At 43.4% G+C, this 72,089-nt stretch overlaps 1 long non-coding RNA gene across 1 annotated transcript; it reads right to left on the bottom strand.

Moving 5' to 3' along the window:
- Positions 1 to 15,760: 15,760 nt before the first annotated feature.
- On the bottom strand, positions 15,761 to 62,754 carry LOC148014795 (uncharacterized). Its single transcript, XR_015688399.1, has 2 exons — positions 61,910 to 62,754; positions 15,761 to 16,746 (listed from the first exon to the last, which is right to left on the bottom strand). It is a non-coding gene; the product is annotated as an uncharacterized LOC148014795 (long non-coding RNA).
- Positions 62,755 to 72,089: the final 9,335 nt, after the last annotated feature.

Below are 72,089 nucleotides of genomic sequence, written 5' to 3'. Positions count from 1 at the left end.
CACGGGCTTTCTTCGTGTAAAGACACGGATCCATAGCACTCCTGCTGTAGCCTGTGACTGCATAAAGGCATCAAACTTATGATACCATTCCCTAGGTACCTGCTTCAAGCCATACAAGCTCTTCTTCAACTTGCACACTAGGTGCTCCCTGCCAGGTTCTGCAAAGCCCTTAGGCTGATCCATATAGATCTCATCATGCAAGTCCCCATGTAGAAAAGCCGTCTTGACATCCATCTGATATAGATCTAAGTCAAGCTGTGCAACCAAAGCCAAGACTAAGCGCAGGGTGGTCATCTTAACCATAGGAGAGAAGACCTCATCAAAGTCCACACCATGTTCCTGCTTAAAACCCTTTGCTACCAATCTAGCCTTGTATGCCGGCTTGGGGTGTCCAGGGATACTTTTCAGCTTGTACACCCACTTGCATGGCAAAGCCTTCTTGCCCTTAGGCAAGGCAATCAAATCCCAAGTCTCATTCTTATGCAGGGAGTCTATCTCAGACTGCATAGCCCTCTCCCAAGAGTGACTGTCACCCCTGCGCATAGCCTCATCATAAGTGAAAGGCTCTCCTGCATCTGTAACCAAAACATAATGCATAGAGGTCTGAAATTTGTTAGGTGGACATCTGTCTCTAGCAGACCGTCTCACTGCAGGCTCTGCTGCCTATCTAACTGCATGTCCAACACCCTGGCCCTGTGGAGGAACTGCTGCAGGCTGTACTACTGGCTGTGTTGGAGCTCTAGACTCCTCCTGAAAGATCACTCTGTGGATCTCAACCACCTTCTCAGGCTGCCTGTGCATCTTGTCTTCATGGAAGACGACATCATGGCTGCGTACTATTTTCCGTGCCTGCGGATCCCATAGGCGATAGCCCATCTCTCCTGACTCACCATAGCTAAGGAATATATATTTAATGCTCTTTGAATCCAATTTACTCCTCTTGTCCTTGGGCACATGGTAGAATGCCTCACATCCAAAGACACGGAGATGCGCATAAGAGGGTGGCTTACCAGCCCAAACTTCCTCTGCAACCTGGAAATCCAATCCACTGGAAGGCGATCGGTTTATGACATGCACTGCCGTACTAACTGCCTCAGCCCAAAAACTCTGGGGTAGGCCTGCATGGCTAAGCATAGAGCGCACACGCTCCTGAATAGTCATGTCCATGCGCTCAGCCAAACCATTCTGGGGTGGGGTGTAAGGGGCGGTCAACTGACGCTTAATACCCCTGTCATCACAAAACTGCTCAAAAGCATGCGAGACATATTCTCCCCCATTGTCAGTCCTAAGGCATTTCAGCCTATACCCAGTCTGGTTCTCAACAAGAGCAAGCCAACGCTGAAAGACTGCCAAGACATCGGACTTTTGCTTTATGGGATAAGCCCACACTTTCCTAGAAAAATCATCAATGAAGGTAACAAAGTACTTCGCGCCACCCATAGACATGCAAGGCATAGGCCCACAAACATCGGAATGCACCAATGCCAAGGGCTTGCTCATGCGTGGCCTACCCGATTTCTTATGCGTAGACCTATTCTGCTTACCATAAAGACAATGATCACACGAGTCAAAACATGCATAATCCAAAGGCGGAAGATACTGCAAACCAGATAACATTTTCATTCCCTTCAAGGACATGTGCCCTAAACGAGCATGCCAAAGTGGTACATGTGGGATAGAACCCACTACCAAAACATGGTCAACTGAGGACCCAGATACAACAAGAGGATAGAGGCTGCCAGCCTTGGCGCCTCTAGCAAGCACAAGTCTGCCTTCGGTAATTTTCCAGGCAGAATCCCCAAAACAGACATGAAACCCTTCATCATCCAACTGTCCTGCAGACATAAGACTGCGCGTAAGTGCAGGTACATGATGTACATCCCTGAGTAAAAAGGAACTGCTAGTGAAAAACTGCAACTGAATATCTCCACAGCCCACAATATCAAGAGACTTGTTATCTCCAAGTCTGATTGATCCAGATACAGTACGGTAAGAGTGGAACCACTCACGGTAAGGCGTCACATGGAAGGATGCTCCTGAATCCAATAACCAGCACTGTGCATACATACTAGATGTCTCAGTCAAGTGTGAAGCATCAGAAGAACTAGCTGCAAGTATAAACTCATCACCACCATCGGACTCCTCAGTCTGCGTGACATTAATTTCCTCAATCTTGACGCTGGACTTCGCAGGTACTATGCTGCGATCAGAGGACTTCTCCTGCACTTTATCTTTCCCCTTATCCTTGCGCTTCTCATTGCGCAACTCATGACACTGTGGTCGAATATGGCCCTTTTTCCCACAATGATGACAAGTGACATTTGCATTGCGCCCACGCGACTTACTACGCGACTTGCCACGAGATTTAGACCGACCCTTCTGCGAGTCACGGCCTCGGCCATTACCACGGTCATACCTGTCATTCTTGCCTCTAACTGTCAAAGCATGACTACCACGAGAGGCATCCAAGTTTTTGCGATTCACCTCTTCCTGAAGAAGAGCACTCTCAACATCTGTCAATTTTAGAGTAGCACTAGAGGCACAAAGAGCAGTGTGGAATACATCCCATGACTCATTCAGAGTCCCAAGCAAAAAAAGAGGAGTTACTTCCTCTCCAAAGGTGATATCCTGCGAAGTCAGGTTCTTCAGTATAGCATGGAACTAGCTCAAGTGAGCAGATATAGTCGCATTATCATTCATGCGCAGATCCATAAGCTGTTTCAACCAGTACATCTGACTCGCCGGACTTTTCTTATCATAAAGATTCTTGATCTTATTCCATAGATCCCATGCACTCTATGCTTCCTCAAATACATTATAATGTACATGTTCAGTGAGAGAATACAATCGTGGACTTACATAGCTCATCAAGTTCAAGCCAGTCGTCATTGTCCATAGTTTCAGGCTACTCCCCACTCAACCGAAGTGGCTTAATCTGAGATTTCTACACCAAGACCTGCCAAATTTGACTCTTCCAGTAAGAGTAGTTGGTACCATCCAACTTTGTAATGTTAAAGATGGCACTATCATGCGAAGATGACGCCATTATGCAGGCTGGAAATGCCCAAACAGTCCAAAACTGCTTGCTGTTTTACTGCAGAAACTGCCCAAAATGACCAAAACGGGGTCCAAAGGGCGAGCAAAGTGTGCCAAAAGTTGCTGCCCACTTATTACTAGGTGCGGTACACCAAATCAGGATATTTTAGCATGAAAAGTACACCTCAGTCCACCAATAACTGCATGCTGTAATAAATTGCAGGTATGCAGTCTAGAGAGCAAACTGTCCCAAAATAGGATCCAATGTCAAGCAAACAATGCTAGGTCCAAAGCCGGCATGAAACGGACATAAGCAAGGCCAATGACAATGAAAAGAACATGCGCTCAACACCGAAGCATGTCAAAATAACATCTGCCAGTGAAAGGCACACCCCCAGACACTCTAGGCAAAGTGTTCCTGTAATTGTCAAAACCTGACACAAATAGGTGTCTGCTCAAAGAGAAAGATACAAATATGAGACTTAGCTCATAAGCATCCTGTGAACCAAGAGTACATCAATGCATATCCATAAAGATCGGAGTATGATCCCAAAGTCTCAATGCGTATGTAGTTGCTCAAGATATAAACTGCTCCAAATACATGTAAGTGCTCCAATAGCATGCAACTGTCAAAGGTCAAGCAAGCATGTAAAATGCTCCCACTGGCACAAAAGGCGTACAAAGCGAGCTCAGAAGCTCAAACAACCCAAGAGAAAGCACTAGTAATAAGTGACCTTGTCAATGCATCAAGTGCATCCAAGAGAGCATGACATACATGAAGCACCGGTCGTATTAACCATGAAGCAATACATAAGCCCAAATAAGCTCTCGGTCAACTCAATGACATCTAAATAGCAACCAAGATCAGTGATCAAGTAAGCCGAAAATGCTCAAATACATCCAAATCCAAGCTCCAAATGTCGGTATGGCATACACGAACCAAATAGCATATGTCACGAACCAAAGCATGTAATGCAAAAGCCTAACTGTCAAGCAGAGACATGAGGCATAGGCGGTCCACGAGCATGCCAAGTCGGTCCAAATGCCAGTGAAGACGGAGCTAATGTGAAGCTCAAAAGCATCCCATAATCTCATACATATGCTCCAAGTCGTCCCCAAATGTCAGAGACATCATGCCAAAGCTCAAATCATACATCCGGTATCGGTAGGTAAGTGCCAAAGCATGTAAAGTACCTTCAGCCCACTGTTATTCCAGCATGTATTTACTGTTCTAAACAGTAGATTTCAGCCCCGTATTCAAGCCAAAATCGCTCCAAGTCGTCCCCAAATGTCAGAGACATCATGCCAAAGCTCAAAGCATACATCCGGTATCGATAGGTAAGTGCTAAAGCATGTAAAGTACCTTCAGCCCACTGTTATTCCAGCATGTATTTACTGTTCTAAATAGTAGATTTCAGCCCCGAATTCAAGCCAAAATCATGGTCAAACCAAATGCATACATCCCCAATACATCCGGGTAGGAAGTAGACCGCATACGGGCATCAAATAGCTCCAATGGAATGAGGCATAAGCAACAAATGTCAGTGTCAGGGGTGCTGCCCTGTTTCCAGCACTATTATGCAGTGAATGACAGTTTCAAAACTGAGAATGATCAGCTCCCAACCTCAATGTCAAGCCAAAGCATCAAAATGACATCCAAAAATGGCTCAAATGCCCTCCAAATAGGCCAATGATGAGTGCTCCATGAGCAACAAAGCATTCAGCTGTAAAACTGGAGGTCAAAGTCTGAAAATGAGCACCATATTCAGCGTGTTGAGGCCTGGAGTGCTGCTGCCAATCACGTGGAGTTAGGATGGTTGGGGGGGCTCAATGATGGCCCAAGGTAGGCACATACCAAGCCATGAAGGCCCAATGCAAAGGGAAGGGAAGATATGAGCTATGGAGCTCAAGAAGAGTGGCTGCCCTTTGTTCCTGCCCTGTTTCAAACTGAGAATACACTCAAATGCCTGCAAATGCTGAAGCAATACCTCAAGGGCAAGGCCCTGATGAAGCTCAAGAAGGACGGGATGGAGCTCGGGAAGCCGGGGAGAGTCGGGAGCTTGAGAGGTCGGCTATGGCTGCCGGGATGGAGACCCAATCCGTGAAGCGAGTCGATGCGAATGTCGGGAAGCACCAAGTCGAGCTCGAGCAAGAGAATGCCAAGCTCTGATACCAGTTGAAAGGTGAGAAGGATCGAACCTTGCATGCGAGCTATGGCGGGAGAGCAAGAGCAAGAAAGAGAGAGACGAGAAATGGGAACTCCAACAGTCACAATGTGTGACCGAGCGTTCCTTTATTCAAACTGTCACTAAAAAGAATAAAGAATAAAGTGACGTGACAGGCGCCTGCCACCTGCAGTGTGCAGTGGCGGGTACTGTCAGTGTAGTAATACATGGGGCGGCACGGCAGAGGCGCCTTTACCCCCAACACTCAGTTGCTATCACCCTGATATGATGTCTTTTACACCAGCCTCATCACCTCGAGGACCCGCGAGAAACTCCTATGGGATGAACTTTCCTCGCTTGTCTTGGAGCATGACGAGAGACTCAGAGAGGTGGAAGCCAGTGGCTCCACCAAGGCTTTTACTGCAGGTACAGGTGGTGGCAAGAAGAAGATGCAACAGAAGGAGAAGGCCAAGGACAAGGAGGAGGACAAGAAGGATGCGAAGGAGAAGAAGCCCAAGTGCCCACACTATGGGAAGGGTACTCATCTTGAGGAGAAGTGTTGGAAAAACTACCCCCATTTGAAGCCCAAGGAGAAGGACTCAAAGGCGGCCCTAGCCATGACAGAGTCTCCGTTTGTGCATGTCTTTGTTAAGGAGGATACAGCCCTAGCTTCTACCACTCAGGAGAAGCCTTGGCTCATGGACAATGGAGCATCTTCTCATATGACCTTTATATAGGATTGGCTTCAAGATCTTCGTTCCAGAGGGGACACTATCACCATTGGTGAAAAATCTACAATTCCTGTTCGAGGCGTGGGGACTTTACCTATGTTTTTTGAGAGGCGGTCTTCTTCCGCCAAAGTTCTTTATGTACTTGATTTGGGTTTTAACCTATTGTCTGTGCATGGTCTTACTTAGCTAGGTACCCGAGTCATTTTTACACAAGATGCAGTCACAGTGGAGGATGCTTCTACACTTGATGCTCTTTGGACAGGTACACAGGAGCGTGGGCTCTATAAGCTCACAGCCTTGGCTGCGAGGGCTTCCCACAAGCTTGGGCTGCTTTGGCATACTCGTAATGGCCATTTGAAACTTGATTCTATTCGGTGGGCTTCTCGGAGAAAGATGGTGGAGGGACTTCTAGATTTCCCTCCTCTCCACACTTTATGCCCCAGCTACTTGAGGGGCAAGCAGCATAGGCAGCCTCACCCATAGGTTGCTTCTAGGAGGGCTACTTCTCCACTTGAGTTGGTTCACACGGACCTTTGTGGACCTATGGGCACGGCCTCCCTTAGGAAGGCCAAGTATTTGATGCTGATTATGGACGACTTCAGTCGTTATGTGTGGCCTTATTTCTCGGAGTACAAGAGCGAGGCGTACTCCCGTTTCTATGAGTGGAAGGTGTTTGTGGAGACACAAACAACTTTCAAAGTTTGTGGTATTCAAGCACAATCAGCAGCTTGTACAATGGTCTGGCGATCAACGCATAGTTCAGTACAAACCGCCGATAGTACTCCGTATGGCCTAAGAAGCATTGAACTCCCTTGTAATTAATTGGGTGGCAGAAGGTGGACAATGACTCTAGCTTTTGAAAAGTCCGTGGCGATGCCATTCTTTGACACCACGTGCCCTAGGATACATCCATGTTTCACCCAGAACTGGCACTTCAAGGTGTTCAAAGAGAGGTTGTATAACCGACATCTTTCAAAGACAACTCTCAATTTCTCTAAGTGTTCGGCCCAACTAGAGTGTACGCATAAGTTGTCTACAAACACCTCTAGTTCCCGCCTAAGCATATCTTTGAAGATAGTGCATATTAAGCATTGGAAAGTCACAAGCGCATTCATCAGCCCAAAGGAGATGAAAATATAGGCGAATACACCCCATTCCGTGGCAAAGGCAGTCTTGTGCCTGTCATCGGGGTGCACTTGCACTTGATTGTAGCTCGAGAAGCCATCCAGAAAACTGTAGGCCTCTTTACCTGCTACCCTCTCAAGCATGTGCTAGGTGTATGGTAAATGGTAGTTATCCCTCTTCGTAGTGGCATTAACTTTCTTGTAATTAACGCACAATCGGATTTTCCGTTCTTTATCACGATCACAATCGGTGATACCCAGTCCATGTGCTTAATCTCATATATGAATCCCACCTTCATGAGCTTATCAATCTCCTCTTTTACTGCATGGGCGTGTTTGGGATTCATGGGGTAAGGTCGTTGCTTTGTTGGTACTGCATTAAGGACCATTGGGATATTATGAGTCACAACCCTAGAGTCGACCCCTTTAAGTTCTTCCAATGTCGAGGCAAATACATCAATATACTCTTGCAAGACTGCAACAAGTTTGGCCTCCTCATCCTCGGTCAAATCGCCTGCAATGAATACAGGTCTTGGCTTTTCGCTCTCCCCAGCCAAGTTGACTTCCTTGACTTTGGCGGGTCCTTCATCAGTTCACTAGTTTGGCCTTGCCTCTTCGCACCTAGCAGAATCACTACTCTATCACCCTTTTTAAATTTTGTAAAGCGTTTGGGTAGATCCTGCGGTTTCTTTTGCCTCTCTGCTTCTGAGTCCTTCGCTCACATCCTAGCCTCCTCCTTTAATCTCCTGCGCCTTAGGTGGATTGTCAAGTCTCCTTTTGTACGTTTGACCTTAGAGGGTTGGGGTATCTCGGGATCACTCTCAGGGCGCACTTCTGACTCCGAGTTAAACTCGCATCCCTCGCTTGAGGAAGGAGTTTCCCCAGGGGGTCGTAGTTCAGTAGGTGCATCCATCTTGAGCACTGGGATTACCCATGGTCGTGCTACTCCGGCTTGCTCGTAATCCACGGCTCCTATGTGTTCTAACTAGGATCTATCGCACTCTATCCGCATGAATCCTTTTTCACTCCAATTCATCTTTTTCTTCCTGGGTCTCGAGTCTACCTTGATTTATTCTATAGTTCTCCCTTCTGTGTCATACTCTACTGTATCTCTCTCTTCCTCACTTTCATCTCCTATAGAGCGGCAGTCCTCATATTCCTTGTCGTCAGAGTCTTGCTCTTCAGACCGTTCATAATTGCCTAAGCTTTCCTCTTCAGTCTCCTTGACGTCAGTAGCTAAAGCCCAATTGTATAACAAATTCAGATTGTGGACTTTGGTCCATTTCCATTCTGGCTTAGTTAACAGATCATGTAGAGGCTTTAGGTTGGCAGCCAAGTTGCCTTTCAGTGCGTCTGTCAGATACTCTACGATTTCCTGAAGCTCTAGCTTATTGCTGGGGATATGGAGCAAGACAGGTTTCCTTGGGTTGAGTGAGCTTCCTACCATCATGCAGAGTGGCACAGTTGGCTCCTCTATTGGCATGGTTGCGGCTTTAGCAGCCTGCCAATATAGTTCTTCCTCATCTGAGAATGGTAGGTCAATGGTTGCCAAGACATGCATCCAATCCCACTCATCCTCAGGGCAGGGAATATATTTAGTGAGTGATCCATAGGGTTTGGTCGTTTGAGTATCGCCTTTCAGCATGGATGAGATGGCATTTAGGTCAACGGAGGTCGTTTTCCAAGTGTCCATCTCTACCCTTACTGCTTCAGTTCTACTCCCTAGGAAGATCAAACCATTCCCCCAATCTTCAATGACTTGAGCGTTTCTCATCCAAGGTCGGCATAGCAGTATGTCGTAGTCCACTCCCTTCATGACAATGAAGTTCACGGAAAACTGCACACCTGCAATCTTTACTGGCCAGTTCTTTAAGACTCCAAATGGCCTTACCTTCATTCCATTTGCTAACGTGACATTGAACGTGATAGTCTCTACAGAAGGGTTTCCCCATGCCTCTAAAACTGCGGCACATGTGTCTACAATTCCTTTCCGCGTCATATCTCCTAAGGCTAGAACAGGTAGGACTGCATGCATTTCAGTGCCTTCCCAGAAAGCATTGATGTGCAATGACTTAGGAGTTGAGTGTAGAGTTAGACTTGGGATTTGCGTAACTGCATCATGATCTTGCTGATCAGCACCCGTAAGTCCTGTGTGTCCCTCCACCAAATCTTTTAACTCCTGCCATAAAGAAGGATTTTGCCTAAGCAGGTCTTCTATGCTTAGAGTTACTGGGGTGGATAGAAGGTTGCAAGGAGACTGTTGGGCTCTTGCCTTCCCCTAAGGCTAGCACTCCTGGGCCATGCATTCTGTCTGCCCTGGTAAGTCCCCCTTTGGCCTTACTGCTGAGTTGCCCCCTATGGCAAGGATACACTTTTAGTTTGTGGTTTTGTGGGTGAGACTGGTGTGCTCACGATGGAAAAATCGTCCATTGAATCTTCTAGTATGGGTTCAGCATCCTTGAGGTGCTCCTGGGCATCCTTGACCCACTCCTTGACTTTGAGTATAGCTTCGAGTTGCCATTTGGGATGGGGATATTCCCCTACCTTGGCACTCCCTAGCTTAACTGTCTTCGGGGCTGAGGTCTCTGTCTCTGCATCCGTGACTTTCTTTCCTGTCACTAGCGTCGTGGCTTCCTGGGTTTTAAGGGTTATCTTCACGAATATTCTCTTTTTCCTTCTCCTTCGGCTTTTCTTTCCTGTTGAGGTTGCGTCAAGGTTACTTCATCCAGGCAAGGAGATACCTGCCTGCCTTGTTTGAGCTCGCATCATAACCTGTAGTGGGATAGGTGTGTCCTCACTATCAAAGGTTTCCACTCCAAATAGCCCCAGAGGTACTGATGGTACGTTGGCAGAGCTAGCTGATGGTTTTCGCCTAGGACAATCAGAAAACAGGTGAGTGATCCCACATTCTGTGCATCGGAGATCCGCTTTGTCCTTGTTAGCCTGTTCCTTCTGTAGGAAACATGATGAAATATGGCCTAGATGGCTGTAGGTCCAGCATGTGATCGGATCTTGGCTTGGCCCTCCAAAGCCTGTGCCTCTTCCTCTACCTAATGTCATCACCGGCACCAGCCGATAGTCCATCAGGACTGGGTTGCCCTCCTCGTCATAGGATATGTACGGGTTGACATATGTCTCCTCTTCACTAGGCTCTTCCACATAGTGAACTGGAGCATCGCTCGGTGGGTGGGTTACAAAAAACCATGGTGGTCTTAGTATACCTGTTGGGTTATCTTCAGCTTAGGTACGACAGGTCTTGAGTCATTTGGTGTAGGGAGTGCCAATTGGGCTCCCCTCCCAAAGAAATTGGATGGTCTATAACCTAAGTACGGAGGATTGTACTGTTGTGCATATGGGAGTCTCCTCGGCATCCTACAATGCAATGCATCATGCCTGAATCTACCACAATTTGAGCATGGCCTAGATCTAGGATCTTGGCATTCAGCTGGGAGGTGATTGTCGCCACAGTATATACACTGTACATGCGATCGTGCAGGCTTCCTTATCAATTCTTACAGTCGTGCAATCTCCATTCTCATCTCTGCCATCTCCTGGCCTTGGTCCATACTCTTTCCCTTTTCCTATGCACTAGCGGTTGCTTTTTCTCCCGAAATAGTTGATCTCTCTGGATCCCTCTGATTTGCACTTTCTCGGTTGATAGTCCTCATTCCCTAAGCTGATTATCTACATGTATTGCCTCTTTGAAAACTCTAGCTAGCACATCTCGTTGCAAGGTAGACTTACTGGCCAAAGCCTTGTAGAGCTCCTCACTCCGAATTCCGTTTATGAATACTATAGACACTGCCCTCTCAGTAGGTCATTCATTGGCAGGGATCCTTTTGAAGAGGCTATGCACATGAGTGACGTAGTCCCTGATGTCTTCCTTCTCCCTTTGACTGATATTCATCAACCGGACGATGAGGTTGTCAGAATACCCTGCCTTCAAGAATCTCTTAATGAAGAGGCCCTTGAGGCGAGCAAAGTTTGTACGTTCTGCATCATCGAGGCTAGAATACCAGATTCTCCCCTTATCGCCTAAGCACAGGCCAAAAGCTTGAGAGCGTTGCGCAAGGTCAGTAAGACCGTTTGCTTTGCATACTTGCTTGAACTGCTCCATGAAGCTGTATGGGTCACTGCTAGGCTCATACTTCGCTAGTTGTTTTGCTAGGATAGGGATTCTAGCCTGCCTTTTAGTCCCTTGTGTGACTCCCAATCCCGAGAGTAGTGCAGTGGCTAGGGCTGTAGCACTCTACTCAACGGACGTATTGTCCATGAATCGCTTGGCTACAAGTTCACTCAATGTCATGTCAGCCTCTGTTGTCCGTTCCCTCTCTTTATTAGGTCCAGATTTGGCTGCCCCAGCTAGGTCTAGCACCCTTCTAGCTTCGTACATATCTACATCTTGTTGTAGCTTTCTAGCCCTTTGCTTGTGGTTGTAGGCAATTATTCCTTCTAGTGCTCTCTTGATTGCTCTTCTCTCTTCTTCGAGGCTTGCTACCACTTCTTCTACAGGTCTGCTTTGGATCACAGTCCTAGTAAGTAAATCGTAGTCATGGACTAGTTCATGTATTGAGACTGGGAATTCTCCTAGGTCTAGCCCGTCCTCTCCTCGGTCGCCTCTTAATGCTGACATTGTTTCTGCCTCTGATTCCACAAGGCCGTCGATCAGTATGAGTAGTTCTAGCAACGCCCGATCCTCTATGTTGTCATCTTCTGGATCCTCGCGTCCACTTAACGTCCTCCTAGGTCCTAACCCTATTTGTTTGCTAAGTCTTGGGGTTCACTCCTATTGGTGGGTTCCTTCAATGATTATGTTTTAGTGTATTCCTTGTTATTACAACCAATCCTCAAATTATGTACACTCAATGTGGTGTCTGTGCGTTCGGTGAGAAATCATGCTTTCTTCTCTTTCAGTGCACAACCAATGTGGCCTACTGTGTGTTTGGGATTACAGCACTCAAGTGCGATGTCAATGCTACCTTCAGCCCTTGGCCACTGGGTATGATGCCAACACATGACTGCCTGGTTAAAATCTGGGTCGCTGCTCCGTCTCTCAGATACGTGGGGGTCTGATGTCAGGTCTGCTATTGCGACTAGGCTGCGACAACACACTCTGCTAGATTTCCTAGCCACACGGCCAAGTTTTCTATGATTTTCACACCTACAGGGTCGCGCTAGTGTTGGCAATGCGGATCTGGGATTAAATTATTAAAATAATATTTAAAAAATGCATTTGACCAAAATTGGCCTAAATGGCAGGGTCCAAATCCCAGAATCGGCGTCCGAATCGCCGAAGTCCAAATGTCTCGTTTGGTAGGGCCGAAGGCCGAATGGTGGAGTCCAAGGGCCGAAGCCCGAATGGCCGAGTTCGAGAGCCGAGTTGGGCCGAATGGTCGGGTTCAGGCGGGCCGATTCGGCTGTCCAAACACCGAATGGCCGAATCCCAAATTCGGAGGGGCCGAACCGCTGAAGCCCGAATGATAAGATCCGAATGGCTAGATGGCCTAAAGGCCGAACTCCAAAGCCCAAAGGCCTTTATTCAGGCAACCGAAGCCCGAAGCCTGAATGGCACGTGGCCGAATGCCCGAAGGCCAAATGCCGAACCCTAGGTTCGGGGCAGCCAACTGCTCGATTCTGGGGTTCAGACATCCGAACGCGTCGTGGTCGATGCACTTCTGACAATGAAAATTGTGACGAATCTAGTGTTATGTTGATGATTAGCTATTCTAGGCTGTTAAATGCACACAAGGGCATGCCGAGGAAGAGGTTTGTATACCTGTAGCACCTCGAAAGTGTGATCGAAGGGCGTCCGCTCCTCTCCTGTGCTTGTAGCTCTCTCACTCTCTCTTGCTCTCTCTCAACTAAGTCAGAATGCAAATGAGCTCCTCTCCCCTTACCCCAGCCTTACATAGCATTGCCCAACCACTCTCTAACCTTAGAGCCTTTTCCCATTGCGATTTTTCCCTTAAAAAACACAATTTTTGCCTTATTTTTATTATTGCAACCAGATTTATAGGAGCAAAAACCCTACTATTTCAGTTTCGAATGTTAATCCTATCCTACCTAATGCTAACAAAAAATCGCAAAATCAAGCATGGGTTGTATTTACCTAAACAAGCACTCATAAAAAAACTCAAAAATACTTACTTGTTCCAACGATTAAACCTTCTAAATCTCCTATCTATCTCAAGCACTGTTTCAGATAAAGGCCCTACTCCTATGCTCAATTTGATGCGCGCGACGCTCAAGGCTCGATTCCGTCAGTCCCGGCAATGGAACCAAAATGAAGAGGAGCTATAAGCTCTACCCCGAGACCTACGGACCGCTTATTGATCAAGCGTTTCAAGCCAAGCGGCCATGGCTACCTCTCACATAGTCGATGCGCCATGCCTATCTTACAAGTGTAGTGAGCTTACCTTGATGCTTGATCGAATACCCTCCTCTCTCTTGCACATCGGTAGCTCCACGATCCTTGTGGAAAGCTCAAGCAACCTCAATCTCTCTCCCATGAGCTCCATCCTCCATAGCCACGCGTGAGACAAGCGAAGAGAAGAGAAGAGAAGAAGGTGGAGAGAGGAGATGGAGAGCTTCTCCATGATCCCTCACTCACACACTCACTCCCTCACCCTCTCACACTCCTTCACTTCCTTTCTGAAGCACAAGCAAGAAGGCAAGAAAGAAGAGAAGAAGAAGAAGAAGCTTTAGCCACACACAAGAATGAGCTTCTCATTCACTTTTGAACTTTATATACATGCCGTCCTTTCTTTGGGCGGTCATCCCCTTTTTTACATGGCCAGCCATTGGCCTAAGCCCATTTCTCATTTCCCACCATTCTAATTTATCATATTCCCAACTAATGCATGCAAGTTTCACAGGAGTAAGCCTGGCACTCTTTTACAAGGATTCGGAAGCGCTTCCACATTTAATGGTGCGCTTTTTACTCTTTTGCTTCCTTGGGGCGACATTGAGACTTTCTGGGGGTCGTGCCCGAACATTTAAATTTTTCAGGGTCTGGTTACCAGTCAAGGTGCATTTTCCTTCTTTTATCCTGCGCATTTTTTGCTATTTTCTTTTTTCCATTTTCTTGCTCCTCTACTCCATTTTTACGCTCCTCTGTACTACGGTAAATACGGTAAACATTGGGAGATTTCACAAGTCCCTGTGAAGCTAACATCTATGCTATGTTGAGCTAATTGAGTAGGAAGAAATACATCACTAACTAAAATGAATGCTGAATACAAAGATGTGGACTAATCAGTCCCTGCACGCAGCCCATAGCATCAGTGAGGACACCAGATCAGGCTGAAAATGATGGCAGCACCAATGTCGAAGTGAGAACGGGCAGCACCAATGTCGGAACTACATGGCAGCTGAGGTGTGGAGTGTTCCTGCAAGCTGTGCTATGACCTGCTCCAGGGGTGCGTAGGGGGCATCTCCAGATCCAATACAGATGGTTGGAGTAGGCACTTATAGTCAGTATGGTAAAGTGGTATTTGAAAAATCTTGGTGGGTTGCCCATTGGAGGTGTTGGGTCATATCTGCATGCGATGTCAAACTGTAGATAGGTATGGTTGGCGGCCACTGCGAGTGGGCGGGGTGATATTCTAAAGGACTGGATGTCACTGATGAGGGATGGGGGGCCAAGTATATAGTTCACTGTGCTTGCTCCCAGTTTCTATGTAGGTGCTCATGATGCCCCTCATCCGCTGCAGTTAGATGCATGCTTATGTGGGAAGCATATGAGGGCGTCCGATCTGGGCCATCTGTCCAGGCCGTTGAGGATGGCTAGTCCATGTGCCCCCCCTAGTGCTAGTACGTGGTTGTCGTATTCGATGCATTCAGTTGTGTCCTGTGATACTCGGCTAAGCCCTATCTCCTCTGGTGCTATCTCTCTATACATGTCTTTTCTCTCGAAGAAGGGAGTCTGTCTCTGTGCTATGCGGGCATTGCAGTCTCCAGTCAGCATGATGCTCCCCAGGCTAGAGTAGTGTATGATATCCTCGTACAGCGGTAGGTATGGTGACTCTTCCCCCATGGCGCATATGGGGAGTGCGCTGGGGGAAAGTAGCACACCGCCATGTATATATCTCGGGGGCAGTCTGTGTGTATCTGAATCCACAGGAAACGGGCCTCCTCATCTTTCCTCATGACTTGCACTATGTGTTGTAGCTCCTCTCTGTACAATACAACGATCCCCTCGGACCCTCGGGTCCCTCCTCATGATCGGGCTTTGGGGTGGCATGCTGTCTCCCATTTATATCCCCTCACCTCCGGTAAGTTCCTAGGCTCTGGTGGGTCTCTGTGCGTAGAATGATATCCTTGTCGGTGAAGGTCTCTTGGAATAGCCTTGCATCGATCTCTATGGCTCCATCACAGTTCCGCACTGCAAACTTCAGGTGTATCTCATAGGCTGCGCCCCATCATTGGTGTTTATCTGTGATGATGACCCGACCATCTCTATATATGGAGCCCCAAGAAGAACACCAAGGAAAAGGGAATTCTCTTGCAAGAAAATCTATCTTGTAATATCAAAAAGTTCTTTATTAGGTTTTATATTATCACAATGAAGAAAAGAACACCAGGCATAACAAATCTTCATGCAGCATCATGTAGATCTCCCACCGATTTGATAGAATCAACCATATTCTTCAATATCTTCACAAAATCCATCAATAGAACAAAGAAAGCAAAGGAATACACCATCTTTGAATGGAAATACATCACATAGTATTCATCTTCAATATCTTTATAGTCTTCTCTCTCAATCTCTCACATACAATCACTCTGTTTTAGTAGAATTGGCTATCTCTGACTCTCTCTCTCTCTCTCCATCAATCATACATCATATCCTCACTACAATCTCTCATAATCATTCTCAATAATCCTTCTTAGATCGTGGATACCCCTCCCAAGAGGTATATCTGATATGAAGAGTCACCAGAGCTACTACAGTGTCTTTTCACAGCTCACTACTATCACTTCACTTCAGTCTTCACTTGAGTCTTCAACAGCTACTTCTTTTAGCTCTGTTGCACTTGTATTCACCTCTTTCCAAGGCTAGAAAACTTTCCTAAGCTACACTCTCATCCATCAGAACACATACAGAAGCATACAGAACATTCACAGTACAGCTACAGAACAACTACAGTACAGTTACAGTACAGAGACAGAAGCTCTATAGAAGATCTATAGAAGGTTACAGAAGGTCATCAAAACCTCATAACTCATACTCAAATCATTCCAAACCATCAAAAATCACTCAATAAGCTTTCAAACAATCTCAAACCCTATCAATCAATACTCCATCCCTCCTTACAGAGAGAAAACAGAACAAAATAGAACAAAACAGAAGCTATACAAAAGGTATATAAAACATATCAGAACATCACAGAATCTCACATCTCTACTAATAAACATCATGAGCTTCCAAAACATAATCAATATCATCCAAAACACTCTCAAATCACTTCCAAACCAATCAATCATCTCATAAAATCAACCATTCATCTCTCAAAAATAACAAAAATCAACCAAAAATAGATCATTTCAACACTCAACATATCCCCACACTTAATAAGAAAGCGTCCTCGCGGCCCAGGAAAAAGGGAATACAAGTTCATTCAAAAGCTCAACTTGATATTCAATATCTCTTCAAAAATAGTCCATCCAACCACGACCCCAACTTATCACCTGTATGTGATATAAAAATACAACGAAAGAAAAACCCTTTATACATTAACACTTCTTATCAAACTGAAAATCACAACAAACTTATAAAGGATATAAGAGGTTTCTTCTTCTTCTGCATCAGCATCTTCTTCAACTATCCAACCATGACCCCATCACCACAATTCTCCAAAAATGTAGCTCGCACGAAAACCAATCGAATAGGCAATCACTACGATCTTATTACATAAATTAACCCCAACACAAACACTACACACAACACAACCATCTGAATGACTCCTCCAAAAAGAGAGATTTTATCATTAAAAATCATCCACCATACATTGGAAAAGGTATCAATGAAGATGATCCCTCTTGAAAGATTGGTGATTTCGGAAACGAACCATAGACAAGGATTCATCTACAAATGTCTTGGGAGTATTCTGAAAAAACTAAAGGCAGCACATCCTTTCCAACAGGACAAGGTATCTGCTAGGCAAACAAAGGGCATGAAAGTACAATATATCCAACTGCTGGGAAGCAATGCTCACATTGACAGTCATGCACAACTTTGGAATAGGCTTTGAATCATTATGAGAATGCCTATGCATATACGCTAGGTACCAAGCAAAATGAGCAGTTAATCTCACTGAAGGATCTGCAGACTGGGAATATTGCTGAGCAAAATGAATATAGTTCAAGTATGCTTGACTGGCAGTTATCCATTCTCCTAGAATTATTGGCCAGTTTATCTGAGGTCCTGTAAGAGAATCATTCGAGCTCCATCCCCTTCTTCTGGAAATCTGATGATCAAACCCGTCATAGTCACTAACCAACTGAGGTGGTTGAGATATAGAAGTGATAGGAGATGGAAGTGGAATAAGAAAAAATGAATGAAGAGATAGGTAGGAAAAATCATAAAAGGAGGAATAATTTAAAGGAGTGGCTGAAAATTTTAGGGAACCACTTAAGAAGGGTGTTAACTGATAAATAGGAAAGGTAGAAGGTACATGAATGGATGGAGAAGGACATGGTGGAGAAGGGAAAAATACTCTATCCTCGATAAAAGAACAGTATGTAAAGATGGGAATTTGAGAAAAAGATTGAGGTTGGAAAAGAAGGGGTAAGATGGTTGTGGAATTGATTTGATAGAGGGAAAGATATATATCATAACGGTGAGCCATTTGTTGGTAATACAGTAGGGTAGGAACAGAAGGACCTAAGATAGATCTTCTCTGATAGGCATAAAAAAAGGTAGAATCAAATGGATTATGTTTGGAAAGATAAGCTAAGAGATCCACCCTCAGTTGATTAGTACTCTGGACATAGGTAGGGGCTGTGTTTCGTCTTTGATTTAGGACCACAGAATCAATCATGGTATGCCAGGAATTATCAGGGCAAGTAGCCACTTTGGAGGTGTAACTCTGACACATGTCATCTATGCGCAACTCCAAATGATTGACATACAAAACAGCTTGTAAAACCATGTCTCCCACATACCAAGCCATATCCACTTCATCTGGAATCAATAAGTCTCCTCGTAAATATATATATGACATCAACATGGTATCGATCGTGACAGAATCTTCAAACACCATACGAACCACCTCTGTCAGCAACTCAGAAGACGAAGCCCCACTCCAACCATCCTCTAGAAGAGGAAGATCCATCGTGGAAAGCTTCAAGTAGAAGGCTAACTTCTGTAATTGATAGTGGACAAAGAAAGAATGGTTCGAAGGAACATATTCCTGATACTGCTCAAATGTAGACCATAACAAATCCATCTTGGATTGCAATCTTTCCACTTTATCTTGGAAGAGAGGACACAAGGTAGCATGTCTCTAAAGAGCTGCCAAGTCCTGTTGTGAGAGAGAATGGATCAAGGGAACATGAGGGCTTGGAGGAACAGACCGTGACTTTGCCAGTTGATCTTGGAACTGCGTGATTTGGGAAGCTTGTAATTCCACTGTGTCATTAGCAGTCTGTAAGGCTGAAAGTTTGACATCTAAAAGAGTTTGGAACTCTTACGCTTCTTTGGACATCCTCTCCTTCTCCTCTAAGATTCTAGTAACCTCTGATTGAGCCTCTGTTAACTGAATCTTCAAAGAAGTTATCTCATCTCTTTGGGTTTGAATCAGGTGGGTTTGTTGCTCCAACTGCTTAAACAAATCTGCTAGGGTATCCTTAGCAGAGGCTAACTCGGATGTTGCCTTATGCAACTGGTCCTTAGACTGCATCAGTTCTTTATAAAAGGAAACATACAGCTCTTGAACACAGGCTGTCATTGACAGTTCAATGGAACTCTGAATGTCGTTACATAGGAAAGAAATGGCATCTCCCGAGACTAGACTGGTCATTGAGGGAACTGATATATCCAATGAACCTTCTCGATGTGCTCTGAACAGGTTTTTTAAAGGTTTTCGGGTTTTTGAAGTAAAAATCTGGGAAAATACCCAGAAATAGGCTGCATGTCAGCTGCGTGTGAACAGTCAGCTAACGATCTCCCACACCTGCACACGAGCAATTACGAACAAACACGTGCGTATATACCCTTTACGGGTGTCAGGGGCGGAAAAGAAATGCCTGCGGGTTTCTGCGTGACGGGGGGTTAAGGTGCTGCGGGTCTGCTGGGGGTGTGAACAGGACTTAGGGAGGGGTTGCGGTGGTGGGGTTTCTGTGGGGGGGGAGCAGTGGTTTAGGAAGGAGGTATGGTGGGGTTTGTTGCGGGGGGGAAACAGTGGTTTAGGAAGGAGGGGTTTCGGTGGTTCAGCGGTTCTGCAGGGTACGACAGGGGGCTTACAGAGGGGTAGGGTGGTTTGGTGGTGGGACTGGGGGCTTGGGTGGGGGTGGTGGGTTTGGGTGATTGTGGGGGGGAACAAGGGGTTGCAGAGGGGTGGGGGGGTTGTGTATTTGTGGGGGGAAAGGGGGCTTAGAGAAGGTAGGGTGTGTGTGTAATGGTGGGAGGGAAGGGGAGCTTACAGCAGGTAAGGTGTGCTAATGGTGGGGGGGAAGGGGGGCTTAGGTGGGGGGTGAGAGGGTTTATGTGTGTGTTTGGGGGGAAGGGGGGCTTAGATGGGGTAGGATGGTGGGGTGTGGGACAGGGCACGTGTCGCAGGAGGAGGGGGTGAAGGACAGGTCAACGGAGAATGGCGGGGGCGCAGAGAGGACGACAGCGTGTAAGTGGGCTCCATATGGCGGCACGTCAGCGAGGGCGCCGACGGCGGGGTCGTCGACAGCAGGCACTGGCGTCACGACGGCGAGGAGGACGTCGTCGAGGAGGCACGACAGGGGGGAGGGCGCTGTCGCAGAGGGTGCTGGCCACGAGGGCGGACGTCGTCAAGCTGGGGTGTTGAGAGCAGGTGGCGTCGTCAGCGGCTGCGGGGGCCACGAAGGTGGCGCTTCAGAGAGCAGCAGGGAGAAGGTAGGCAGGCCCACGGACGGAGAAGAGGAAGGGGAAGGAGAGGAGGAGGGTGAAGGAGATGGAGAAAGGAGCAGGAGGAGGGGAAAAAAGGGAGGAAGGAGAAGAGGAAGAGGGGAGGGAGGAGAAGAGGGAGGTGGAGGACAGGCGGTAGAGAAGGGAGGGAGAAGAACAAGATGAAGAAGGGAAAAAAGAGGAGGGGAGGGACACGCAGAGGAAAGAGAGAGAGAGGGAGGCAGTTGGGGTGGGGAGGGGTCGGGGAGAGAGAAGGGTAGGGTGGGGGGATAGGGAAGGGTGTGGGGGGGTAAGGGCGCCCATGGGAGGGTTCCCAAGGGAGAGGATGGGCAGGGATACCTATGGGGGGTGCCCAAGGGGAAGGGTAGGGGGAGGGGGTCATGGGGGAATGGGCAGGGGTCAGAAAAGAAAGGCGGACCCCCGTCCCGCGCGCGTGCGCGGGGCGGGGTAAAAAAATTTGATGTAACGGGATCGGAATAGCGTCAGGATGGCGGTATGGGGTACACGGACGTGACCAGGGTGCATGGAGACGCATAAAATTGAAAATGGGCGTGTTCACGTGCGGGACGAGTCGCGCGAAAACACATAAAAACGTTCACATGGCAAGACAACAAAATCAGGGAATGAAGGAAAACTGCAAGGGAACAGCCCCGAGGGTGGGTGAAAAATGAATGGCTGGGTGGGAAGGGATCCCATTAGGGTAAAGGCAAGTCATGGCAGAGAGGCATTAGCAAGTTGAGGCATATGCAGAGGGATATGCAATGTAGACGCGCAGGGACGCGTCCCCACACTTAAAACCTTAACGGATAGGGTGAACCGAGCAACAGGGACCTAGCACCACACAACAGACCAATCACTAACATCCCCTCACTTAAAACATGAACGTCACTGAGAAACAGAAGGTGTAGGGTTAGAAAAACTTGGCCCATATTGTCGAGAATCAAGGTTGATTGTCGATGGCACGTCCTGTGTTGTCGGCTGCAGGAGGTACCAAGGCATCGTCAAAGCACTCGTCCTTCGTAGCAGGGACTACGCAGCAGTACCCAGGGAGGTAGCTGGTTGAAGGAATCGCAGGAAATCCGTCGATGATGAGGAATATTGCACTCAACTCACAGTCACTCAAATGGAAACTAATGTCACTCGAGGAAGAATGATTAAAACCCATATCTCGTACCCGATTTAGAAATCGACATGGGAATGGTGCAGAGGGAGTATGCCAGGGTGCACAGTTGATGGTACCTTAGTGCGTCCAATCCGTATGGCATAAGTGCAAGGAGGAAGGCAAGGGAGCCTTACAGTGCAGTGTACAGAACATGGTGATGTGTCATGTGCTGATGGTAGAGACCCACCCCGTGGGTGCATGGGGAAACGTGAACATACATGAATCCAAAGGTCGTAACGTCCCTCAATCTCACTTCTCGGTAATTGATTGAAGAAACTCCAGTCACACTCAGTCCACCCTCTGTCTCACGCTCTGTTGATAGATACAAGAGGGCAACCATGTCCTGAAACCCATTGATGTAATTCTCACGGTCACTTGTGCAAAGGTTGTATGCCTTGTGCGCATTTGATGGTGCAACTATGCATCCCGCCTTGTGCCGGCATACGATGCGAGAAGAAAGGCCAGGGAGCCTTATAGTGCAGTGCACAGAACAGATTGTGCTTTGTGCATTGAGTGTCCCATCCCGTGCATGCAACACTTCATTCACACTTCGCACCTCTCATTTGATTTGAAGAGAAAAGACACTCATCCCACCCTCTCTCACACTCTGTTGATAGTTTCAGAGAGCAACCATACTCACTTTCCCATCTGCTTAGGATGAAAGCTCGCGTCACTCGATTGTTTGTCGATGAAGATTGCGTCGTCAGTTGTTAAAGAGGCGTACCCAGCGAGGTAGCCATCAAATCGAACGTGGGGTTAGATAGGACATGTCGTCTGTTAGAGGACAGTTAGACGCTCTGCAGAGAGACCCAGAACACAGCGTACCAAGGGAGACAGCTTCGGAACTGGATCCTAGAAATATCCATTGATGAATCCACTTTCTGGACTGCTAGGTGTTGCCACCTTTTCCACAGCCAGCTTCTCGCCCAAGGGTGTTAAACACCTTTTCTTGGAACGAGGCCTGCTATGACAGGGAATTTCTTCCTTTTCTCCCATGACAGATTTGTTTTTCTTGTTTTCTTTTTTCTTGTTTTTTTATTTTTCTTGTTTTGTTTTATTTTTCTTTTTTTTCTCCTATTTCCGAGGGTGTTTCCACCTTTTCTCGAAGAATAGGTCGGCATGACAGGGACCGAAGTCATTTTCTCCCATGACTGATATGTATATTTTTTTCTTTTTCTTTTGTTTTTCGATTTAAGCAAGGGAATGGTAGAAATACCATTTGTCAGAACCCACCTCGCCACTGTCGCTGGTGGAAAATAGAGAATAAGAGTTCAAGACTGGAAGGTGGGATTGAGGGGTCACGGAGTTGTATTCACCTTATCAGGAGTGACTGAAGAATGGCTATCAGAAGTAGCATCATAAGAATAACAGTGCCACGCCAACGAGGGAAAGGATCAGGTGACCGTGATTGTCAAGATCCCCAAGGAGGGAAGTACTTCACACGATATCCATTGATCAGAAAGGGATCATCAGAGGCATCAACGGTCTGCACTTGGACAGAGCCATTAGGATTGACGGCAAGCACCTTATATGGGCCCATCCACCGCTGTTGGAGCTTGCCAGGAAACTTGCCAAATTGTGAATCATAGGCTAGGACCAAATCACCTTCTTTGAACTCCTTGTGCTTGATGAAGCTGTCATGGTAAGCCTTGCGTCGAGCTTGCGTGCCTTCCATGCACTGTAGAGCCATCCTACGAGTTTCATCCAAACATTCCAGGTGTAGGAGACGACGTTGCAATGAATCATCGTCCCCCAAACGCTCTTTGATAGCCACTCTCAAAGAGGGTAATTCCAGTTCAACAGGGAAAACAACTTCTGTACCATACACCAGCTGGAAGGGTGTCTGTCATATTACTACTTTATGGGAGGTTCTGTATACCCAGAGGGCCTCTGTAAGTCGATCATCCCAATCACGACGATGTGCGGCAATTGTTCTTGTCAGAATCGAGCAAAGGATGCGATTCGTGACTTCGACTTGGCCGTTGGCTGTGGGGTAGTAAGGAGTGGACTTGCGATGGCAGATCTTATACAGCTCTGTCAACTCTTCCATGGCTTTATTAATGAAATGAGTGCCTCTGTCACTTACCAGCTCTAAGGGACTGCCAAAACAGGTGATATTCTCGTACATGAACAAGGCCAGCTGTCACCATCGTCCCGCTTTAGGGCTTTAGCTTCACACCACTTTGTGACATAATCCGTACATATAAGGATGTATCGGTTCTGCTTCCTTCTGGTAAGAGGATCGATTGGTCCTACGAAGTCGATGCTCCACTTCTCAAACGGCTTCAGGGGAAGAACGGGTTGTAGTGGCATGGCACTTGTCTTGGTAGGTTTTCCCATTCTTTGACAGGCATCACATCTTTTACAGTAATCATAGGCATCCTTATGAATGGTAGGCCACCAATATCCTGCTAGCAGAGCCTTCCTAGCTGTAGCTTCTCCTACAAAGTGGCCTCCACACGGCTCGTCATGGCAAGCCTTCAGAACAATCCCAATCTCATCTCTTACAACACATCTTCTGAGCACTTCATCTTTGCCTTTCTTGTACAGTGCACCGCCTAGCAAGGTATAGGGGGGCTGATTCCAACATAAGCTTCTTCCTTTCCTGACTAGAAATACCAGGAGGGTAGTGTTGGATTGCCAGCAGATTGGCAATGTCTGCATACCAGGGGGTTACAGTTTCTATCAGGAATAGGGAAGCATCACGGAGGTCTGGATCATCATGCTCCTCATCTGCAGTTTGTGGGATACGTGACAGATGATCAGCCAGAACATGGGAACGACCATGTTTGGTAATTACCTCAAAGTCAAACTCCTGAAATAGGAGCCATCTCATTATGCGTCCTTTCACGTTTGCCTTGTTCATCAGGAAGGACAGGGCCTCATGATCCACATAAAATTTAAAGTCGGTAGATAGGAGGTAGTGGCGGAATTTCTCTAGGGCAAACACCATTGCCAAGCACTCAAGCTCTGTCACTGTATAGTTCCGTTCCCTATCAGTGACTTTTCGGCTTGCGTAATAGATGGGTTGATCCAGCTTCGAGGAGCCCTTCTGACATAGGACAGCGCCTAAGCCTTCAATAGATGCATCAGTGTGTACATGTATAGTTCCGTTCTCTATCAGTGACTTTTCGGCTTGCGTAATAGATGGGTTGATCCAGCTTCGAGGAGCCCTTCTGACATAGGACAGCGCCTAAGCCTTCAATAGATGCATCAGTGTGTACATGGAACTCTTTCGTCCAATCAGGAGGTTGCAGAATGGGTGCCTCAATTAGACACTACTTTAGAGTGTTGAAGGCTTTATCATATTCTTCCGTCCAAGTAAACTCTGCATCTTTCCTCAAAAGCTTGTGCAAGGAGGTTGCCTTTGTTGCAAAATGGGCTATGAACCTCCTGTAGTAACCCACATGGCCTAGAAATCTCTTCAACTATTTGAGGTTGGTGGGCGCTGCCAGAACTGTGATCTTTTCTATCTTTGCAGGGTCTGTTGATATCCCTTGTGTAGAGACAATGTGGCCCAACAGAACTCCAGAAGAGATTTCAAAGATGCATTTGTCGGGGTTGAGGAAAATCCCATACTCCCGGCATCGATCAAAGCATTGTTCCAAATGTCCCCAGTGTTCACGAATCAAATTATAGACACAGAAGTCATCCAAATATACCTCAATAAAGTCGTGCAGATGATTTTGGAATGCGGTCATCATGACTCACTGGAAAGTAGCAGGGGCATTGCAGAGCCCAAATGGCATCACTCAGTAAGCGTAGGTCCCCCATTCTGTGGTGAAGGTTGTTTTGGATTGGTCTGTGAAAGGGATAGGAAAGTGATCATTCTTCGTCTTGGAATTCAACTTGCGGAAATCAACACATATACGAAGCTTGCCATTCTTCTTGGGTACCACCACGATGGGTGAAACCCATTCACTATTTGCCACTAGATAGATGAACTCGGTTTCCAGAAGCTTCAGCAGCTCTGCTTTCACCAATGTGGAATAATTTGGATTCTTTTGCCTCTATCGTTGGCGTACTGGCTTGGCATCAGGCTCCAAATCAATATGATGTTGACATATTGTGGGATCAATCCCCTTTAGGTCTTTGTAGGACCACGCAAACACGTCCAAATTCTCTTTCAACAAGTTGTACAAGGTTGACAACTCCTCTTCTGGTAGTCTGCTACCCACCTTCAAGTGGCGTTCAGTGACATCTGCATCCACAAAGGTTAATTGCCTTTCACCTTCTACTTCACGGATGAAGATCCCACGGACTGCTTTTGGATACAGATCGAACTCCTTCAAGGGGGTGGTGTTATCTTCCGATGTCCCACTAGAACCAACTTCTTCTTTTGGTGGAGACTTGGGTTGCTCCTTGAGATGTTGAAATGGGATTAGAGCCGTTTCGAGTTTGGTCTCATGATTAGTTACCTCTTGGCTTGAAGACTCATCTTCTGATGACACGTCCAAGAACGTCACATAACAAGGACCTTCTGATGCCGGTTGAGTTTGTGAGACTGGTGCTTGTTGGCACGGTGCACCATCATCATCTTTTCTTGGCAAAGGTGGGTGAGGGCAGCATGAGCCACTGCTGAAAGACGGCTTGTTCTTTTTAATCCATTTCTTATAAAGATTTTGCATGTGAGAAGATCCATTTACCAGACGAAATGGTACCATCAACATTCTGTCCCACAGCATGAGCTCGTCTGCTTCTGATGCTTCTGGAACTTCTTCTTTATATGTAACCTCTTTGGGTGGAATAGATTCTTTTGGCTCACTTTCATAACCGTCTTCTTCCATATCGTCTCCTTCCTCTTCTGTCTCTGTCTCTGTCTCTGGCTCTGACTCTGTCTCTGTCTCTGTAGGAGCTCTGTAAGAGAAGAACAGGTTCTCGGTTTCATCTTCTGTCTCTGTCTCTAGCTCTGACTTTGTCTCTGTCTCCGTAGGAGCTATAAGAGAGGAACAGGTTCTATGTTTCATCTTCTGCCTCTGTCTCTGTCTCTGTCTCTGACTCTGTCTCTGTCTCTGTAGGAGCTTCTATCTCACTATCAGAAGTGATTTCAGAAATCGTTCCTGGTTCAGGCAGGAAGTATTCACCCATTGATAATGGCTTTGCATATTTTGGGAGTCGGCTTACAGTATCCACTGTTAAGGAACGTGCCACTGTTTTCTTGGGAAGGATCTGTTTGACAGCATCTTCATCTGCTGATGTTCCATCTGTAGCCTCATTAGGGGAGTCAGAAGATAATTCCAAGGAGGTGGATCCATGTCCTTGTTGAGCACCATATAGCTTCAGCACCACTTTGTTGGATCCTCTACCCAAGGTCAAGGTTCCTTTGAACCAATCCGTCCTTGCTCTTGCTTCAAAACGCCATGGTCTGCCCAGTAACAGAGGGTAGAATGTACCATAAGAGTTTGGCTTCACCACCAGATAGGTTAGCCAATAATCTTTTCCAGCTACTGTAGTCTTCACATATGGGAGAATGCCCAAAGGCTTGATTCTGCTCTGGTCCGCCAGTCTGATGAGCCATTGGGTTGGCTACACACCTTGTAGGCCTAGATCCTTCATTGTCACGTCCGTCATAATGTTCACTGATGAACCACCATCAATCAGTGCATTTGCAATGAAGCAGCTTTCTATCCACAGGCCAGTCTCTAGGGTACCCAGATCTAGGAAAGCGTTAGCCACATCCACTTCTTTTACAGGCTCTGGAGCTTTGTTGGACTTTGTTGCTGTTGAGGGAACAATCCTTAAGCCACGTCTTCTTGTCAGTATACTTTTGAACCTTTTTCGACAATTGGGAGACAACATCAATAATTATCAGAATGTAAGGTTTGGTTTAAAGATATCTAGATCTCTGACCAGATCGTATTCCTTAATAGGATCCACTGGCTTCTCTAACCGGTTAGGGAATGGGACAATACCCATTTTTGTTTTCTTTTTTTCTCCCAACAGGGGCATGATGGGGACTTCTTCTGCCACTTGTGACACTTCCTTCTCTTCTATCTCCTGGACCTCTGGTCATGTCTCTGGAACTGTCTCTGTGACTCTGTGGCACTGTAGTGCTCTGTACGGCACTGTCAAGCTCTGTTCTGTTCTGTTCTTCTGGTGGAAGATTGAACTTCATTGTTATGGCAGGAATATTTTTTTTCTGGATAGGGGATTCCTTCTTCTTTGCATGCGTGATGGTAGCAACTTCCAATTCCACTAAATTGGAGGTAGGCTCTTGGGCCTTGGCCGGACTATCAGTAGCACTATTTTTCACTGGGGCTGGGCTTGGACAGTCTTTTACAGTGTGGCCTTCTCCTTTGCATCAACTGCATAAGGGCTTATAATCCACTGACCTTCTGGGATTTGGACAATTTGGTGAAATGTGTCCCTTTTCTCCGCATCTGTAACACTCCACTTCTAGTCTTTGACCACCGCTAGACTGTCTTCCTCTGTAACTTTGAGAGAGAAACCTTCTGGGTCCAAAATTAGGACCAAACTCCCTAGGCTTGTGTCTAATATCCTATGTTGTCGTTTTCGATTCCAACAAGTTGAATCTTGCATTCTCTTCCTTCCTTCTCCTATCATGCATCTCCTTCAGAGAGCAAATATCCTCTGTATGGTTCTTCCGTAAACAGTAGGAACAGAAGGCTCCAGGAATGGTTGGTTTTCGTGTACATTCAATGGCTAAATGGCATGCTTGATGACACTTACCACACCAAGTATTTGACCGCATCACATCTCTTTCTGCTCTTGCAACGTTGGATATGTTGGTAGTATTCACTTTCAGCGTCTGTAGCTGCTCTGTAATCACATCCATCAACTCCTTTTGGATATTTGCAACTGAGTTGGATAAGTAATCCTTCAAGCTTTCTCCTCCTAAGGTATTGGCAGTAAGGTTTTGAGTCTCTATAATCACTGCATAAACAGGTTGGGCTGATGCAGAGGAATCTCTGTTTTGATTCTGATTCAGAGCTCATGTTTGAACTGTTGGTTGTTGGCTCCAGTTGGTAGGCTTCCAAGGTTGCTGTTGATTTGGCATTGGGAAAATTGGTTGGGACCATTGTTGTTGTGGTTGAACCATCATTTGAGACATTGATTGTGGCCACTGTGGATTTGGTGCACTGTACTGTGATAATGGGGGCATCTGTTGGTAGGGGTAGGGGACTATTCTTGGGACTGCATTTGGTGGGTACATCATTCCTGGCATCAGAGGAGGTAGGACTCCTCTTCCTGGATTCATCGCCAATCTAGCTTCCACTTCATCGTATAGACTTGCACCTTCGGTTGCAGCTTGCAGTGTGGCTGGTCTTTGCAACTCCACAAACTTACGGACTTCTGGTTGTAATCCTCTGAGAAACACCCCCTTCTGAATGCCATCATCTAGATTATGGTTAGTCCATCTTTTCAGGATGGATTCCATTCGTGAGACATAAGCTTCTACTCTTTCTCCAGAGGACTGACTTAGGTTCATAAATTCCTCTCGCATCCGCTCTTGAAAACCTTCACGCTTGAATTTAGTGAGGAAGGCCAACTTCAGGTCGTCCCATGTGCCAAAAGTTCCTGTTGCTTGTCTCTCATACCATTGAAACGCCGCGCCCTTGAAAGTGGCGGGGAATATTGCTAGCCAATGCTCAGGGGTTCTAGCATTGTTAGCCACACATGCTACCATAAACTCTGCTACATAAAGATCAGGGTCTTCATTGTACTCTCCCTTAAAAACTGGCAATGGGACTACATTCGCTGGCCTGTCATTAATATTTCCAGGACGGATCTGGCTTGGAAGTGGACCTCCAGCAGGAGGAGGAAGGGCTTAATGTGCCATTGGGACTTATGCAAAGAGTTTCGCAAGGGCGTCGAAGGCGGCTTCTGCTGTGAGCTCGTTCTCGGCTTTGATTTTTTCTCTCTTCTCACGTATCTCTGGACTCGTTCTAACGCTTGCCTCTTTATTGCGTCATTCATCAGGGGGTTGGCTCCACTATGTTAGTGCTCCACAGAGGGTTAATAGAAGGCTTCAGTCTCTGGAGGGCTCTCTTGCCAGCATTTCTTCTACTTCTTTCTTTTCAACGTCTCTGAATTCTGCTTTCATACCACTGCACAGAGAAAGATATTCGGTTCTGAAGGTATTCGGTTCTGAAGGTGTCAAAAGCATTGTGGTGGTGCCATCATCATAGTAGTGCCAACTTCTGATAGTTTCAACAGTGTATGTCGTAAAGAACACTCTGTCTACCAACTTCCAGTGGGTTGCAAATTGAACAAACAGAAGATTGTCAGAACACCATGTTGAGATATCGAGCTCCACTCGTAATACGCCAGGGTGACCGTTGTGTATTTATGTCAACCGACTTGTCAGTTGCAGACGCGGTTGGTACACCGCCCATAAATAATAGCTACATGATAGCTATCCTTATCTACTCTAGTTCGTGGCTCAGTTAGTATGCCACCTTAGTTAGTTGAGTTTGGTTTGAGACTCATATATAGGGTTCTTCTATTTCTTTGTACTAGAGTTCTTTTGGCTTACATAACTAAGAAGAGGAAAACTGTTTTCAGCCTCCACCCTTGTGTGTATTCCCCCATTGTGCAAGCAAGAAAGCTTCAAGTGAGACTCCTTCCTTCTCTCCCACAATCTTGACATGGTATCAGAGCCTTGTTCGTGGTAAGGAGCTCAAGAAAGCAAGCCAAGCTCGCGGTGTTCTAGTAAGAGGAGCAGTGTTGCTTTCATTTTCTGTTTTGGGAGCAGATCTCTGCAGGTAGTACAGTCGGAAAGTGCAGAAGTGCATTGTCTCAGATTGAGATATCCTTCGCGATGAAGCCATTTCGGGGCCATTTTGGAGGCCATTTCGGGGCCTGTTTTTTTTATTTGAGGCCATTTCGGGGCCTTTTTTGGAGGCGGAAGTTTTCTGCACGCACTCAGGAAAAGGCCCAGTTTTATGCTGTGCGACCACTGTTCTATAGGTCGGTGAAAAGTTACTGTAGAAATTGCATCGTATGCTTGTGCGCAGAGACATTGGGAGTTACAGAATCATCCCTGTTGCCTGTTGATGCAAAATCGTCACTAGGAAGTGACTGTGTGGTCAAATACCACTTTCGTCAGTTTTGCAGATTTGCCCTTGTGAGGGTGAAGCTGTGTTTTTTGCAGTGACAGAATTTTTTGCAGTGTTCTGTAATGGCATCTGATTCTCTTTCACAGATTGTCACTGAAAAGCTTGACAAGAACAACTTCCAAGCATGGAAGTTTAGAATGACGAACTTCCTCATGGGAAAAGGATATTGGGAATTTGTTGCAGGAAATGAAGAAGAACCAGTTCTTCTTGATGTTCCTAATCAACAGCAAATGCAGGCATTTAAAGCATGGCATGAGAGCCAGGAAAGTTATGTACTGGCTGTCTATCAGCATTTCAGACTATGATTGTGCATATTCAAGATGCAAGTACGCCAAAGGAGGCATGGGATACTTTGTCAAAAATGTATAGCACAAATACGCAAGCTAGGAAAATGCAGCTCAAGCAAGAGTTGCATAATGTGCAAAGAGAAAATATGAGCATCAATGACTACCACATGAAGGTGAAGAAGATTGCAGATGCACTTGCTTCCATTGGGTCGCCAGTGGAAGATGATGACTTAGTTTTTGTGACCTTGAATAGTCTAGGAAAGGATTATACACAGTTCTGAACATCCATTTCTGTCCGTGAAAGATTTCTTGATTTTGAGGAGTTGATTGCTCTTCTAATTTCTGAGGAGCAGAGAAATGGTGGTGCATATTCTTCAGGAGGAACTTCAAAAGAAGCTGTCTTCTACTCAAATGCTAGAAGAGGTAGAGGCAGAGCTAGAGGAGGCCGATTTGGAGGCCGTGGTAGAAATCAGAATATGCAGCAAACTCAAGAAAACCAGTCCTATGGAGGAGGACGTGGTAACTCTAGAGGCAGGGGGAGCCAAAGAGGTCGTGGTGGATGGCAAAGAGGCCAAAATGCAAACAGTAATGTTGAATGCTACTATTGTGGTAAAATGGGTCATATGGCTAAAGATTGCTATAAAAAGCAGAATGACATCATGAATGGAAAACTGTAACAAGGAAATTATGCATCCTCTAGTAGACAGCGTGATGACAGAAATGAGCATCTGTTTATGGTGCAGCACATGAACAATTTTGTGACAAGTGCAGAAGAAAGCAACGATATATGGTATGTTGACTCAGGTGTATCAAACCACATGACAGGTCATGCAGAATGGATGGAGGATGCAAGAAAAATGAAAAAACCTGGATTTGTGGAGATTGGTGATGATACTGCACATCCTATTGTGCAGATTGGAAAAATTCATTTGTCTATGCAGGATGGGAAAAAAAAATACATGTCCGATGTTTTTCATGTTCCCAATATCACCAAGAATCTGGTTTCTGTTGGTCAAATGGTTGAGCAGGGCTTGCAGATCAGATTTAATCCTCATGGATGCTTTGTTGAGGATATGAAAAATAAAGGTCGCTTGATAGCAAAAGGAAAGAAGAAGAGCAGAATGTTTACGTTGGATGCAGATATGTCTGAATTGAGTGCAGCAATGTTTGCACATGGGACCGGTGTAGTTGCAAATATTGATATCTGGCATAAACGCATTGGTCATGTTAATGTACAGCGACTTAAATCAATGCAGGCCCAAAATATTGTTGCAGGTTTGCCTAAATTCAAGGTTGCAGAAATGCATAAGGTATGTGAAGCTTGTCAGTTTGGAAAACAAGCAAGGAAACCATTTCCTAGACATATTCAAGAGAGTGAGAAGTCATTGGAATTAATCCACTCTGATGTGTGGACTACTAAAGCTGCATCTCTTGGAGGCTGTCATTATTTTGTCACTTTTATTGATGACTATAGAAGAAAAGTATGGGTGTATTTTATGAAAAAGAAAAGTGAAGTTTTTGGGGATTTCAAAACTCTTAAAGCTATGGTTGAAAAAGAAACAGGCCTGCAGATAAAATGCCTAAGGTCAGATGGAGGGGAAGAGTACCTCTCAAATGAGTTTGCAAGGTTCCTGCAGGAGCATGGCATAAAGCAGCAATATTCATGCAGTCATACCCCACAACAAAATGGAATTGCAGAAAGAAAAAACATGCATATTGAAGAGGTATCTTGTGCTATGCTCAATGAAAAAGACTTGCCAGATTTTTATTGAGCTGAAGCAAATGCTACAGCAGAATACATAATGAGCAAGACTCCCACTGCAGCAATACATGGAATGACTCCAGAGGAGAGGTATACTGGTAGGAAACCAGATATTTCTCATTTGAAATTTTTTTGTTGCATTGCATATGTACCTGTACCAGATGAGTTGAGATCCAAGTTGGATCCAAAAGCTGAGAAGTGCATCTTTATTGGTTACTCTCTGCAGCAAAAAGGGTATAGATGCTATAACCCTTCTACTCGTAAGTTTACAGTGAGCAGAGATGTTTTTGATGAGATGAGTAGCTGGTATAAACCAGTAAATGTGATTAATGATGTAGATGCACAAAATGGCAATGCTGCACAGAATTCACAGCAGCAGTCAAAATATTAGTGGACCTGGAGCGTCCTCTAGCAGTGGTTCACATTCTTCGCCATGGACAGGCAGATTGAGATCAGGAGAATCTTCTCAAAGCAATGCAGATAGTGGTATGCAGGTATCACGAAAAGGAAAAGAGAAGGTTGATCAGCCCATGTTTGATGTGAATGCAGGTCACTCTTATGTGGATAGTGAATCCAGTGGCTCAGAACAGAGCATTGATGATGAGTTGGGTATTCCTTCTATTGTTACACCTTGAGTAAGTAAGACCAGGGATGTTTTGAGAGCACCTGGGAGTGAACCTACTTTGCGCAGGTCTACGAGAGCTAGATATCCTGTGGATAGGCTGAAATATGATGGATTTACAGCCATACACTATGCATATATGGTCAAAGTGATACAGGAACCAGAACCCACTTCTTTTGAGCAAGACATGGGAAAAGAAAAATGGGAGAAAGCCATGGATGAAGAAATGGATGCCTTGGAAGCAAATGCTACATGGGAATTGGTAACTTTGCCTAAAGGTAAAAATGCAATTGGCTGTAAGTGGGTTTATAAGGTGAAGCACAATGTAGATGGTTCTATGAACAGATACAAGGCAAGATTAGTAGTCAAGGGGTATGCACAAACATATGGCATTGACTATGAAGAAATATTCAGTCCGGTTGCAAGGATGGCAACCGTAAAAGCAGTCATTGCTATGGCTGTATCAAAGGGATTGTCTTTACATTAGATGGATGTAAAGAATGCCTTCTTGTATGGTGATTTGCAAGAAGAGGTCTATATGGAGCAGCCACCAGGTTATGTGCATGCTGTTTATCCTGAGTTTGTTTGCAGGTTGAAGAAAGCCTTGTATGGCTTGAAGCAAGCACCTAGAGCATGGTCTGACAAGATAGGACAGTATCTTATCACTATTAGCTTTCAGATTTCCAAGGCGGATTTCTCACTTTATGTGAGAAAAACAGAGAAAGGTATTATGCTACTTGTCATTTATGTTGATAATTTGATTATGACAGGTGACAATGATGAAGATATCCTTCATGTGGAAATGCTATTGAAGCAGAAGTTTGAGATGAAGGATTTGGGAGAGCTACGTTATTTCTTGGACATTGAGGTGATTAGATCACCAAGTGGGATACAGCTCTTGCAAAGGCAGTATGGATTGGACATGCTGTCCAAATATGGAATGACAGGTTGTAAGCCTATTTCAGTTCCTTTGGAGTAGAATGTGAAGCTGAGCACAGATGCAGGTGAGCTTCTAGAAGACCCTACTATGTACAGACGCATAGTAGGAAGTTTGATTTATATGACTATTACCAGGCCAGATTTGAGCTATGTTGTTGGATTGATAAGTTAGTTTATGCAGGCTCCAAGGAAACTACATTTGGATGCGGCTAGACGCATACTCAGGTATGTGAAGTCCACATTGCAGTATGGACCATTTTATGAGATTGGGGTTCAGATACGGTTGCATGGATACACTGATGCTGATTGGGCTGGTAGTATTTCTGATAGACGATCTGCCAGTGGATATGCGTTCTCTTTTGGGAGTGCTACAGTCACTTGGAGCAGCAAGAAACAGCCTACAGTTGCCTTGTCAAGCACAGAGGCTGAGTACAGGGGTGCAGCAATGGCTGCATATGAGGTAGCTTGGTTGCATAAGCTACTTTATGATATGCATCAGTCTACAGATGGGCCAGTTGTCATTTATTGTGACAACATGAGTAGTATACACTTGGCAAATAATCCAGTCTATCATGCTAGAACAAAACACATTGAGGTGCATTATCACTATGTGCGAGAGAGGGTTTTACTAGGTCTTATTGATCTAGTTTATGTCAGCACAGAGGATCAGGTAGCTGACATATTCACGAAGGCATTGGGCGCAGAGAAGCTGCGCAAGTTCAGAGACCTGCTTGGTGTGTAGGAATTGGGATTGAGCTCGAGGGGAAGTGTTGAGATATCGAGCTCCACTCATGATACGCCAGGGTGACCGTTGTATATTTATGTCAACCGACTTGTCAGTTGCAGACGCGGTTGGTACACCGCCCATGAATAATAGCTACATGATAGCTATCCTTATCTACTCTAGTTCGTTGCTCAGTTAGTATGCCACATTAGTTAGTTGAGTTTGGTTTGAGACCCATATATAGGTTTCCTCTATTTCTTTGTACTAGAGTTCTTTTGGCTTACACAACTAAGAAGAGGAAAACTGTTTTCAGCCTCCACCCTTGTGTGTATTCCCCCATTGTGCAAGCAAGAAAGCTTCAAGTGAGACTCCCTCCTTCTCTCCCACAATCTTGACACACCAAGCATCCCATGTATCTTACTGTTGAGCATCTACGAACAAATTCCAACTCTTTTCCTTCTTGTCTTTGTGAACCTCCACAGACCAAGACTCCTGAACCTTCTTCACAATCTCCCACTTGATGATGTCTGAAAACTTCTCAATGAATGCAAAATTTTCCATGAATGGTTATTCCCTCGATTTCTGCTCTTCAGTTTGTCCCCAAACAGTTTGCCACCAAGATGCAAGTTTCTGTTGCTTCAACAGAAATGGGAAACTGTCCACCACATAGAGCATGCATCATGATGGTGATATGTTTCTGCCATTGTGGAATGAACTTCTTGTGGAAAGTGGCTTTGATTATGAGAAATTCCAACTCTTCAATGGAAGAAGGAACTTTACAAACATCCATTGAATTCTTCTCTTCTTGGCAATGCCATTTCCTTCATTTTCAGCCTCTTCTGGTGCTTGTTGATGGCAAGTTTCCCCGGCTGCGCACCAAAAATATGGAGCCCCAAAAAAAACACCAAGGAAAAGGGAATTCTCTTGCAAGAAAATCTATCTTGTAACATCAACAAGCTTTTTTATTAGGTTTTATATGATCACAATGAAAAAAAGAACACTAGGCACAACAAATCTTCATGCAGCATCATGTAGATCTCCCACGGATTTGATAGAATCAACCATATTCTTAAATATCCTCACAAAATCCATCAATAGAACAAAAAAAGCAAAGGAATACACCATCTTTGAATAGAAATACATCACATAGTATTCATCTTCAATATCTTCATAGTCTTCTCTCTCAATCTCTCACATACAATCACTCTGTTTTAGTAGAATTGGCTATCTCTGACTCTCTCTCTCTCTCTCTCTCCATCAATCATACATCATATCCTCACTACAATCTCTCATAATCACTCTCAATAATCCTTCTTACATCGTGGATACCCCTCCCAAGAGGTATGTCTAATATGAAGAGTCACCAGAGCTACTACAGTGTCTTTTCACAGCTCACTACTATCACTTCACTCCAGTCTTCACTTGAGTCTTCAGCAGCTACTTCTTTTAGCTCTTTTGCAATTGTATTCACCTCTTTCAAAGGCTAGAAAACTTTCCCAAGCTACACTCTCATCCATCAGAACACATACAGAAGTATACAGAACAGTCACAGTACAGCTACAGAACAACTACAGTATAGTTACAATACAGAGACAGAAGCTCTATAGAAGATCTACAGAAGGTTACAGAAGGTCATCAAAACCTCATAACTCATACTCAAACCATTCCAAACCATCAAAAATCACTCAATAAGCTTTCAAACAATCTCAAACCCTATCAATCAATACTCCATCCCTCCTTACAAAGAGAAAACAGAACAAAACAGAACAAAACAGAAGCTATACAGAAGGTATACAGAACCAATCAGAACATATCAGAATATCACAGAACCTCACATCTCTACTAATAAATATCATGAGCTTCCAAAACATAATCAATATCATCCAAAACACTCTCAAACCACTTCCAAACCAATCAATCATCTCATAAAATCAACCATTCAGCTCTCAAAAACAACAAAAATCAGCCAAAAAATAGATCATTTCAACACTCAACAATATACTGTCCATTTACCTACTTTGCGGGCTTCTAGAATTTATGGCATGCATTCCCTATGGTATGCCACCTGTGCGGGTGTGAGATCATTCTCCAAATAGACATTTTTCTCTTTTTGAGTTGTCATCTTAGAGAGGAAGGCTCGTCGGGAGTCCAGGTTGGCGAATTTGAGGATGAGAGGCCGTCCCTTGGTGAGGTCTTTCCCTACGTTGTTGAGATGACAAGCTCAACACATGCGGACATTGATGATGGACCGCCTGGTTAGATGGGTCCACACGTCTACACTTAGCACGTCGGTGGTTATTATGACTCTCACATGGCCACTGACTCATTACTTATTATATTCATGCTGTTACACCTATTTACAGCTGGCATAGTTATAGCGCGAGTTGACTAGTATAGTCGGTTATGCATTGTTTAACTTATTAGGCCACTTTTCTTTATGGTGTATCTTATCTATACTTTGTGTACATTGTAAAGGGTGTGGAAGAAGAAGAAGAAACGAGCAAGAAAACGTTTTGGCCTCCATCTCTCTTCTTGTCTTTTGAGTGAGCTTCTACTTGTGCATTATGTGTGTGTTCGGCGCAGCATCTTGAGCAAGTCCCCCCACCACGCAATTCTTGACATAGTATCAGAGCCGCGCCATTGAGAGGCTGAAAACATAGCCATTATCTATCTTTTTCACAAACAGACTATGATCAGCATCTCCCAATCGGAAACCATGTTGCTGTAAATAACTGCTGATGCAAGCATTCCATGCTCTGGGTACCTGTTTCAGCCCATATAATGTCTTTTTCAGCCGACATACATGTGCTAGAAGTTCTAGATGTACATAGCCTTCAGGCTGTTCCATGTAAACCTCTTCCTGTAATTCTCCATTGAGAAATGCATTCTTTACATCCATCTGCCATAGTTTCCAGCCTCTAGCTGCTGCCAATCACAGTTCTAACTGTAGCCATCTTTGCTACAGGGCTGAAAGTCTCCTCATAATCAAGACCATACTGATGCGCATACCCTTTTGCAACCAGCCTGGCCTTATATCTTTCCAATGATCCATCTGATTTACATTTTACCTTATACACCCACTTGCATTCAATAGGTGTTTTGCCCTCAGGCAACTATACCAAATCTCATATACCATTTTCAGCCAAAGCTGAATATTCCTCATCCATAGTAGCACGCCAATTCTCATCTGCAAACTGCCTCATCAAACTTACTTGGTTCTCTAAAACCTGTTACTTTCGTCATATAAGTATAATGACGGGCTGAATATCCAGTGTAAGTATACCTGTCAACAGGTCATCTCACCCTATTTGATCTCCTAAGTTGTGGCTCACTGTGAGCTTGCCTCTCATGAGGCGGCACATAACCGCTCTGCCTAGCACCTGGTGTCATAACAGACGGAATCCCCAATTCACTATCTAAGCTGTCACTGCTAGATGAATCATAACCTGCAGTGAGTGGACCTATTACATCTTCAAAAACCTTTTCTTTTCCCTTATCTGTTCTCCCCCTCACTGACATATCCATGTCACTGGATGCAGTAGTGCGACTCTGTAATCGTCCTGTCCAAGGACTCACTGTAGATGATACATCACCTGTCTGACCACTCATAGAAGTACTCTCTGCAGGAGCATTTTCAGCATGACTCATACTGGGTGAGCCATCAGTAGGCACTGCAACAGGAGTCCCATACCAGGATGCTAACTCATCAAATATCACATCTCTGCTTATGAGTGTCTCATGCGTAGAAGGTACATAACACTTATAAGCTTTCCGTTCCTGTGCATATCCAATAAACACACTTTTCACTGCTTTAGGATCCAATTTCTTCCTGTTCTTATCCGGTATATGCACATATGCAATGCTGCCAAATACATTCAAGTGTGAAATATCAGGTTTATGACCATACAGCCGTTCATATGGAGTAACATCATGAATCCCTACTGTAGGGGCTCGATTCAGCACATATACAGTAGTCACCACTGCTTCAGTCCAATAACCATTTGGCAGACATTTTTCATTCAGCATCTAGCCGACTCCATCAACACCCTATTTTTCCTCTCTACAATACCGTTTTGCTGCGATGTATAACTGTATGTGAGCTATCTTCTGATCCCATGTTTAGCAAGATACCTGTCAAAGTAGTTTGAGACATATTCACCTCCTCCATCTGATCTCAAGCATGATATGTAACAACCCAACTCATTTTTAGCATGTTTCTTGAAGTCTTTGAATGCATCAAACACATCATCCTTATGCTTCAAGATATAAAGCCAAGTGTACCTGCTGAAATCATCAATAAATGAGACATAATACCGTGCACCGCCAAAAGAATCATTATGTGAAGGACCCTAGACATCAGAGTGCACCAACTGTAAAGACCTAGTGCTGTTTTTTACATGTCTCATGAAAGAAAACCATGCTTGCTTCCCAAACTGACATGCAGGGCATACATGACCAAAATCATTATACTTGAATTTGGGTAATCCAAGTACTACTTCTTTCTGTTGTATAGATTTCAGCTTTTGTACATTGACATGTCCAATCCGCTTGTGCCAAATCTCTACATCCCGAATGGCACTCTTATCATGTGCAAACATGGCTGCCTTGAGTCCCGAAATGGTCGCATCCAATGTAAACATCCTGCCATCCTGTTTGCCCTTGGCAATTAACTTGCAGCCATTTCCATACTCCTCAATGAAACACCCATCTTTGTTGAACCTCACTTGCAAATTCTGTTCTGCCATTTGACCCACAGACAACAGATTCTTTGTTATGGTCGGGACATGTAATACATCATGCAGGCCTTTCTTCTTGCCATCAGGCATCATAAGAGAAACAATGCCTTTATGCTTTATGTCATGTTGGGTGTCATCCCCAGTACATACATGACCATGTGTACCTGCAACCATCTCATCAAACCACTCTCCATGTGGGGTCATGTGGTTTGACGCTCCAGAGTCTGTACCATTTGTCATCTCTATCATGTCTCGATGCATTTTTAAAAACATGCTGCATGGCAAAGAGTCTATCAACTGGCTCATCATGAGCACCACTGGAAGATGCATAGTGCCCATGTTGTCTGCCCTTTGCCTTCATATCTCCCTGCTTCTTGTAACAATCCTTTGCAATATGCCCATACCGGCCACAATAATGGCAGTCCTTGTCCCTGTTGGATTGATCAAATGACTGCCATGAACCAGATCCACCACCTCTACCTCGGGGTGATCTCCCCCTGCCTCTAAATCCACCAGATCCACACTGGCCTTGTGTATTTGCACCATGCCAATTACTCTGATGTTGTTGCTGTCCATAAGTATTACGAGTGTCACCACGACCTCGAAATGAACCACGACCTCTAGATCCTCTGCCACGCTGGCTAGAGTATAACACAGTGTCTCTACTCTGAGATGCACTAAAACCTGTATTCAAACCAAGTTTGACTTCCTCATGCAGCAACAAAGCAACTAGCTCTTTCCAACCAAGGGGCTCTTCTCTGACAGAAATGGAAGTATCAAAAGCTTTGTACTCTTTGCCTAAGCCATTCAAGGCAATAGCAATCATATCATCTTCTGATACACTTGAGCCAATAGTAGCAAATTGATCAGCTATGGTCTTAATCTCCATGGTATACGTCTGGATGCTCTTGCCATTCCTAGACATGTTGAACTGCTGTTTCAACTGGATCTTTCTTGCATGTGTCATGGTTCCATAATTTTTCATCAGTATGTCCCAAGCATCCTTCGGAGTCTCACATCCAGTTATTTGAATTACCATAGCATCAGATATACATAAGGAAAACCAATGCAGCACCTTGCATGCTGTTTCATTCCATAGCCTGTAGGCTCTTTTCTGTTCATTTGTTGGATTGTGTGCAGGCAACTCAGGAGCAACTTCATCTCCTGTACATAAATCCCAATAACCTCTGCCAACCAGAAAGTTTTTCATTCTGAATTTCCATAATGCAAAGTTCTTATTATCCAACTGTCTGAAAACTGTGAACTGTGAGTAACCAGCAACAATTTCAACTTCAAAACTGAGTGGTAATCATATCATACATGTTCCAAAATCTCCCAGGTAGCTGCTAGTACATTTGGCAGTCAAGACATGAGCATAAAGGCACAGAACAGTGCATAACCAGCACATACAAGTGTCAACAAATTCAGTTGCAGGTTGTAGTCAACTAGAATTCATCATAATAAGCTCCAAACCACTTCAAAGTGTCTTCAATCCAAATCATACATTTACTCCAGTATGACAAGGTCAATGCATGACTATGTAGTGACCATAGGCTATCTGTCTCTAATGAGCAAAGTCATACATTACTTCTGCAATTTGTACTCGGCCAACAAGACAAGATTGCATTTGCTTCAGCTTCAAAAATTTCAGCATTCAGTAGCACTTAATGCTTTTCTCAACCCATAAACATTCTGATACACATGTCAGTACATACATCTCATAGATGTCACCAAATATCACACTATGCTTCAGTAAGGAACAAATGCTTGCTGTCCATATTAAATGACAGTTTTCAGCCTGTCTGAAATGCTCCAGATCTGAGTATTTCAATTACAAAAATCAGCTTGCAATGGATCACAAGTACATATGATCTCCAGCATATATTCATGCTCCAAGAGTGCTTCTGGGCTTGTCAGAGAGCTTCCAAAGCTCTTCACTGTGTTGCATATACCATGTATACTGTGTATACAGCAGTGTTGTCCTTTTTTCCAGATCTGCCCACTCTGATTTCAGCTCATGTCAGAGCTTAAGGTCAAGCATTTGCCTCTTGCCATCTTAAAACACTTCGTAAATATCATAATCAAGCATTTGATGACCAAATGCACCAGCATTTGATGAGATGCAGCCCAACAACTGAGAGCAGGAAACAGGCGCAGTTCACGCAGATCTGTCCTCTGCTCTAGCAGCTCTATTTGCTAAGTTTGATGCTCATGGAGCACACACTAGTGCTCAATACAGCCTCCACAAGGCTCTGAACAAGCCACAACCTGCAGCTTAACCCATAGAGTAGGTAATCACTCAGTGCATACCTTCAACTTACAATGGCATTCAGCCTATTTGAGAAAATAACAAGTCTTCAACTGTAGATCATCTTCACTCCCTCTTGCTCTAGGAGGTCCACCAAGTAAGGCTCTGATACCATGTTCAAAGAGGAGAGAGAGAAAGGGTAAAACTCCATATCCATGAGCCTTCAGGCTCCCCAGCTCATTTCTTCATATTCCACACTCTGAACCGAAAAGCACACACACCACAAGATAAAGTGACCTAGTGTAAATGTAGACTAGACTGACTAACTCTAGTCAGGTCACTAGCTGACTATTAACCCGACTTATTTAATGTAGTCACATGTAGACAGCTGTACACACTAGCTGTCATAGATGTCGGTCATAGATGAAGACACATTGACGGTGAGCTTGATTTCTAACACAGCTTGGACCATACTTGAAAGTATGTTTTCTGTAAATACAAAGGCATGAAAGATTCAACTCAAGCAAGAGTTGAATACATTGAAGAAAGGGAAGATGTCTATCAATGAGTATGCACTAAAGGTAAGGAGCATTGCAGATGCCTTGGCAGCGATTGATACAATGCCCGATGATGATGATTTGGTTTCGTCTACCTTGGGTGGACTTAACAATGAAAAGGCTTGGAAGTCTTTTGTAACTTCCGTATATGTCAGAAAGCCATTTCCAGATTTCGATGAGTTGGTCTCCCTTATGATCACTGAAGAGATCAACATGCAGAGTGAGACATCTGAAAGAAGTGGTGAGCATGTCCAAGCTTTCTACTCCAGTTCAGGAAGGGGATGTGGCAGGTTCTCTTCAAGAGGCCGTGGTACAGGACGTGGTAGTGATAACCAGCAAAACAGATTGAATCAGCAATTTGGTAATATGCAGGTTTCAGGAGGCCGTGGTAATTTTAGAGGCAGGGGGAGCTTTAGAGGAAGAGGTGGATGGCAGAACAGAGGTTCTAACAACTCTGGTATTGTGTGTCACTACTGTGGCAAAACAGGTCACATTGCAGCCCAATGTTATGCTAAGAAAGATGATATTCGCAGTGGTAAGTTACAGCAAGGAAACTATGCATCGTCTTCACGACAGAATGAAGACAAAAATAAACGTCTGTTTATTATGCAGCATATGCTGAATGCTGTTACAGGAAAGAGAACACATGATGTTTGGTATGTTGATTCAGGTGCATCCAATCATATGACCAGCCATGCAGAATGGTTTGGAGAGATGCAAGATTTGTAAAATGCAGGTTATGTGCAGACCGGTGATGATTCATGCCACCCAATTTCACACATTGAAAAAGTTCCCTTGTCCTTGCATGATGGTAAGACAAAGAGTCTTTCAGATGTATTACATGTGCCATCTATTACAAAGAACTTGGTGTCAGTCGGTCAAATGGTAGAGCAAGGCCTGTAAGTCAGATTTAATGCAAAGGCTTGCTTTGTAGAAGACTTCAATGACAAGTGCAGGTTGGTAGCAAAGGGAAGTAGAGTTGGACGTATGTTTACTCTGGATGCTGGAATTCCTACTATGAATGCTACTATGTATGCTAAAGGAAAAGGTGTTGCAGATATTGAAATTTGACATAAACGCATTGGATATGCAAATGTACAAAGGCTGAAATTAATGCAGTCCAAAGGGTTGGTTACAGGTTTGCCTACATTTAGAGTTGCAGAATTTCATAAGGTATGCGAAGCATGTCAGTTTGGTAAAAGCAAGCAAGACAACCCTTTTCACATGACAGAGACGTAAGCAGAAATATCCTTGATGTTGTGCATACAGACATTTGGAGGCCTACACAAAATGTATCTCTTGGAGGCAGTTCATACTTTGTCACATTCATTGATGATTGTTCTAGAAAGCTGTGGGTATATTTTATTAAGGAAAAGAGTGAAGCGTTTGAGCACTTTAGAACTTTCAAGGCTGCAGTTGAAAGAGAAACAGGCTTGAAAGTAAAGTGCTTGAGGTCAGATGGAGGGGGAAAGTACCTCTCGAATGAGTTTAGTGATATTCTAAGGTCTCATGGGATAAAGAAACAGTTCACATGCAGATATACCCACCAGAAAAATGGGGTTCCAGAAAGGAAAAATAGGCATATTGCAGAAGTTGCACGTGCCTTGATGGTTGAAAAGAATATGCCTAAGCATTTTTTGTCTGAGGCTGTTCATACTGTTGTTTATATTATGAACAGAACCCCCACAGCTGCAGTTCATGGTATGACTCCTGAAGAATGTTTTACAGGTAAGAAACCTGATGTCTCACACTTGAAAGTATTTGGCTGCATTGCGTATGTTCATGTGCCAGATGAGTTGCAGAAGAAACTAGATCCAAAGGCTAAAAAGTGTGTCTTTATTGAATACTCTTTAGAGTAGAAATGGTATCGCTGTTATAACCCTGTCACATGTAAGTTCAGAGTGAGCAGGGATGTCATCTTTGATGAAATGAGCAGTTGGTATGCATCTAGTAGTGATGCATTGAATGATGATAATGATGATCATGACACTCATGTGCAGGCTGAAAAGCAAGAATCACGGACTCTTAGTGGACCAGAGACATCATTTGGTAATCCTTGGTCTGGGAGACTAAGGAGTACCTCTACATCTTCAGGTGCATCTAGTAGCACTACAGGTAAAGACAAAGGAAAGAATAAGGTGTCAGAAGGCATTGATGCAGTTCTTGCTGGAGACTCCAGTGGCTCAGAGAGCTTGGATGATGAGCTTGGCATTCCTTCAGTGAGGACTCCAGGTGCACAGAGATCACACATTAATGCAAAGACTCCATTGAGTGATCCATTGGTACGCAGGTCTAGCAGGGTGAGATACCCTGTTAAAAGATTTGGTTTTGAAGGTTATGCAGCTCACCATTATGCTTATATGGTGAAACTAGTTGAGAATGTTGAGTCCACATGTTTTGAGGAGTCTGTTGGTCATGCTCATTAGGATGCAGCAATGGATGAGGAGATGGCTGCATTAGAGGCCAAAAAGACTTGGGATCTAGTATCATTACCGAAGGGCAAAAAAGATATTGGATGTAAGTGGGTTTATAAGATTAAGCACAATGCAGATGATTCTACTAGTAGGTACAAAGCTAGGCTGGTTGCAAAAGACTATGCCCAGACATATGGCATAGATTATGATGAAAACTTCAGTCCAGTTGCTAGGATGGCAACTGTTAGATGTGTAATTGCTTTGGCAGCAGCCAAAGGTTGGAGGTTGCAGCAAATGGATGTGAAGAATGCCTTCTTGCATGGTGATTTGTAGGAAGAAGTGTATAAGTGTATATGGATCAACCAGCAGGTTATGAAGATTTAGAGCATCCCACGTATGTGTGCAGGTTGAAGAAGGCGCTCTATGGACTCAAGCAAGCACTTAGAGTATGGTCTGACAAGATCAGAGATTATCTTATCAATATTGGCTTTTATGTTTCTGATGCTGATCACTCACTTTATGTGAGAAAGGGAAATGCAGGTTTAGTCATCATAGTCATCTATGTGGATGACTTGATTATTACAGGTGATAGTGATAGTGGGATTGTTAAAGTCAAGGATTTTTTGAAGAAGAAGTTTGAGATGAAAAATTTAGGTGAGCTAAGGTACTTCCTTGGCATTGAGGTGATCAGATGTGATGATGGTATATGACTCTCCCAAAGACAATATGTCTTGGATATGTTGTCCAAGTATGGTATGACAGCATGCAAACCACTTTCAGTCCTGTTGGAGCAGAATGTAAAGTTGAGTGCTGATGTTGGGGATGAGATAGAATACCCTACTATGTTCTGGAGGATAGTGGAAAGTTTGATCTACATGACCATTACAAGACCAGACTTGAGCTACGCTGTTGGTCTTGTGAGTCAGTTTATGCAAATACCTAGAAAACCACATTTGGATGCAGTCAGATGCATATTGAGATATGTGAAGTCCACATTACATTATGGACTTTTCTATGAGGCAGGTATAGATGTACATGTGTTTGGATACACAGATGCAGATTGGGCTGGTAGTATGTCTGATAGAAGATTTACCAGCAGATAGATATTCTCTCTTGGTAGTGCAACAGTTGCTTGGAGCAGCAAAAAGCAATCTACAGTTGCTTTGTCGAGTACAGAGGCCGAGTATAAAGGTGTTGTTGTTGCAGCATATGAGGTAGTATGGCTACAAAAGTTATTGGCTGATTTAGATGTGCAGGTGAAAGGTGCACTTGTCATTTATTGTGACAACATGAGCAATATACAATTGGCTAGGAACCGTGTGTTCCATGCGAGGACAAAACATATTGAGGTACACTACCACTTTGTGAGAGAGAAGGTACTAGCAGGTGAGATTGACTTGGTGTATGTCAGCACACAGGATCAGATAGCTGACATCTTCACGAAGGCATTGGGTACAGAGAAGCTTCAAAAGTTTCGAAGCTTACTTGGAGTTGCAGAGATGCAGTTGAGCTTGAGGGGGAGTGTTGAGATGACAAGCTGAGCACATGCAAACATTGATGATGACCGCCTGGTTAGATGGGTCCGCACGTCTACACTTAGCACCTTGGTGGTCATTATGACTCTCACATGACCACTGACTCATTACTTATTATATTTAGGTTGTTACACCTATTTACAACTGGCATAGCTATAGTGCCAATCGACTAGTGTAGTCAGTTATGCATTGTTTGACTTAGTAGACCACTTTCCTTTATGTTGTACCTTATCCATACTTTATGTATATTGTAAAGTGTGTGGAAGAAGAAAAAGAAACCAGCAAGAAAACGTTTTGGCTTCCATCTCTCTTCTTATCTCTTGAGTGAGCTTCTCCTTGTGCATTTTTTTTGTGTTCGGCGCAGCATCTTGAGCAAGTTCCCCACCACGCGACTCTTGACACAGTGCGGTAGGGATAGGGACAAACCTTCGCCTAGAAAAACCATCCCCATCAAGACTAGCCACTTTTACCAACTTGGCAGAGCCGATGCCTTCACGATCATGGGAGAAAGCAATTGCTCTTGGGTGAAGCAAGATTTTTTTAGAGAAAAGCGGAAGCGACCACGTGCCATGTTGTGGTGGGAGAGCGGGATTTTTTGGGGTTGGATGGAGCAAGATTCTTGGGAAGGGGGAGGGGGCCATGTCATGACGGAGTGGAGGTCGGGTGTAGGGGTTGTGTCACGGTTTTTGAAAGAGAGGGTGTGTGTGCCATATCATAAGGGAGTGGGGTTTTTTAGAGAGCACGGTTTTTTAAGAAGGGGGGACGACGTGCCATGTTGTGGTGGGGGAGCGAGGTTCTTAGAAAGGAGGGGGGAAAGGGAATACCATGTCATTGGGCGGTGTGGGTTTTTCTAGGGTTGTGTGGAGTAGGTTTTGGGAAGGGAGAGGGGGTGTGTGCCATGTTGTGGGGGAATGGGTTTATTAGGGTTGGGTGGAGCGGGGTCCTTGGGAAGAGGGGGGAGGTGTGCCATATCATGGGAGAGCGGGGTTTTTTGAGGTGGGGCAAAGCGGGGTTTTTTGAGAGGGGGGAGGGGGGGACGACGTGCCATGTTGTTGTAGGAGAATTGGGTTTTTTAAGATTGGATGAAGCGAGATTTATGGGAAGGAGGGGGGTAGGGTGTGCCATGTCATGGAGCATTGTGGGGCTTTTTTGGATAGGGTGGAGTGGGGTTTTTGGGAAGGGAGAGAGGGAGTGTGCCATGTCCTAGGAGAGTGGGTTTTTTGGGGTTGGGTGCAGGGGTTTTTGAAAAACGAGAGCTAGGGGGAGAGAGAGATGTTTGTGTGTGTGATGCAATGGGCGTAGTGGAAGTTGGGTGTATGGGTTGTACCACGGTTTTTGAGAGAGGATATGTGTGCCATATCAAGGGGGAGTGGGGTTTTTAGGGGTTGGGCGAAGCACGATTTTTTTTTTGGGGGGGGGGGGGGGCGGCGATGTCCATGTTATGGTATGAAAGTGGGATTTTTTGAGGTTGGATGGAGTAGGGTTTTTGGAAAGGAGGGGGGTCGTGGCGCAATGTGGGGTTTTTTAGGATTAGATGGAGCGGGGTTCTTGGGAAGAGCGGGGAGGTGTGCCATGTCATAGGAGAGTGGGTTTCTTGGGGTTGGGTGAAGTAGGGTTTTTGAGAAAAGAGAGTTGGGAGGAGAGAGGGATGTGTATGTGTGTGTGCCATGTCATGGCGGAGTGGAGGTTGGGTGTACGGGTTGTCCCACAGTTTTTGGGAGAGACGATGTGTGTGCCATATCGTGGGAGAGTGGATTTTTTTGGGGTTCAACGAAGTGGGGCTTTTTGAGGAGGGGCGAGGGGAACGACGTGCCATGTTGTGGTGGAGAAGCAGGGTTCTTGGGAAGAAGGGCGAGGAAGGGGGTGTGCCATATCATGGGGGGTGTGGGGTTTTTTGGGGTTGGGTGGAGCCGGGATTTTGGAAAGGAAGAGAGGGTGTGTGCATGTCGTAGGGGGGTGGAGTTTTTGGGGTTAGGTAGAGCAGGGTCTTCGGAAAGAGAGGGGAGGTGTGCCATGTTGTGGGAGAGCAGGTTTTTTTAGGATGGCAAAGTAGGGTTTTTTTAGGAGGGGGGATGATGTGCCATGTTGTGGTGGGAGAGTAGGGGTTTTTGGGATTGGATGGAACGGGGCTTTTGGGAAGGAGGGGGGAAGGGTATGCCATGTCGTGGATCGTTGTGGGGTTTTTTGAGATTGGGTGGAGTAGGGTTTTTGGGAAGGGAGAGAGGGTGTGTGCCATGTCATGGGGAGTGGGTTTTCTGGGGTTGGATGGAGCGAGATTTTTTAAAAATAAGAGTTGGGGAAGAGAGAGTGTGTGTGATGTCGTGGCGGAGTGGAGGTTATTGGAGGTCGGGTTTAGGGGTTGTGCTACGATTTTTCAAAGAGGATGTATATGCCATATCGTGGGGGAGTGGGGTTTCCTTGGGTTGGGCAAAGCGAGGTTTTTTGAAAGGTGGTTTGGGGGGGAAACAACATGCCATGTTGTGGTGGGGGAGTGGGGTTTTTTCTGGTTGGGTGGAGCAAGATTTTTGGGAAGGAGGGGGTGGTGTGCCATATTGTGGTATGGTGTGGGGTTTTTTGGAGTTGGGTGAGCTTGATTTTTTACCCTGGTGGTAGGAAGGATATGCAGATGAGATTTTGGGGGATGAAATTGAGATGAAAGATGAGAATGAAAGCTCTAAACCTACGGATGATTGAGACTCTACCACATAACGGAGGATGTATAGGTTTGGTAGGGGTGGATGTTAGAGGATTATGCATCTACAAAGTAAAATGACATGAAAAGAGACCTCTTAGTGACCTACAGGATCTACCTTTGTCCAACTATATAGCAAGTATTTCATGTATTTGACTAGGTACATTGTTGAAGTCAAAAGAGCGATAAGTTGTGCAACTTTCCAAGCTTGGTAAGTATTCGAATTAGATGACATGGATTAGTGACTTAGATAGTCACTAAGTGACTAGTAGAGAGGACTTGTGATGGAGCTAGATGAGAGTGAGAGTTGTGAAGACCAAAGGAGTTGCCTGCATGAAAATCAGCGCTGTCAGAAGACGATTGTTGATCCACATGGAACTTGAGAGTTAGCCAATTGACTGAAAGCAACCCGATTATTTGTTGAATGTGCAAATATCAGCCGAATGGTATCCATCTCTATTTTCTCTTTAGAGAAATGAAAGTGACATCCACATACTTGTCCTTAGATAACACGATGGCATTCGCAACTAGTACAATGGCAGTCTAGTTATCGATGTGAATAACAATCGATAAATCCATGGAAAATTGTCTACTAGGAAGGAACCTATGAAGATAGATTGCTCAATATAGCATCAAATCTTCGCTCTAAAGTCAACCACAAACTCCGACCTCTTGCTAATGCAAGAGAAAAGCTGAACCAAGGGATCTTAAGTGCAAGACAATAACAATTCTCAAAAAAGAAAATGAATAAAAAAAATATAAGCAAAGAGGAGATTAGAGGATTGTGTGAGAAGCTATAAGATATAAGCACGAGGAATGTGTATTTACTAGGGAAACATGTTGGGACACATTCATGAGTTATAAACTTAAAGTTTTTCAAAAGCTTAGAAAGATATATTTCCATAGGCATAACATAGTCGTATATATTACATAATTGAATGTTCATGGTGGATTGAGCATACAACATAAAAGTTATTGATAAAATACAAAAATATCCAGACTTCATTTTCGTGATCTGGTACGACTACTCAATATATTGCTCGTAGTGATGTCGAGCCTTGCCTTAGCCCCTAAGGGTCCTCCTCTCTTACGGTGATCTACATCAAACAAGCATATAATGGAGCTTAGAAAACCTAAGCATTAAGTTTTGTTTGTTAAGTGACGTTGGTAGCCTTAGTAGTTGGTTTTGTTTTTTAAATTATATTACACGCATCAAATATATTTAGCACTTCATCTTTCGCACAAAAACTATTACCATGGCTTCTCTCTCTCTCTCTCTCTGTCTCTGTCTCTCTCTCTCACACACATTGAAACAAAATTAACATTTCATATCTTATGCACACAAGTACACAAAATAATATTACCATCATCTAGCTCGGCATCATCGTCCTCTTCTTTTGAACAAGGATAATTATGTTAGTTATTATCTCTCTCTCTCATACACAACACACACACACGCATTGAAACGAAATTAACATTTCATATCTTATGCACACAGGTACACAAAATAATATTACCATTATTTGGCTCTGCATTGTCATCTTCTTCTCTTGAACAAGTGTACTTATGTTAGTTCACACACACACACACACACATACACAAATTCATTCAAAACAAAATTAATATTTCATTCCGCATGCAAGTACACGAAGCAAGATTACCATCTAACTCATCATCTGCTCTATTATTGCCATTCTCTCTTTTTATGGACAAGAGTGTAATTACATGTATTATTTTATCTCTCTCTCTCTCTCTCTCTCTCCCAAGTAGCCTACCATAGCATTAGATAGCTTTATTGAGACTTGGAAAATCCCCAGACTCCCTAGATATAAATATTTTTTAGTCGCATAGGTCGATTTGGCCTTTCGAAGACGTTAATATAACTTTCTTTATTTCTTTCTCTCTCAAGTGTATTTAGAACATAGATACCATGTTTATACTTATGTGACAAAGTGTCTTTGTGAGATTAAGGTCATGTATTCTTTTTGAATTTTGTATATATAACATGTTAAGGTATGTCGATCGAACTATGTCTAAATAAGACATCTGAATGTAATAGCTGTGTAGAACTTCCAATGTTTTTATAAGAGTTTTGGGACCGAGTATTATGAAGATTTTCGAAACCCCTTATTTTTATTTATGATATTATTTATTGTTTTGTTGATTGGATATTTTTGCATCATAATTTATTGAGAGAGAGAGAGAGAGACAGAGACAAAACAAAGAACATCTACTAAAGGCTGAAATATTAATATTTAATAGTTGATAAAAAATTTCAAGTCCCAATGTAGTTGTCATCTAATGCTATTATTGACTAGGTAAAAAATAAATAATAAATAATACATGGCTAATAAGTACAAAATGATGTCCAAGGCAATTACAATGTGAAATTGCTCAAGAAACTCTCATTCCAAGATATCTCTCATGGGTCTATATCACTGGGAGAGAGTGAGTGAGTGAGTGAGAGTGAGTGAGATTAAGGTCATGTATTTTTTTTGAATTTTGTAGAGATTAAGGTCACGTATTCTTTTTGAATTTTGTATATATAGCATGTTAAGGTATGTCGATCGAACTATGTGTAAATAAGACATCTGAATGTGGTAGCTGTGCAAAACTTCTAATGTTTTTATAAGTCTTTCAACTTTTTATTATATCTTATATGAATTTTATGTAGGTTATTCATCATTCGAAAGCCAGTAAAGAGTGTGCATTGTGCAACCAACGATTTAAAACAATGAAGTTAATAAATGCACACCTACAAAATATACATCGCGAAGCACCGGTACCTGTTTAAAAGGGAAGACCAAAGATTCATCAGAGTGAATCTTTACTAAAAAGAGCAAAAAATAAAAGTTGGAGAGAGTTCAATGAACGAGAGCATGCTGCCATTGGATTATCTAGAGTAAGTGTATTGTTTAAGATTTTTTTACGTGCTAGAATGTGAGTACATAATTCTAATGTATGAATTTTGTTTATGAACAGAATTTCGAACAATTGAATTGGACAGAAAAAGGTACAAGCCAAGGAGCAGGTGTGTGTGTGTGTGTGTGTGTGTGTGTGTGTGTGAAAAAGAGAGAGAGAGAGAGAGAAAGAGAGAGAGACACGTGTAATTATATTCTCTCCCCAGTAGGTAATGCTAATCAATGGCATGACAGAAGACCTTTGGAGGACGATGAAGTCATGGTACTTGTAGGTACATGTTTTGAGGCTTGTCCGAAGCTCAACTATACAGGTGTAAAACTTATCCCATGGTTTTTAGCTAACATTGAATATAAGTACCAACTTTTGTGTATATGAGATTGGTAATTTTTATAATATGAAGGTTGCAAGCCTTGACTTGTGTTTTTTCCTCTAGAGATAGAGGCGGTGTTTTCATCTCAGTGTCAATCAATAGAATGATATTTTTATAAAGAACTCTACTACGTTTTACTTGAAGAGATCAACTTTTTGAGCTTACTCTATTTCGATATTGGGAGTGTTAATACCACCTTCTCCCCTTCAGTGAACTCTTGTTCTCGATCTTCAAATTTTTACACTAAATTTTCAAGTTGACTTGTTTTGTGATAACTTATTATATACTTATATGGCATGCCTAAATAAATCTATCAAATAGATTTTAGTTTTTATTTCTCACAAAGACACTTTGTCACATAAGTATAAACATAGTATCTATATTCTAAATACACTTGAGAGAGAAAGAAAGAAAGAAAATTATATTAACGTCTTCGAAAGGCCAAATCGACCTATGCAACTAAAAAATATTTATATCTAGGGAGTCTGGGGATTTTCCAAGTCTCAATAAAGCTATCTAATGCTATGGTAGGCTACTTGGGAGAGAGAAAGAGAGAGAGAGAGAGAGAGAGAGAGAGAGAGGAAATAATACATGTAATTACACTCTTGTCCATAAAAAGAGAGAATGGCAATAATAGAGCAGATGATGAGTTAGATGATAATCTTGCTTCGTGTACTTGCATGCGGGATGAAATATTAATTTTGTTTTGAATGAATGTGTGTGTGTGAGAGAGAGAGAGAAAACTAACATAAGTACAATTGTTCAGGAGAAGAAGAGAACAATGCAGAGCCAAATAATGGTAATATTATTTTGTGTACCTGTATGCATAAGATATGAAATGTTAATTTTGTTTCAATGCGTGTGTGTGTGTGTTGTGTATAAGAGAGAGATGATAACTAACATAATTATCCTTGTTCAAAAGAAGAGGACGATGATGCCGAGCCAGATGATGGTAATATTATTTTGTGTACTTGTGTGCATAAGATATGAAATGTTAATTTTGTTTCAATGTGAGTGAGAGAGAGAGACAGACAGAGAGACAGAGAGAGAGAGAGAGAGAGAAGCCATGGTAATAGTTTTTGTGCGAAAGATGAGTGTTAAATATATTTGATGCATGTAATATAATTTAAAAAACAAAACCAACTACTAAAGCTACCAACATCACTTAACAAACAAAACTTAATGCTTAGGTTTTCTAAGCTCCATCATATGCTTGTTTGATGTAGATCACCGTAAGAGAGGAGGACCCTTAGGGGCCAAGGCAAGGCTCGACATCACTCCGAGCAATATATTGAGTAGCCGTACTAGATCACGAAAATGAAGTCTGGATATTTTTGTATTTCATCAAAAGCTAACACTCAAGTTTCATGTGGATCAACAGTCCTCTTCTGACAGCACTGATTTTCACGCAGGCAGCTCCTTTGGTCTTCACAACTCTCACTCTCATCTAGCTCCATCATAAGTCCTCTTTACTAGTCACTTAGTGACTATCTAAGTCACTAATCCATATCATCTAATTCAAATACTTACCAAGCTTGAAAAGTTGCACAACTTATCTCTCTTTTGACTCCAAACAATGTACATAGTCAAATACATGAAATACTTGCTATATAGTTGGACAAAGATAGATCCTGTAGGTCACTAACACGCCCCGCTTCATGTCATTTCACTTTGTAAACGCATAATCCTCTAACATCCACCCCTACCAAACCTGCACATCCTCCCTTATATGGTAGAGTCTCAATCATTCATAGGTTTAGAGCTTTCATCCTCATCTTTCATCTCAATTTCATCCCCCAAAATCTCATGTTCATATCCTTCCTACCACCAAGGTCAAAAACCAAGCTCACCCAACTCCAAAAAACCCCACACCATACCACAATATGGCACACCACCCCCTCCTTCCCAAAAATCCCGCTCCATCCAACCAGAAAAAACCCCGCTCCCCCACCACAACATGGCACGCTGTTTCCCCCCCAAACCACCTTTCAAAAAACCTCGCTTCGCCCAATCCCAAAAAACCCCACTCCCCACGATATGGCATACACATCCTCTTCCAAAAATCATAGCACAACCCCTACAACCAACCTCCACTCCGCCACGACATCACACACCCTCTCTCCCCCAACTCTTATTTTTAAAAAATCTCACTCCACCCAACCCCAGAAAACCCACTCCGCGTGACATGGCACACACCCTCTCCCTTCCCAAAAACCCTACTCCACCCAATCTCAAAAAACCCTACAACGACCCACGACATGGCACACCCTTCCCCCCTCCTTCCCAAAAGCCCCATTCCATCCAATCCCAAAAACCCTACTCTCCCACCACAACATGGCACGTCGTCCCCCCTCAAAAAACCCCGTTTTGCCACCCTAAAAAAACTTGCTCTCCCACAACATGGCACGCCTCCCCTCTCTTTCCAAAGACTCCGCTCTACCTAACCCCAAAAACTCCACTCCCCTACGACATGCACACCCTCTCTTCCTTCCCAAAAACCCCGCTCGACCCAACCCCAAAAAACCCCACCTCCCCACAATATGGCACACCCCCTTCCCCGCCCTTCTTCCCAAGAACCCCGCTCCCCCACCACAACATGGCACGCCATTCCCCTTGCCTCTCTTGAAAAAGCCCCACTTCGTCAAACCCCAAAAAAACCCACTCCCCCACGATATGGCACACACACCATCTCTCCCAAAAACCGCGGGACAATCCACTCCCCCATGATATGGCCGACTAGTGGAGGCTCATATGGTAGGTCGGCCGACCTAACGACCTTCGCAGGCTATAAAAGCTAAACCCCTTCGCAGCCATCACTTCTCATCTTTTACCCAGTCAGAGTTGTTCCAGCTAGCCTTAAGCTCTTCACCTATCTTCTATCTAGATCGCCATCTAAGCTTCACACAGTGGAAGCGCACGAGTGGACAGAGCCATCTTTGTATCACTTGTTTGAAGTTAAAGAATTTACTGATTCTCCTCTTATCTGTTGTGTACTCTCTATCTCTTTCTCAGATTCTGTTCGCTGCGCCGTGTAATATTTTACATGCTCCACGACATGGCACACCCTACCCCCCTCCTTAACATAAATCTCCCTTCATCCAAACCTAAAAACCCCCATCCTCCCACAACATGGCACGTCGTCCCCCCTCTCAAAAAACGTCGCTTTGCCCCACCCCAAAAAACCCCGCTCTCCCATGATATGGCACACCTTCCCCCTCTTCCCAAGGACCCCACTCCACCCAACCCTAATAAACCCATTCCCCCACGACATGGCACACACCCTCTCTCCCTTCCCAAAACCTACTCCACACAACCCTAAAAAACCCCACACCACCCAACGACATGGTACTCCCTTTCCCCCCTCCTTCCTAAGAACCTCACTCCTCCACCACAACATGGCACGTCGTCCCCCCTTCTTAAAGAACCGTGCTCTCCAAAAAACCCCTCCCCTATGATATGACACACATACCCTCTCTTCCAAAAACCTTGACACAACCCCTACACCCAACCTCCACTCCATCACGACATGGCTCCCTCCCCCTTCCCAAGAATCTTGCTCCATCCAACCCCAAAAAAGCCCCGCTCTCCCACCACAACATGACACATGGTTGCTCCCGCTTTCCTCTAAAAAAACATCGCTTCACCCAAGAGCAATTGCTTTCTCCCAAGATCGTGAAGGCATCGGCTCTATCAAGTTGGTAAAAGTGGCTAATCTTGATGGGGATGGTTTTTCTAGGCAAAGGTTTGTCCCTACCCCTATCGCACTGAGCTTGCTCCCTAATCATGGGTGAAGAAAACCTCGGGTTGAGCAATCAATGGCATCAAAAGGCTTGACTCACCCATTCTCGACTAGAGTTTTCTAGAGTGATTTATTTAAGGTCTCTCCATTTCCGTTGGGCTATGATAGCCTCATCGGCCTTTCATGTGGAGAGGGGCTTGTTTTCCTTGGTTGAAATTCTTCATTTGACAAGCTTCATCAACGTTGATACTCTTTCTACTACCCTTGGACTTGGCTCTCCTTTGGCCTTCAGCCACATCCAAGATGTGAGAGGGGGTGTTAGCACAGACATGCATGGTTTACCATCATCGCTCAAGTTTGAGCCTTAGTCTCAGTCAGACAATATTAGGAGCTCTTCATTCCCCTACTAACTCTTGAGACATAAAATGCAAGTCGAAGCATCATCAAAGATCACATCCCAGTCTTTTATCGATCTTTTGTGTCTTCGAATTGTAGAGCCCATAACCTTCACTGGTTCTACTTACCTCCTCGATCTTTCATGTCTTTGGGTCGTAAAACTCATAACCTTTTGTCGTCTTGCTATAGCCCATGAAGATAAGCTTCCTCAGCTTGAAGTGGAGTTTGTTTCGTCTCTTCTACTTGTCCACATGGACAAGCATCACATGAAAACGTTTGACCTATGTTCACATTGGCAAGGGTAGCTCATGGCTTGGTCAGACTACATTAAATGCATAATCGCAGTTGGCATGGAGGGTAATTGCTTTCACCTAAGATTGTGAAGGCATGGGCTCTGAAGGAGAATGTCAAGTTGGTAAAAGTGGCTAGTCTTGATAAGAATGGTTTTTCTAGGTCGAGGTTTATCCCTACCCCTACTGCATCGAGCTTGCTTCCTATTCATAGATAGAAAAAACCTCAGGTTGAGAAATCAATGGCATCGCTTGATGGGACAGAATCATTGAAGTCGTTGGATGAAAAGATGGACGTCCTTTTCTTTGTGTCTTTTAAAAAAACTATAGGGAAGGAGTCGATTATACTTGGAATCACCATCATTATCATGAGAAATGTGAGCAGCTACCCACATTCATGAACCCAATATGTGATGATTTACCTTGAAAGTCACAATCACCAAAGAGTACAATAGCCACCTCTTGCCCTTCATCTCTAAGTCGTTATTATCTCATTGTTGGGAAACAGGCTTGACTCACCCATTCTCAACTAGAGTTTTCTAGAGTGATTTATTTGAGGTCTCTCCATTTCCATTGGCATATGATAGTCTCATTGGGCTTTCATGTGGAGAGGGGCTCAGTCTCCTTGGTTGGCATTCTTCATTCGACAAGCTTCATCAATTATCACCAATGTAAAACATGCCATTGGAAAAGATCCCAATCAAAAGGATGCCATAAGTGAAAGGATGTAAGCCCCTCCCCCCAGCTAGCATAAATCTTCATTTCCTTTCACCATGGCCATGAGCATTTAGGTAGCTCATCAGTACTTATTACAAACCATATTTATTGCGCTCCTAATCCAAGATTTTACTAGTCCAAGTCCATCAAAAGAAAGAAGCCCAAGATACTAGAAAGAGGAGAAAACCCCAAATAATGCCCATCACAACACGTATACTAGGTACCTTACCATAGGTTTTAGACATAAGAGTGCATGTGTAGACCACAATTGCCAAAGATAAGACTAGATCAAAATCAAAGAATCCATGTTCACACATTGTTCCTTGAACTACTCTCAAAGCCTAGAAAATTTCATAGAGTGGAGGGATATCAACACGACATCCATCCTCTCCAAACTTGCATGTACTTTGGAGGTGCCACCCCATGCAACACACCGGGATCATAGACCCATATTAGTTTCTTGCAAGACATGCATGTATTACCACATCCGCCTAGATCATAGGGCATCTAACAATCAAGAACATTCACTGGTAGAGGTCTCTTTTCTGTATCATCCATGAATAGCATAGGTCCCTCAGAATCATCAACCATAGTCGTTACCTACTCCATATACATACTCTGAAGTTGCCCATGAACATACACATAGACACAACCTTCGTCCGTTTGTTGGAATGTCTCAACCAAGATACCTATAGCATCTTGTACAACCCAATCATCTATACCAGCTTGTCCTAGAAAAGCATAGGCTAGCCGGCCATCAGCAACTCTAGGTAATGCAACGGAGAACTCTTTTGCAGCCTCAAGAAGCATAGCCATGAACACACTTTTCTCTACAGCCATAAGTTTGGACATCTTCTCCACCAAGGCCTCATCTACCACATCACATAGCTTTCTTATATTCATCATTTCAATCACAAGTCAATCACAAGATAGTAAATATCCAAAGACACACCCAACAAAGCACAAAAATCAAAGTTCTATCTTTTTGCAAACTGTAGCAAAAGCAAAAAAAATCTCCAACATAATCCAAATGAATTGAGCATAAGTGATCTCTTACTCTTCCATGCAATAAGCCTACTTCATTCACTCATGCTTCCAAGATGCACAAATAGGTGACATTGGTTGGTACAATACCCTTATTTAGCATTTTGTCAAATAACTTGATAGTAGAACTATTATAGCCCTATTCTCAATAACCTGCAATCATTGCACCCCATACAACTACAACTTGATTTGTCAAATCATCAAACACCTTGCATGCTCCTTTTATGCACTCATAGTTTGAATACATGCATTGTGTATAGATTGCATTTAAAGTGCTACACTCTACAACCATGTGCATGGAATGGTATTCCAAACCGAAACTGTAAGCAAAGGCATAGACGCATTTAGTGCATCTTGCAAGTAATGCAGCTTCAATCAAACCACAATTCGCAAACCTAGTTACCGATATGCTGCTAACAAAAGAATCATCTTTCCCATAGGTCTTATTTGGCACCAGCTCTTCATTAGTCTCTTCCAAAGCCTCTATTTTCAAACTATCTATAACATCATTGTAGATGGTAGGTAGGGCATCGACCATAGTCACCGCATCTACACAAGTACACTAACTGGAGCATGTGCACTCTTCCCTTGTATTGCATCTGAACCATCAATACTTTCTAGCATGTCCAATACCTCAGAAGTATCCCTAGCTGACAAAATAGATACTCTCAATACATCTGCAATACAAGGCAACTCAATGGACAAGTCTTCATTATCATCCATATCCTACACACTCCCACAATCACTATCTTTTGCAAAATCCAAAGCATGAAACTCTGTTTTTAGAACATGTTTACATCGTTGCAAAGATGCCCCGTGCTTTTACTCAGTATCTTGAACTTGTGCCTGAATCTTGCTATCCATTTCCACAATGTGTGTAAAATATCTCATCCTATGTTCTTATCGAACTCCGTGCTATTGCATCTCCTTGTCATAAAATTTGAGAAACTTGGAGATGTCCCATGCATCAAAGCGACCCACTTCTTTATCGTTCACTAGCATTGCATCTATAGCCATCTTCTCTATCCTTGCAAGAGCCTTTTGCTCCTGCATACTTTCTTATTGTTGTTCTTATTGTCACATTTGTTCCTAAACAAGTTGTTTACATGTTTCAAGCAGTTACATCAGATCCCCATCATTACCCGTGTTCATTGATGCATCTCCCATGTTTACACTCCTACCGACCTTCACATCGGATTCACCAATGTCAAAGCCTGTATGATTGAAGGTCAACCACTAGGATATGAGACAAAATAAGGTAAGAGGTTTGAGAGATTGGATTCAAGAGAAAGAGAGAGCAAAAGATGATAGAAGGATTTAAATCACTTCAGCCATGCCTCCGTCTGCATGTAATTCCAATGAGCATAAAGAACATAAACTCTTAAGAATCCAAGCCTTTGCCCTTCATAGTATGAGCATCCACATAGACATGTGCTCAATGCACTAACTCAACAACCCATCATAAAGCAAATACCTCAATCATATCTCTGTTATCCATGAACCATACATGAATCAAACTCGTAAATAATCTTTGCAAAATCTGAAGATAAGTAGTGTAGAATCAATGTAGATGGAAAGAGAAATGGTATTATGGATTGATACAATGAAAAGAAATCAATGAAAGAAGATAGATCTCAATTTGGGCTCTAATCATAGATTAGTCCTAGCAATTATAGTTTGTTACAACCAATACAAAATAAGTATAAATTCTTCTAAATCCAAGCAATATCCTTTAGGAGTAGTCTTCAAGCTATCTTCAATGATAAGTAGCTCAAAATCAAGTGTTTCAGGAAGAAGATCCTTCTGCTAAGCTTCTCATCAGAGTAGGCAGCACCTGCCTTGTTTTTCCCTGTTTAGGATTGCTTAGAACAGCCCCAATTCAGCCATAAATCAATAAAAGTCAGCCTTTGACCAAGTACAAGCATAGCCCTGCCTTAAGAGACCAAGATGCATGCACCAATTGCCAAGAATTACACTTTTCAGCAAGAGAAATGAGAAAAGAGGTCTGTTGTAGCTAATTCCCTTTGTCAATGGTTGAATATGACAACCCCAAATCAGCCATATAACTTTCAAGCTGATTTAACTTTGATGGTAGCTCAATCTTTCCCTATCATGGGAGAGCATAAATTATAGATACACTAGATGCTAAGGATTCATCATTGCCACTAGGACCCATCAAATTCTGCTAGTTTTTGGGTTAAACCACCCACCTAACCACATGACCACCAAGACCCACCCTTTCTTATGCCCCACAAAAGACTTGGTGTTGCCATGTGACAATTAGAGCTGAATTTAATATAAAGAAGTGAAAATATATATGCAAAAATTTCTGAATGCTTTAGGATGGGGCTCTCCCCTTTTTATGAATGGTAGTGCCCTCCCAAGTGGCACTATCAATCTAATATAGTGATAGTGCTGCTTCAAATCAAAAGCATGTTGCCATGCATCTCTAGGTCTCCTCGATCGAATAGGTGCACTCTCCCTTTGACTGACTGCCATCGCTCCTTGCTTGCACAAAGGTGTCTCCTTTGTATACCAATATGTCAACTCATGTCTAGCTTCTTATCCTTCCTACGTCTCATCCTTGGATGTTTTGCAACTAAAGCCATGGGAAACCAAGTATCTTACAACTCCACCATGGTTACCAAGCTCCAACGTGTGTCGCCTTTTGTCCAAGGTCTTCATTCTTTTGTTCATTTATAGAAAGTCAAAAAACAACTAACATTTTGCTAATATTCCTGAGATTATTACATATGTTTGTGGAAAGATAGGGTTTTTGGACATGTTTATGATACAACATTGGATCAAATCCTCAAATGCATCTTCATTCTTCTTTCCTTCTTCCTCCCTTCTTCACTGGTGTAAATTAGGGTTATTGTCTTATTGATGGTCTTTTTCTCGTAATTCTTGTGTGTCTAGTCCTCATGATAGCAAGAGAAAATAGGCCATTGTGTTCACAAGCACAATAGAATTTGTCACCCTTTGAGGTCCTCTCTCTTTAGGAAAGGATACATGTAGTCTACTAGGAACATAAAGCAAACGACAATGGTGTTAAGGGGTGAGATAATAGTGAACACTGCAACGTCATTGGTGGTCTGGTTTGTTGGAGGATTAAGCTGAAAGGGAAGAGCGCATCTCTATACTCATTTGAGAAACGAAATGATGATCTAACGTGAGCATTAATATAGTTTTCAGGCTATCGTTTTAGTTTTTCAATAATATTGGTATAAGCAATGGGTTTTGAGACGTGGCTTCTTCTTATTTGTGGTAGGCTCCTTTTGTCTCATGTTTGGGCCGGATGAGGATAGCTTTTACTTAAATTAATGGCCCTAGAAAGGAATCAGGATAAAAGGCAATGCTGCTTTCGATGGGATGGCGTGTATTATGTGAGTTAGGAGATATTGATAAAGCGACAGTAAATAGGCCTTACTTTGAACCAAAGAAACATCACAAAAAAATTAGACGATGAAATACGAATGTATGAGATGAGACAGTACCTAGCTGTTCCTTTGGCTTACCTAGCTGTTCCTTTGGCTGAGATGAGGAAGGCGGGCACCCTCACCCTCGAGTTGGTTGAACGGCTGCGGGCCGCCGATGATGCCGTCCGAGCTTGGTATTTCGCGCATAGGCGTCAGTACGTGGTCGAAGAAGCCTCCATGCTCGTCCTAGGCGGCCACCACCAGCGCCAGCATCCGGTTCATCAACTGCGGGCTGACCTCCTTCACCACGTCGAGGAAGGGGTAGTCATTGCTGGCTGGGCGGCCCGATGACGACGTAAGTGGGGAAGGCGTCGGTGCGGGCGTGCCAGTGCCGGTGCCGGTGCGGGCGTGCCGGTGCCGGAGCGCCCGCGTGACATGCTTGAGCTGGCGCAGGTGAAGGAGACCAAGATGGTGCGCTGGGAGTAGTCGGCTATTACGGATGGGGTCTACGGGCTTTGTATAAACACCCCCCTCCTCTTCAACATCACGTCTTCCCCAGCGATTTCCCCTGCCAGTAGATTCTTTGATCAATCAGTCGAAGAAGAAAACGTCGTCCACATCCGTTCCCGTCGTGGTGGGGAGTACTTTCGCGGGTGTGCTCGTCCATAGTCACCACAGCGTCAAGAGCAGCGCCCGCGTAATTTAGGAGACTTTAAAGAACGCTGTTTGCCTATGCCGCTAGAGGAGGAAGAAGGAGACGCCATGGACAAGGGAGAAGAAGTAGAAGAGCAAGCGTAGAAGCCAAACCGAATGAGGAAAAAGAAGCAGCAAAAGAAGAGGAAGAAGCAGCGATCACATCTCATTGATAATTATATATATATATATATATATCAAATCAATGAGATGTGAAATCTGGATATAAATTAATAATGATTTGACATATGTGAAAATGCTCTACTTATTTTGAGAAAACGCACGACAGATCATCAAATTTAGGCCTTGAAGGCATAAAGTATGGTGAAAAATAAGGTGATGTAACCATACGGGTTGATAGTCCTACAACTCCAATGATGTGACCATAAGGGTTGATGATCCTCTACCTTCAATGATAGCATGCTAAATAATGTCCTCAACCCTTAATGATAGCATACTAGACAAGGACATGCACCTAGTTCTAAAAAATATGTTTAATTGTTACATCAACATACTAGATAAGGACATGCACCTAGTTCTAGAAATTATACTTTATTGTTACATCCACTTTTGTATCATCACGTTATGGCATATACCTTTCAGTCCTCTAATCTCTTCTAAAGAAATATGCATTAACACAAATGAAAATTGTATTTAGGTCTACAACTTTTGTGAGATTTAAGTGTTTTTAAAATACCAAATCTAAGTTATGACATGTCTTACTCTAATAACTATGAATTAAGCACTATAACTTCCCAAATTAGTATTTTCATAAAAAATAGTTGTTATATTGAAAGGATTATAAGGATATTAGTTTCCAACTTGATACTTATATTCCACATATGCACCTAATCATTGAATCTTCTATATTCTATTATTATCAATAGAAGGTTTTGCAAGGGGCCTTGTGGCATACGCGGAGCCCCCCCGCAAACCTTCGGCTTGCTCCACGTGGCATGCGACCGTGACCGTCACGCGCGATCGCTTGCCTGTCCACTAGGCAATGCGACCCTGCTTGATCATGCGCAGCAATGGCTGCATGTGAGGTAGCTTGGTTGCATAAGCTACTTTATGATATGCATCAGCCTACAGATGGGCCATTTGTCATTTATTGTGACAACATGAGTAGTATACACTTGGCAAATAACCCAGTCTATCATGCTAGAACAAAGCACATTGAGGTGCATTATCACTATGTGCGGGAGAGGGTTTTACTAGGTCTTATTGATCTAGTTTATGTCAGCACAGAGGATCAGGTAGCTAACATATTCACGAAGGCATTGGGTGCAGAGAAGCTGCGCAAGTTCAGAGACCTGCTTGGTGTGCAGGAATTGGGATTGAGCTCGAGGGGGAGTGTTGAGATATCGAGCTCCACTCGTGATATGCCAGGGTGACCGTTGTGCATTTATGTCATCGGCTTCTCATTTGCAGATGCGGTTGGTACACCGCCCATGAATAATAGCTAGATGACAGCTATTCTTATCTACTCTAGTTCGTGGCTCAGTTAGTATGCCACCTTAGTTAGTTGAGTTTGGTTTGAGACCCATATATAGGGTTCTTTTATTTCTTTGTACCAGTGTTCGTTTGGCTTACACAACTAAGAAGAGGAAATCTGTTTTCAGCCTCCACCTTTGTGTGTATTCCCCCATTGTGCAAGCAAGAAAGCTACAAGTGAGACTCCTTCCTTCTCTCCCACAATCTTGACAATGATAGCATGTAAGCCTCTTTCAATACCATTGGAGCAAAATATGAAGTTAAGTATACTGACATTGGGGATGAGATATAAGGCCCTAATATGTTCAGGAGGATAATAGGAGGTTTGATTTACATGACTATCACAAGGCTAGACTTGAGCTATATTGTTGACCTTGTCAATCAGTTTTTGCAGATGCCTAGAAAGCCTCATTTGGATGCAGCTAAGTGCATATTGAGGTATGCAAATTCCACTTTACATTATGAAATTTTTTATAAGGTAGGTAAGGATGTACATGTGTTTAGGTATGCAAATTCCACTTTACATTATGGAATTTTTTATAAGGTAGGTAAGGATGTACAGGTGTTTGGATACACATATGCAGATTGGGCTGATAGCATGTCACATCAGAAGATCTACCAGTGGATTCATGTTTTCCCTTTGTAGTGTAACAATTACATGGAGCAGCAAAAAGCAACCTATAGTTGTTTTTATTGAGTACAAAGGCTGAGTATAGAGGTGATGCTATGACAACATATGAGGTGATATAGCTGCAAAAGTTATTAGGTGATTCGGATGTGCAGGGAGATGGTCCAGTTGTCATTCATTGTGACAACATGAGTAGCATACAGCTAGCTAGGAACCCAGTATTTCATGCTAGGAAAAAACACAGAGGTACACTACCACTTTGTGAGAGAGAAGGTACTTACAGGGGAGAGATTGAGTTGGTATATGTCAGCACATAGGATCAGATAGCTGACATTTTCACAAAGGCATTGGGTGTAGAGAAACTTTGAAAGTTCTGAAGCTTACTTAGAGTTGCATAGATAGAGTTGAGCTTGAGGGGGAGTGTTGAGATGGCAAGCTTAACACATGCAGATATTGATAATGGAATACCTGGCTAGATAGGTCTGCACATCTACACTTAGTATGCCAGTGGTCATTATGATCCTCACATGGCCACTGACTTATCACTTACTATATTTAGTTTGTTACACCTATCTATAGTTGGCATAGATATAGAGCAAGTTAACTAGTGTAGTCAGTTATGCATTGTTTGACTTAGTAGGCCATTTTTCTTTATGTTTTATCTTATCTATACTTTGTGTACATTATATTGTGTGTGGAAGAAGGAGAAAAAACCAGCAAGAAAACATTTTGGCCTCCATCTCTCTTCTTGTGTTCTTGAGTGAGCTTCCTCTTGTGTATACAACGTGTGTTTGGTGCAGCAGCTCAAGGAAGTTCCTCCACCATGCAAATTTTGACAAGCAGATCATGGGGCAATGAATTTTATTCTAGCCTCTTTTTTGATTTTTTTGGGGATCATGAAATTTGGGTGGAATACTCCCATCCAAACATACCATCTAAGAATGGTGTGCTGAAGCATGCCAATCGGACCATGCTGGAGATGGCTTGGTGGAGCATACGAGTCTTCTGCACTCTCTTTGGGGTGAGGCAATGGTGGTAATACTATGGTTCACATTCGCAATTGCTCTCCTACCTCTTCATTACAAGATACAACTCCCTATCAATCTTTCCTTGGGAAGATGCCTTCCATTTTCCATGTTCACATCATCAAGTGTGATGCTTTTGTCCATGTGAATAAGAAGAAGATAGGAATAAACTTGACTCCAAGTCAAGGAATCTTATCTTTGTAGGCTACAGTAATAAGGAATTATGGGATTTATGACCCAAAGACACAAAAGATTGAGGGATGTGATCTTCGATGGGGCTTCGGTCTCTGAAGATCCAATTGATGGTTCGGTTCCATGTTGTTCTTCATCATCCTCATCTTGAAGAATAGCTCCATTCACCACCATCAGCCCCTCCCCTTCCTTCCACATTACCTATCCACCCCCCCTTTTTATTTGACTCCTCCCCCTCCTGCTCTTGCTTCCTCTTCTCCATCTACCCCTATTTCCCTTCCTCCCTTGATGACTACTTCCTCTTCTACTATTTCCTCTTTGCGTATTCCTACTCCTTTCCCATCCCTTTAGGCTTCTTCTGGGGTGTTGTAAGAAGGGGAGATTTCTTCTTTGGATGAAGGGGATTTCACTTCCCTTGGCGAGGGGGAGTCCCTTTTACAAACATGTGCAAGTATCCTTCCCAACAAGATGAGCTTATCACCATTCCTCAATGGTATTAGCCCCTCATGCAGGAGTCAGGTGTGTTACCCACTTTCTTGCTACACCTTTAGGCCCTCATAGCTAAGGATACAAGCCTAGTGGGATAGTTTAGTTTTTATGAACTATGCTCTTATGTCATAAATGTTAAAAATGCGGGATCTAGAGCATGGCAAACTGTGGAAGCTATGGAGGATGGAAGATGAAGAGAGAACTCATGATGACATTGACAAAGAAGACAACTGTTATTACACAAGTGAATTAGATTCCAAGATTGAGACTTGGATTCATAAAGACATTCTTGTGTAGTACTGACAATGACAAGACACTTAACTGAAAGTACAAAGCATCATGACATTGTATTCATTCTATGTTGAAAAGAGGTAGTCAAGTGCAATGGTTTATAGTTGTTGGATGGGTGGCAATCTTCCCTCTCTGTGCATATGGGATTACTGCAGCTTGCATGTCCTAAGCCCAAACTGCCTCATATAAAGAGGCTACATTAGGTGTGATTGCAAATATCTCAACACCCCTCCTCAATCACAACCAAAAGTACAAAGTGTGTAGAGGCTTTAGTAAAAGCAACACCTGCAAAATGTGGGCACACCATAAACATGGCAAAACACCAGAGGCTGTCGCAGAAAAAGGCTAAGTGTGGGTACCACAAACATGATGGTCATCCAAAGGCTGTAACAGGGGCCTTACAGAGGCTGTAGTACAAGGCTACATGAAGAGTTTTACAAGCTTATGATAAAGACATTTGGGCTAGACATTATAAGGCTAAAGAAGTCAGTAAAAAATTGGATCAAGGACCAGCATGCCCTTGCAGTTTTCAGCATTACTCAATTCATTGTAAGTCTTCTTGTTGGAGTAGTCCAACTTGCCCTTTTTGATCATGTACTTATTGTTCACTTTGCTTGCTGCTTCAGAGTCTTCATGATCTTTCTGCTTCTTCTTTTTCTCTTTGATCTTTCCTTCATGGTCATCATTTTCATGGATTTTGCTTACATTAGTTATCTGGTTCTTGTCTTTATGGTCCCCCTCAAGCAAAGGTACAATCTTTGAGACAGTGGAAATGTCTTCAAACTTTTGCACTTTCATGTCTTCAAGGTCTTCAAATGGATTCATTGATTTCTCTTTGGTGTAGGCAGCTCCATTTCCTTTCTGCAGGTAGAGTAAGAACATCTTCTATGTCATGTAAATAAGCAACACAAGTCATGTTACTCTTCATGAAGTGTATCCACATAGAAATCTTCTTGATTGTCATTGATATGACCAAGAATCAGCTTCAAATCTGAGATAAATCAGTAAGAGTGTTGTACTTAAGTGTATGAAAGGATACAAGAAGAATAGTGTCAAATAACACTTGATAAGTATCAATAGATACTGTTCTTGATGAGCCTGATGTTGATGCTAGATCTTCTTGAACCTTGTTCTTGTTTATTTTGATGTTTTGATTTCTTACTGAAGACTGAGTTTTGGAGCAGATCAGAGTAGCAAAACCTTCAGTTGAGTGAGAAGAGTGAGAAGGATGAGTTGGAAGAGGAGCTTGATGTGGTTGTTGCTTGAGCTTCTTGATTTCTTCAACTCTTTCAAATCTTCCAAGCACAAATCTCCCCTCCTTGATGTGATTTGATGAGCAATCCTTGTTACAATCTTCAATTTTCAGTCAGATCTGAGTGGTAGAGGATCCTTGAGCCAAAAAATGAAGTAGAGATAAAGCTTTGATGTTGTGGCTATGGCTTCTTCTTTAAGGTTCAGAGATAGGCGATTGTATTTTCGGCTGCAGCAGCGCACACGCTTGATCATTTGGTCGAATATTTGAGTGGAAGGAGGTTTGAACACTGCTCTTCAAATGCCATATGGTCACAGGTTTAATCGTGGACAATATAGTGCGAATGAGGCGTACGACCGCAGCAGGCGGCCGGATCTGGACAGCAACGAGCTAATTGCGCAATGATGGGAGGTACGTGCAGCAATGTCATGCTATGATGTGACAAAGAAGAGTACCTTGAGTTGGAGAAGATTCCCCCAGAAGGAATCGTGAAGAGATATGGTCTCTATGAGGAGATATGAGTGCTCAAAACAGGGTATGTGCTGTGTAGCTATGGCTGCCAAGCAGGGCAGTGAGAAGAAAGAGTAGGAGATGAGGTCCTAGACTTGGCCTGAGCTAGACTGAGCTCAAACCGAGCTAGATGAGAGTGAACAGGAGTTGGAGGAGCAGTGCCATGCCCGTCTAGGCTCTGATACCATGTTAAAAATGCGGGTTCTAGAGCATGGCGAACTGCGGAAGCTATGGAGGATGGAAGATGAAGAGAGAACTCATGATGACATTGACAAAGAAGACAATTGTTATTACACAAGTGAATTAGGTTTCAAGATTGAGACTTGGACTCACAAAGACATTCTTGTGTAGTACTGACAATGACAAGACACTTAACTGAAAGTACAAAGCATCATGACATTGTATTCATTCTATGTTGAAAAGTGGCAGTCAAGTACAATGCTTTATAGTTGTTGGATGGGTAACAATCTTCCCTCTCTGTGCATATGAGATTACTGCACCCTGCATGTCCTAAGCCCAAACTGCCTCATACAAAGAGGCTACATTAGGTGTGATTGCAAATATCTCAACAATAAATTCTCTAGGATGGAGAGGCTACTACTATTGATGAGGCTCTTATACACATGATATTTAGCATGAGAGACTATGTGGGAGGAGCTTGATGCTATTGAGCAAAATTAGGCTTGATACTTGGTTCCACATCCCCACAAAAGTGGAAGGTGATTAGTGTGAAGTGGTTCTTTAAGACCAAGTACTGATGGCTCCTTAAGCAAGCACAAGTCTAGGCTTGTGGTTTCCAAGGGATTTTCTAAGAGGAAGTTAGGCTTGTATTATTTCAATACTTTTGTACCTATAGCTTGGTGAGATGTCTATATGATTCAAGCTATCTTGGTTCTTACATCCCATCACATTGGTAGTCTTTGTTTTAGATGAACATCAATTCTACCTTCGTGAATGGAGAACTAGAGGAGGAGATTTATGTCTCATAGCCTTTTGTGTACATTATATTTTTTGTATAAGAAGAATACGTAAGCAAGAAAACGTTTTGGCCTCCATATCTCTTCTTGTGTTCATGAGTGAGCTTCCTCTTGTGTGTATAGTGTGCATTTGGCACATCAGCTCAAGCAAGTCTCCCTACCATGTGATTCTTGACAGAGTGCTCATATATAATTGTGTCAAAGAGCATGGCACCTAGTAGGTAGACCTTGGCCACTTTGATTTAGTGAAGCATGTAAAGACCTCCAAAATTTTGAGTCAAAAGTGTAGCAATAGACACTAACTACCTTGATATTAGTGAGGCATGTTAAAACCCTAAAAATTTCTAAGCATGGATCAACAGTCCATTCTTGGGCCATGAGTTGGTTTTCCTTACTTGAGGAGGATATTGAGTTCTTTCAAGAGGAGGCATGTGTGAGGGTATTCATGCTCTCTCAAGGCTAGCTTCCTCACCCCTCACATGGTGTCCTATGGAAGCTTGTAGCGCATTGATAACACAACTCACACCTACAAACCTTGCATCCCTCAATTGTGCCATCTAGTCTCATTGTATATAGTTCCCCTTACTATGAAAATGAGCTTGGTCCCCAAGATAAAATCTTGTACATTCTCTTCTGTCTTCTTCGTATCATGATGTTTGTTTTAGAGATTGAAGTAAAGGAGAAGAAGCAAGAATTTCAGCAACAATCAAGCAATGGATAAAAAGCTCTCCTATTCTCCCACTCTTTCTTTTGGATAGTACTTGTAGAGGCACTAGAAGAAAGACAATGGAAAAATCTTAGATTGTTGTGAGATTTGGTTGTGTGAGCAAAGCATTTTATATTTTGCAGAAGAAATCTTTAGGATAAACCATTGGTTTTTTTGCCATTTGAGGCCATTTTCGAGGCTCGTTTTAGACCCACAAGGTTGCAGACAATAGTTTTAGGGTATATTGTGATCTCAGTTGTGTCCATGAAAAGTGGGTGCATAGGTTAGGGATTTTAAATATGTAAGCTATGATGTGTTTACAAGGAAGCGAATACAATTTTTATCTACAAACGGGTTACAGATTACATGTGCCATGAGCATTAGTAAAAAGGGCTACTTGGTATGTTGTTATGCACTTGTTGTGAAAGATTGCAAAAGACTTGCTTGTTGTTTTGTATCAAGTTCATGATAATGGTAGAGAACAATGTGAACCCCATCATTGAGAAGCTAGAGAAGAAGAACTACTTGTCATGGAAGTTCCATATGATAAAATCCTTACTGAAAAATGCCTCTTTGAGTTTGTTTCGAGTGAAGAAAATGAGTCAAAGCTAAGTGACCCTATGACTGCAGATGAATTAAAGACATGGAAAGAATGAAATGAAAAAGAGAAAAACGTGATGTATTGGCTATCTAAAATCATTGATAACACTATGATGAGGCATATAAAAAATGCAGAAAGCTCACATGCAGCATGGACCACGTTTGAAAATATATTTTCTAAGAATACAAAGACACAGAATGTTATAAGATACGAGATACGTGCTCGACCTTCTTATATACTTAAAAGATATATGGTGAATATTATGTTGGTGCAAAGAGAGAATGTATGAGAGAAAAGAAAGATGTAGAGAGAAAGAGAGATTGACAACACACTAGAGACTGGAAGATGGGCCAATCTCCCAGCAAGCTCCTCTGTTACACATAAACCAGTTCTTAACCTGTGGATCTTGGGAACAAGATCATGGTTCCTGGCACGGTATACAACTGGCTAACACTTGCATAACTTGGAAATTGATAGAATACCTTAAACCTTGACTTGTAAGGGAGAGGATGATCCCAAATGAATGCAATGCTCATTACACATAGGTAAATGTTCCCAGGCATCCTCGGATGCACACATAAATACATATACACAATGCTAATGCACTTCCTCTTCTTAGAACTCAATCCATCTTCATTTATGTGTAACTCCTTGGTTCTTGTGTACACTCTTACACTTAGCAAACACTTCCTTCCCCCTTCATAACTTGTATTGCTTGTACTAGATATCCTTGTCACAGTGCTCTGATCACCCCTTTAAGTGATGCACTAGGAATACTGGTCTCTAAATGGCCTCATGGCCGTGCTAGATCATTATCAACACTTAAAGAAAAGTGAGTCATTAATTTATTGACATAAATTTACTAAATAGAGAATGTGTAATAAGAAATCAATTTAATAACATCCCTCTAGCTTCTAAATAGTTGGCCTCAATTGTAGAGGGGATACATTGTCCTTAAAAAGATCTGGAAAGTCTCGTAGTTCTCTCTTTGTCATAAACTGAATGTCCAATGGGGGATAATTCTTAAACTTAACTAGATACTTCTGTAATACCTTACCTGGCCTTAGAGTATTGTCCTGATGGTGTAAAATTCTTTCAGGCACAAGGAACTCTTCTGTTTCTTCTATGTGAGGTAAATCTTCTGTGATCGGTTCCATTGGAGGTTCTCCAATATAGGGATGTAGCAAACTTATATGGAAAGCATTATGAATGTTTCAATGACTTGGTAGATTCAAACAAAAATTCACATTGCTTATCTTATCTGTGATCTTGAAAGGGCCATAATAACGATTAGAAAGCTTAACCACTTTACCATTTTCACATTTCTACTTCTTCAAGCAAGCCTTCACAAACTTAAGAAGAATATACTGTCCCAAATTGAGATCTAACTTATGACAATGCTTATCAGCTTTGCGTTTATG

The sequence above is a fragment of the Lygodium microphyllum genome, chromosome 24 (assembly GCF_053477565.2).
Source record: "Lygodium microphyllum isolate KBCC chromosome 24, Lygodium_microphyllum_v1.1.10, whole genome shotgun sequence".
NCBI lineage: Eukaryota > Viridiplantae > Streptophyta > Polypodiopsida > Schizaeales > Lygodiaceae > Lygodium > Lygodium microphyllum.
This window is presented reverse-complemented; position numbering and strand designations above follow the sequence as displayed.